General features: G+C 38.3%; 2 protein-coding genes across 3 annotated transcripts; one reads left to right on the top strand and one right to left on the bottom strand.

Moving 5' to 3' along the window:
• The first annotated feature begins 32000 nt into the window (after window positions 1-32000).
• LOC107830091 (uncharacterized) lies at window positions 32001-42957 on the top strand. 2 transcript variants are annotated; one of them, XM_075255356.1, is made up of 4 exons: window positions 32001-32401; window positions 32780-32858; window positions 34105-34661; window positions 42672-42957. In XM_075255356.1, exons 1-3 carry the CDS (start codon window positions 32396-32398, stop codon window positions 34620-34622), a joined length of 603 nt encoding a protein of 200 aa, XP_075111457.1. In that variant the 5' UTR covers window positions 32001-32395; the 3' UTR covers window positions 34623-34661; window positions 42672-42957. The 2 variants fall into 2 exon arrangements, with proteins under 2 accessions (XP_075111457.1, XP_016513061.1); XM_016657575.2 differs by lacking the exon at window positions 42672-42957 and having other exon boundaries at window positions 32003-32401; window positions 34105-34752.
• On the bottom strand, window positions 39056-39787 carry LOC142164559 (uncharacterized). Its single transcript, XM_075222383.1, has 2 exons — window positions 39601-39787; window positions 39056-39504 (listed from the first exon to the last, which is right to left on the bottom strand). The coding sequence occupies exons 1-2, from the start codon at window positions 39785-39787 to the stop codon at window positions 39056-39058; spliced, it is 636 nt and encodes a 211-aa protein (XP_075078484.1).
• Window positions 42958-72089: the final 29132 nt, after the last annotated feature.

Consider the following 72089-nt stretch of genomic DNA (forward strand, 5'->3'; position numbering starts at 1 on the left):
CTCCTGGAGGGGCCCCTTATGGCCCAAGCGCAATATCAAGCCATCTCGTTCCATCATAAATAGGCTCTCGGCCTCATATCAATATCAAGCCACCTTGTGGCGTACAATCTCAGGCCCTCGGCCTCATTATCATAATTAGTGTATCACTTCTCCGGTGTGCAGCCCGACCCAAAAGTATCCTCACAATACAGGCTATCGGCCTTACTCATTCAGAATCTCATAAGCCCTTCACGCAATAGTAAAAATATGCAGCTCAGCTTAAAATATCTTTAAAACATCATTTAAGGTTTCTAAAACAGATTAACATAGCTGAGTTTTGAAAACATTTAAAGATCTGGCATGACTAAGCGCAAGTATGAAATAAAATAGGGAGGAAAATATCATTAACGATCCCCTAAGGGTTCAAACAGTTGGCACGAAGCCCAAATATGGAATTTAGCCCAAAGTATAATAATATCAAACAATTAGCTACCAAATATACAGAAAAATAGTCACTCGGGATGGAGTAAGTCACAATCCCCAATGGTGCACAACCCCACGCTCGTCATCTAGCGTGTGCGTCACCTCAACACAGCCGAACGTTGCATAATCCGGGGTTTCATACCCTCAGAACAACATTTAAAATCATTACTCACCTCGAACTAGCCCGAAAAGCTACTCTGCAACACGCTTACCTCTCGTACCAACTTTCGAGTGCTCCAAATCTACCAAGTTCAGATTTTTATCATCAAATTATGCTAAACGAATGAATTCCAATTGAAAAATATCGATTTTAAGTACAAAACCCGAAATCCGTCAAAACCCGACCCCCAAGCCCGCATCACGGAACTGGACAAACTTTATACCAAAATATTCTTCATCATCTCACGAGTTCGTACATATAAAGAACTCGAAAATCGGAGTTCGTTTGACCCCTAAAATCATCCCTAGAAGGTCTCATAATTTCAAGCTCTAACTCCACCTTTTTCTACTAATTTTCATGAATTAAACACTAATATTTTGTTCCTTAATCACAAATAATCGAGTTTTATGGTCCAAAATCCTTACCTCAATGAAGAACAATGATTTCCTCTCTTCAAAATCGCCTCAAAACTCTTTTTCCGTTCAAAAATGGTGTAAAAGGGTTTAATGGTCGTGGAGGGTTTATTTAAATACTGCTCATGCGTTTTACTGTTCCTGCAGCTGTGAAAAATGCAACAGCTTTTCTTCTACTCTAAATTGATCCGTTAACCTTTCGAGATCCACCCGAGGCCCTCAGAAATCTCAACAAATATACCAACACATCCCATAACATCATTCGAACTTAGTCGAGCCTTCGAAACACCAAAAACAACATCAAAACACCAAAATGACATCAAATTCAAGCCTATGAACTTTGAAATTCCTAAATTTTACCAACGACGCCGAAATTATTTAAAACAACTCCGATTGACCTGAAATTTTGCAGACATATCCAAAATGACATTGCGAACCTGTTCCAACTGTCTGAATTCCATTCCGACCCCGATAGCTTATTTTTCACTGCCGACCGAAAATCGCCAAAAATTAACTTTCGCCAATTCAAGCCTAATTCTACACCTGACATCACAAAAATATTCCAGACATAATCCTAAGTCCCAAATCACCTAACGAAGCTTTCCGAGCCATAAAATCCGCATTTCGAGGTCGTTTACCAATAAGACAACTCTCAGTTGACTTTTCTAACTCTAAAGCTACTTTTAGAGACTAAGTGTCTCAAACCTTACCAAAACCATTCCGGATTCGATTCAACCAAACCATAACACGGATAAACAAAGCATAAAGAAGCAGAAATGGGGAAAAACAGAGCGGTAACTCATGAGACGACTGGCCGAGTCGTCACATCCTCCCCCACTTAAACATACGTTCGTCCTTGAATGTGCCCAGAGTTGTTCCAAAAGCCAACCAATCGCTGAATAACCTTACCATGAACATACCTGGGGTTGACCCCATGTCACCCTATCTCATATAGGTCCGATAACACAATATAACTGAAATTTCACCATCCAACCTAGCCCATAAACCTTAGAAGAACATTTCCACTTCTGAAATCATCCACAAGATCAAAATCTCGCATGTATACTCTGAATAGGCCCGAACAAGTTGTAATAACCCATACCTGCAACCATCAGGTGCAATTACATGACATACTGTATAACTCAAACACTTGTAGTGATAACTTCGAATCACAACAGCTGCACACAACAACCGAATATCTATAGAGAACCTCTTATCAACTAAGGTCTCATTCCAACACTTTCATATACTGTCAATGATAAATGAAACACGCAGTAAGCCATAACCATTTCCCATATCAACCATTCATGAAGCCACTTCTCGTTTGGCAAAGACCATAGCAAATTCCTAAGCTGAACCTCGATATTATTCTTCCAACATGCTGAAATCGAATTCGTTTGTATTCATTAAAGACCCCAATGATCTCATGTAATCCAACACAATTACTCTGGTGACATGACACATCAATACAGACTAAAGCCACAACTTGCGCAACCCGTGCACCAATAAGCAACAATCCGAACATACCCAAATCATGAAAATGATTCAAATGAAAGAGATGTACTGCAAGCTCACCAGTACCACCACAACACAAGGCTGAGAATCCGTCACACATTGTAGAAATAGAACATACGAATCTAACCCGCAGGATCATACCTCCATATAGCTTCGCTCTAATGCGAAACCTCATCCAAACACTGGTCCGCATGAAACACCTTAAGTCACTATGCTCAAAATCGACAACCGCACGCAATGTGATGTCTAAAGCCAAAGCGATCATCGTAACCACCGCGAAGCAATTACATAACACCACACCACTCGAAAGGACATAACCAATATGCCATCCATCGAGCAATACCCAGTACTCTTCCCGCTCGACTTCCATTGAGAGGCCCTAATAACACCGCACCATATGTCCTATAACCAACAAATCCTAACGGCTCGCAACACGGAAAGGTAACTCATAGATCACTCTGATTACTAATAGCTCAATAACAATCAAATCAACACATTCCTCACCAATAACAACTCGAAGTCAACAAAGTCGTCTCAATGCCGAACACATGTCCATATAGGTCTACCAATGAACCACACATCAACTATAGTTACCCACAACAGATAAATAATCCTCCGAAGGTTTACAATGATTGAATCATAGCACAAACTATCGTCTGACTAACTTACCCACATCTTTACCATCCACAACCACGAGCTAACTTGTATATGAGAACTTCCAGCCTCCAAGTCCATAAAGCACACGAATTACCATATCTGCTCCCAATTCCACTGCTCGCATATATAACACACCTCTAGCACTCAATCATCTCATGAGAGGTATACCTATAGTTCCTATAATCCACAAAGCAAACTCGAATATCATTCGTTGATTAGACAAGATTGTGCCGCAATACCAATAAAGCATCTGTAACTCAAACACATCACCCTTTCTGAAATGTTATACCCTCATCAAGCCACATCAATCAGTGATCTCATTTATCTAGTCACCTGAAGCTGCCCATGCTATCTAAGCATTTGTGACCTTCCTTTCAAATCTGAACTGTGTCCTTACACATGCAATTCTCAATCCTACACAACTTACCGCATAAACCGTCTCATCTTAAGATAACCACGAGAACTTCATATCCCTTCCGAGCCACAAGAAACTATGTACTCCACTAGCCAAGAACTTCCCATTGATCCTATCTAGAAGAAAATCACTATACATCCCATGCTCCACATGCCAATAGGAAAACTATACCTCTCTAACTGTGGTGGAAACCATCTAGAACTCTCTGAATTCCATTTGCACAAATCTAAATCGTCAGGACTGAATCCTTCTATCTCAACCGAGCTATGCAGGTTACTAAAACCCAAAAGAATTGCCGCAAAATACCTGTAGAAACTTATTACCTCGTAAGCATCCAAAGAACTAACCATATCCTTACCATACCAACTCGGCCTACTACCAAACTATCCCCTCTATCCGAGTTTCCTTCTGATTTGGCTTCAACTTGATACTCCTTCTTGCCATAACATTACAATTTCTCAAACCAGATTTACCACACGAGACCCCAGCATAAGGCCACACCGTCTAAGGCTCATAAGCCGCTGAATACTCTCTTAAATATTCCCAAAAGCATCACGTTCAAAATACCTACCCTGAAGAGACTTCTTGCGAATTCCAAGCCATTACCTTCACCTTCCTGATATTGATATATAGACTCCCATAATTGATATAGAAATGTCATAAGTCTTGACATCCTCCAATGAAAACTCGGTTTCTAGCCACATATATAACTTGAAAATATCCAATTATCAAATGTAAAATCTTCGACACATTTGAATCATTCTCGAGAGTCATTCACTCTACTCAAGCTACAATTAGCCTAATCAAATGAATTGAACAACCCGTGCCTCAATAGCACTCCGACACCATAGAGTGTAACCTCATCCTAAAACAACCAAGCAGTTTCCTGCTCTATGCACCGAGCATCATTTACCAACAACAACTCAAGACATTCCATGATTCTCACACACCTATGAAGCATATTATAACCTTTATCAAGAATTTTCCTTTACTCGAGCCATCTTCGGTCTCAAACTCCGTAGGCCATAACTAATTCTCTCGTACACCTCAACTGGTACCAACATAGCACACAACCGTACAATCAACTAATAAATAGCAGACTCCCCCACTTGGCTCGAAGCCATAGATCAAAACACACACAATAACTCATAACGCATATACTCTATTGCTGCCATAGTACCAAAGTGAGATTAAACTCCATACTTCATGGCTCGTGAAGCACATACCATCTAGTACTTTAAACCTTCTACAAATCTCGCGTTCACCCTCGTAACAGTCAAGCCCACTATCTTAAGCGACCAAAATATAAATTCCAACACATATAATTTACTTGTAAATGAGATCTTCTAATAAACAACATAAGGATCACCCAACTTCAGAATACTCCGCAGGAGATAACCCTACATGTTTTGCCTCAAACTAACATTTCTTTATACCTTCCACCGTCATAAATACGCAGTTACTTAATCTTCCTAAGTCTGAACTCATACCGTAACATGAAATTTACTTCACTCCCAACTAGAACACATGAAAAGTTTCTTCACACACCCATAACTCGGGGCTATACCTCAAATCGATATAAAAATCAAGTACCTAGTAGTTCTTTTATCCTCCAGCAGACCCTTCTCGTCGTTTCTAAATCATATGAAGACACCTCGCAGTCATAACATACTCATCACGTAGCTATCCAGTCATTACTCCCCTTAATAGGGACATAACAGAACATATAGATCCAGAAGCACGTGCGCACAAAATCAACAGCTCAGGGCTCGAGCTATAGGCGAAAATCCGACCTCAAGTCTTCCATACTGGCCCAGCATCAATACACAGAGATCACATCTCACCCCTTAATCGGAGAATCACAAGTCATCGATGCATATCTGATACTAAGAACTCATGTGCGCATACGAACGCGTGGAAGGAATTCAAAGAGTTACATTTCAAGCTGAATCAAGGACGCACGATAAGAATTTCAAGAATATGAAGCTTTTCCTAAAGGTTTTGTAGTCTCTCGAGGATAAATAGAGACGTCTCCGTACCGACCCGCGGGACTCTACTAAACTTGCTCATGACTTATGAGACCTATGTAACCTAGGCTCTGATACCAACTCGTCACGACCCTAAACCCAACCCGATCGTGATGGAGCCTCTCGTGAAGACAAGGCTAGCCAACTCACTTCCAATTCACTTTAAGCAATTAAAAATAATAACAACTAACTCTTTAATTAGAAATAAAATCCCAAAATAAACATTTAACAGTATAATTTGTGAAAATAAAAGTCAACACAGCCCGACATCGGGGTGTCACCAGTCATGAGCATCTAAAACAATACTACCAGTCTGAAAGTCTACTCCACTACTAAATAACTGAATCAGAAAAGAAATAATATAGAGAGAGGTTGCACTGGGTTGCGAATCGCCAAACAACTACCTAGTAAACCTCTGAAGATCTACGGGTACTGTCAACCCTCAGTAGCAGGACCTGTAGCGCCCCAATCTGTACACAGAGGTGCAGGAAGTAAAGTGAGTACTTCCAACTCAGTGAGTAATAAGAATAAATGAAGACTGAACGATATAAAATCACGTTAAACACAACATTTAGCTATCAGAGGCATAACAAAATCAGTAACACAATTTAACAATGAAATCTCGTAAAACACATTTTTAAGTAGTCAACAATAGATAGGAAAAATAAGTAGGAATGTTAAACACATAATAACTGCCCCTCGGGCACAATAACATCAAATCAGTTCCTCGGGCAATATCAAAGAACAATACCAGCCCCGCGGGCTATATCTCATGTCACAATGGGTACCCGCACTCACTGGGGGTGTGTAGACTCCTGGAGGGGCCCCTTACGGCTCAAGCGCAATATCAAGCCATCTTGTGGCATCATAAATAGGCTCTCGGCCTCATATCATTATCAAGCCACCCCGTGGCGTACAATCTCAGGCCCTCAACCTCATTATCATAACTATTGTATCACTGTTGCGGCATGCAGCCCGACCCAAAAATATCCTCACAATACAGGCCCTCGGCCTTACTTAGTCAGAATCTCACAAGCCCTTCGGGCAATAGTAAAAATATGCAGTTCAACTCAAAATATCTTTAAAACATCATTTAAGGTTTCTAAAACATATTATCATAGCTGAGTTTTGAAAACATTGAAAGATCTGGCATGACTGAGCACAAGTATGAAATTAAACAGTGAGGAAAATATCATTAACGATCCCCTAAGGGTTCAAACAGTTGGCACGAAGCCCAAATATGGCATTTAGCCCAAAGTATAATAATATCAAATAATTAGCTACCAAATATACAGAAAAATAGTCACTCCAGATGGATTAAGTCACAATCCCCAATGGTGCACGACTCTACGCTCTTCATCTAGCGTGTGCATCACCTCAACATAGCCGAACGTTGTATAATCCGGGGTTTTATACCCTCAGAACAGCATTTAAAATCATTACTCACCTTGAACTAGCCCGAAAAGCTACTCTGCAACACACTTGCCTCTTGTACCAACTTTTGAGTGCTCCAAATCTACCAAGTTCAGGTTTTTATAATCAAATTATGCTAAACGAATGAATTTCAATTGAAAAAATCGATTTTAAGCACAAAACCCAAAATCAGTCAAAATTCGACCCCTGGGCCCGCATCCCGGAACTAGACAAACTTTATACCAAAATGTTCTTCATCATCTCACGAGTCCGTACATATAAGGAACTCAAAAATCGAAGTTCGTTTGACCTCTCAAATCATCCCTATAAGGTATCATAATCTCAAGCCCTAACTCCGCCTTTTTCTACTGATTTTCATGAATTAAACACTGATATTTCATTCCTTAATCACAAATAATCGAGTTTTAGGGTCCACAATCCTTACCTCAATGAAGAACAATGATTTCCTCTCTTGAAAATCGCCTCAAAGCTCTTTTCCCGTTCAAAAATGGTGTAAAAGGGTTTAATGGTCGCGGAGGGTTTATTTAAATATTGCTCACCCGAGTACTGTTCACCCGAATTACTGTTCACCCGAGTACTGTTCATCCGAGTTATTGTTCACGCTGCTGTGAAAAATGTAGCAGCTTTTCTTCTAGTCTAAATTGATCCGTTAACCTTTCGAGATCCACCCGAGGCTCTCAAAAATCTCAACAAATATATCAACACGTCCCATAACATCATTTGAACTTAGTTGAGCCCTTGAAATACCAAAAACAATATCAAAACACCAAAATCACATCAAATTCAAGCCAATGAACATTGAAATTCCTAAATTCTACCAACGACGCCGAAACTATCCAAAACAACTCCGATTGACCTGAAATTTTGTAGACATATCCAAAATATTTTGGACATAGTCTTAAGTCCCAAATCACCTAACAAAGCTATCTGAGCCATACAAATCGCATTCCGAGGTCGTTTACCAATAAGCCAACTCTCAATTGATTTTTCTAACTCTAAAGCTACTTTTAGAGACTAAGTATCTCAAACCTTACCAAAACCATTCCGGATTCGATCCGACCAATCCGATACCACATAACACGGATAAACAAAGAATAAAGAAGTAGAAATTGGGAAAATGAAGTGGTAACTCATGAGACGACTGGATGGGTCGTCACAACAGTTGACTCATGTGGATTGGACCTATTGTTCGAGTTGCCTGACTCCGACCAAGTCCTTGGTTTCCAGTTGGTTCGATTATGGGTATATTTCTGAGTCTGTTCTTTTTATCTCCTTTTCCTTTATTCTTTTCTCCTGGCCATCTTCTTCTCTGTTCCTTTGATTGATTCTTCATGGTTTGGTCTAGCTGCAATTGCATGTTCTAGGTTTCTTGTTCTACTTTGTTGTCATTAGGAACTAATCATTCTAGTTTAGGTTTTATTTTAGTTTAGTTTGTTATTTAATCAATTTCCCACATGATTTCATTTTGCTCTTCTGATTTCTTTTCCCGTCCCTTAATTACATTTCTCATTAGTTGCACGTTTAGGTTTAATTTTAGATTTCATTCACATGTTTAGTTGTCTATTTATTTTTGATTGATTAAAAGTATTGCATGAGTTTGAATTAGCCACTACTGTTTTCCTTTGTTGTCTTCATGTTATCTCTTTTTCCTTTTCTTTTTTTTTAGATGCCATGATCCAGTCTTTAGTTTAGAGAACATCATCCTTTATGGAATAATTTAGATTTTAGTTCTAGGTGGCAGCCTCATGGTTCTTCTAGGCTTTTTGATTTGTATTTCTGATTTCCTTAGGTTTGTTTGTGTTGGTCCTAATCTAAAACCATTCGAAACTTTAGGGACCTATTTGAATTGAAAATGTTTAGGTTAAAGCTGAAATAATCAGTAACCTAAAGGGTAAAAAGGGGGTTTCTACTTAAGCTAAAATCAGAAGTTTCTAGAAAATGTACAGTTGTCCTAGTTGTTAGAAAAAGATGCTGAAAGATAGTACAATTGTACCAAAGGCTGTAAAAAAGGACAGTATTATTATTCCCTATGATGAGGAATATGCCAAAAGATACTCTCCCTAGGTAGCCTATATATGTAGGTTTCCCTCATACAAAAAGGGAATGAACAAGGAATAGTATTATTCTCTGCAAAAAAATTTCATCTTTTCTCTGAATTTCAGATTTAAGAAAAATCTCAGAAAAAACATCCAATAAAAAAGAAAAACTTCTCCTTTGTTAACAAGATAAAAATGAGTTGAAGTGAAGAGATTTTCTTAGGAGTGTTTACTTGGGATTTCTGTATATTTTCAAGTGTTGGTTTGGTTTTGAAATTCTGGGACTCTTTGGGTTTGTTGAAGCTGTGTTGTTCATTGTTGCTGTTTTCTGTTTTTCTGAAATTCCTCCAACAGTCATATCTTCACTATTAGATGTTACTTAACTGCTATTTCAAGGTACATATGACCCTTTTCCTTGTTTGATTGCTTTGTAATTGAAACTTCAAATGAATATGAGTTGTTTCCTTTCGTTTGACATTGTTTGTATATGCTTGTTAAGTTTTACATGCTGAAACTACAGTAGTGCTAAAGCTTTTCTTTCTCAGAATGCATAAGTTTTCTTTACTTCTAATGTATGTCATAATGTCTTGTTTTCTTTGTTAGACTTTAGTATTAATTTTCTCCTGCTAGTATGCATTTCTGTTTCTTCTTGCACTGATTAAACAATATGTCCAAACTCCCCTCCTTAAAACCAAGTTAGTCCATTGAGCCTGAACCTTACATGGTCAGGTTCATGGACTGAACTTCCCCTTTCCTTCCCTTTGAGTTTATTCTAGTACTTCACCAAAGCAGTATGCCATGATTTTGGGCTTGAAACCTACATTGGTTCATGAGTTTAACCTTTAACATGGTTAAACCCATGAATCATAATTGTTTCTTGCATTGTGTGTTTATGTTGAGTCTGATAAATATATTAAGTTGGTATAATTAAAGGCATTTCTGTGGATCTGACCTCTTCACATGATCAGATTCATGAAATCCTTAGTAGAATAGGGCTGATTTGGACAGTAAGAAGCTTCAGTTGTGGTGTTTAAACAACCAGCTTGTAAGAAGCAGCTCTGTAGCTTATCTTTTGCAAGCTGGTACCTTGGTTGTGAAGAGTCTGATGGCAAGAATTCAAGGCTAGAAGACATTCTCCTTTTATTTTTTTAGCTCTTCTTTCTTTCTCTTAGATGATAACTGTGAGGGACTTGTAGGATAATATTCATTAGTTTTGAAATCTTTGTATAAAGTCTTGGACTGACAATTCTGTAAATGGACTGTTAATTTTCAATTTAAGTTTAATTATTATTAAACTTTCACCAGTAGATTTCCCTTTTGTAATGAACATGTTTAGGATTGTATGTAAATGTAAACTGGGTTGCACTTGCAAACAAGCCCAAGTCTTGGGCTCACTGGAGCAAGTCTGACCTAGGCCATTGGGCCTGGACAGTTGGACTTAACAGCTAGACTCAACAGTAGATGCTTTTCTTTCACTAATTACAAATGCACATCTGATGCATCTTGCAAATTAATGTAGTAGAATTAATTTTCAAACTTGCCTTGTCCTTCGATTTTTCTTTCAAGAATGATTTCGTTTCAGCCTTTCTTCACTAATTCGCATACATTGTGTAAAAGGTAGATAGACCCAGATGTAGATAACCATAACTGGGCCCACCTGGTATGAACCCAATGTGGGTAAAGATTAATTGAAGTTATGACTTGGGCAGGGGAATTTGGAGTTCTATTCTCCTGGGCCAACTCGTGAGCCCAAATACAGCCTTAAAGCTGAATTGCCTAAATATGGAGAAACTGCTGGCCCATTCCCTTTGTCCGGAAAAAAACATTTAAAGCCTTCTTTGTAACCAATCGGCTTTTCTTGTTAAGTTTAAATTAGTTTAAGATAAGAATATTCTTAGATAACATTAATTACATAAATTTCTTTTATAATCTTTTTAAGGTGTGACATGCCAAATAAAACTCTTAAGCCCATGGCCCTCATATAATTAGTTAACACTTGTAAAAATTTGAGGTGTGTCATTTTCCCTTTAATAACCCATGGCCCTCATTAACTTAATTCAATCCTTGTAAAATTGAGGTGTGCCATCAATTGAACTCTCTATGGCCATCATAAATGTTGAACCTTCGTAGGTACTTTAGGCGCGTTATTTAAATAATTCATCATAGCTACGGGTACGGTTCCCGTGACGTAGTTGTGATTTTTCATTGCTAAATCCGGATGTGCATTTCATGTAGCGTGATTTTAGATTTGTTTTAAATAACGTTGAATCTTCCTAAAAACAGTTAAATTAATTAAAAGTGGTTCTAAAGCTAAAAATACACAATAGGTTAAAACATGTAGTTAATCAGATAATAGGCCAATTTTAACAGTTTAAGCGACCGTGCTAGAACCACGAAACTCGGGAATGCTAAACACCTTCTTCCGGATGAACAAAATTCCTTATCTAGAATTTCTGGTTTGCAAACTTTAAAAAATAAAAATTTCTTCGATTTGGGATTTAAAATAAACTGGTGACTTGGGACACCAAATATACTATCCCAAGTGGCGACTCTGAAGAAATTAAATAAAATAATCCCATTTCGAATAATGTCACTTTAATTGGAAAAACTCCCATATACCCCCTCGAGGTGTAAAAAGGAGGTGTGACACACAATATCCATCTCTAGCTCCCAGGCCATGCTAGTCCTGATGTTGGGAATGAGTCCCTCAATAAACCGGCGGACCTTCTCTCGAATTGTAGAAACCAAGGTCGGTGCATGTCTAGCCAAGTCGCTGAAATGGACTGCATACTCAGAAATAGTCATAGTATCCTGGGTGCAACTGCTCAAACTCCGCACTCCATGCATCCTTGAGGCTTTAAGGGACATACTCTCTCAAAAACATGTCTGAGAACTAAGTCCATGTAAGGGAAGCTGCCTCAGCCAGACTGTCCAACTCATAAGTACGCCACCACTGATAGGCTGTCCCTCGAAGCTGGAAGGTAGTGAAAGAAACCTCACTCAACTCTGCTATGCCCATTGTGCAGAAGATACGGTGACACTTCTCCCAAAATCCCCAATCATCCTATAATGCCAGACCACTGAATGTAGGAGGGTCGTACTTTTTGTACCTCTCAAGCCTCCGTTGCTCCTCCTCTGAAGCTGCTACCCTACCCTCGGGCTAGACTAGGGCTACAGGAGGTACTGGTATAACCTCTGGGATCTGATCAACCTGAACTCGCTACTCTGGAGTACAGACGGCGGGAGTCTGTGTTCCTCTCCCAGCCTGAGATGTGGCTGCAGCAAGGACAATCAACCCTGCCTGAGCTAGAGTGTTGTACATGCTCATGAACTATGCAAGGGTCTCCTGGAGAGCTGGAGTACTAGAAGTAGGCGTATCAGGTTCCTGTGCTCCGACTGGAGCTACTGGTGGCTCCTCTGTAGTAGCTCGCACGGGTGCTCTGGCTATACCACGTGCACGTCCTCGGCCTCTACCCCTGACTTGGCCTCGGGCGGCTCCAACAGGGGGTGCAGGTGCTGGATATCTCCGGTAGAACATGTCCTCACCATCTATGAGAGAATAGAAGACAAAAGTTTAAATTTTCGAAGTCAATAATCTCGCACGATAAGGAATCAAATGAAGTGGAATTTTCCTAACAGTTCCATAGCCTCCCGAAGATAAGTACAGACGTCTCCGCACTGATCCGCGAGACTCTAATAAACCAGCTTGTGACTCACGAATCTTATGAACCTAGAGCTCTGATACAAACTTGTCACGACCTAATTTTCCCCTCTGTGAACTGTCATAATGGCACCTAGTCTCTACGACTAGGTAAGCCTAATATTGCAAAAATAAAATGTAACACAAGGATAACAACTAACAAATATAATTAATAAGCAGAAACTATGCCACTCACCATATACAATAATCATCTTTCCTAAAACCCGGAATGTTGCAATGTCACAAACTTCTAAGAACTCATAATTGTTTTATACATCATTTCTATGGAAAAGGAGAAAGTGAACATAGGGGATAGAAGGGTACTCTGAGGTATGCAGACGAGTGAGGATGTACCTTGAAGTCTCCTGAAGCAGCAACCACACAGCTAGACTAGAGGCTGATAGCTAGTACCTAGATCTACACACGGAAAATATGTGCAGGAAAGGGCATGAATACACCACAACGGTACCCAGTAAGTACCAAGCCTAACCTCGATCGAGTAGTGACGAGATCAGGTCAATGCCCTACTAGTATAAATATAATGAAATAAAACATAAAGAATATTATAGTAAAAACTAAATATGGAGATCTAACAGGAATAGAATTCAATGAAAACCAATAGGTCAGAATGCAGTAATAGCAACAGGGGATCTCCCGGGATACCGTCCCGTAGTCCCAAACGTAAATGTGCTGGGGGATCTCCCGGAATACCGTTCCATAGTCCCAAAGTAAATATGTAATACTAGGGGATCTCCTGGAATACCGTTCCGTAGTCCCAAAGTAAATATGCAGTGTTGGGGGATCTCCCGGAAGACCGTTCCGTAGTCCCAATGTAAATATGCAGCTCAACCAATAGAGATAACAATTACAACAAGAAAACCACAATTTAGGCTAAGCTTAAGTCAAGGAAGAACAGGAAATTTCACTAAAATATGTTGCACAGAGTTCAGATAGGCAGTTAAGGCATGTAGGCATGCTTTCCTAAACTAAACAGGATAGTTACATATGCTAGTGTTGCCCAATTAAAGGAAAAATAGATATTTGCCTAATGAAAATGGGGTTTTTCAACAAGTAGACCATGTACGCATTCGTCACCTCACATGCACGGCACTCATATATCAAACAGTACCAAATCCTAAGGGGAGTTCCCTCACACAAGGTTAGGCAAGCCACTTACCTCGAACTCAAGGCCACTCAAAGCTCAGTCACAGCTTTGCCTTTCAATCACGCCTCTGAACCAACAATTCTACAATACCAACAAAATGTTTCAAAATAAGCCTTAGGAATCACCCACGATAACAAAGGACTCAATTTAGGCCATTATTGAAAAAGACAACAAAACTCAACACCCGGGCCCGCTTGGTCTAAACCCGAAATTCAAACCAAAATCTGATTACCCATTCACCCCGAGTTCGGATATACAATTGGTTTTGGAATCCAACCTCAATTTGAGGTTTAAATACCAAAATTTTGAAATCCCTAATTTCTACCCAAAAATCCCTAATTCCACTATGAATACCTTAGATTCTAGGTTGAAATCTTGTAAAATGAAGTGAAATATTGAAAGAAACTAGTGAAGAATCACTTACCTATGATTTAGGGAAGAAGAAGTCTTTGGAAAATCGCCTCTTATGTTTTAGGTTTTGAAAATTTGAAGAATGAATAAAAAATCTCGTCCAAAAGTAATTTTGATCAGTTGCAGGTGTCGCATTTACGACCTGGGGTTTGCAAATGCAAGCCCGCAAATGTGAAGAACCTATCGCAAATGTGAAGGTCTCCCCATTCCTTCTTTCATCGCAAATGCGAAGAAAGTCTCGCAAATGCGAGCATGACCTTCCGTAATTGTGACCAATTGATCGCAATTGCTATCCTGCCATTCCCAGACTTCTTTCGCAAATGCGAAGGGAAGTTCGCAATTGCGAACACTGCTGGCCCAGCTTCTCCTCACAAATGCGAGGATTAGCTAGAAAATGAGGAACCCTCAGAGGTTGCAATTGTGATTCCTGATCTCGCAAATGCGAGATCAGAGGCCTGCAACCTGTTCAGTTTCACCAGCAAATTTTTCCAAGTTCGATCACTCAGTAGTCTATCCGAAACTCACCCGAGCCCTCGGGGCTCCAAACCAAACATGCATACAAGTCTTAAAACATCATACGAACTTGCTCGCCCGATCAAATTGCCAAAATAACACGAACCACGAATTTAGCACCAAATGGAATGAAATTCTCAAGAACACTTTGAAATTTTTATTTTCTCAACCGGACGTCCGAATCACGTCAAACCAAATTCTATTTTTCATCAAATTTCACAGATAAGTCTTAAATATTATATTGAACCGATACTAAGCTCCAGAACCAAGATACGGACCTGATACCAATAAAATCAAACATTAAAAATTTCTTAAAACTATTAAATTTTCAGACTCTCAATTTTCAACAAAAATTCATAACTCGAGCTAGGGACCTCCGATTCCGATTTCGGGCGTACGTCGAGGTCCAATATTCTGATATGGACCCACCGGGACTTTCAAAATACAGATCCGGGTCTGTTTACCAAAAATGTTGATCGAAGTCAACTCAAATGAAGTTTTTAAGCAAAAATCCTTATTTTTTATCAACTTTCAACATAAAAGCTTTCTAGAAACACGCCCGGATTGCGCACACAAACCGAGAAAATGGGATTTTTAAGGCCTCAGAATACAGAATTTGGTTTTAATTCATAAGATGACCTATCGGGTCATCATAGAAATGTTATGTCATGTGATCTTCTAGATCATTTGTCTCCTTATTATGATCATTTGCTTATCTTCTTTATCAGGAATTTTATTTGAAATCGATTTGTCTATACGCTTTAAGCATACCATAGACTTTATAATTCTCGGACTTATTCTAATAGAAGAATTTGCAATGAGAATATAGTTACTTTCTTTGGGTCAACAAATGCATCTGACATATTTACAATATATTGCAGATGGATTATCTTATTATGAACTTCAAGTCCATATTATCTTATACGAGGATCTAGGTGTACAAACGATAATTCATTCCACATAACTTTTTATCAACTGTTTATTATCTCTCCCCCTCATGTTAGAAAAACTAACTTGCTTTCTCAACTTTGGGAACCCATCTTTATGCATTATGGTGTTAATCAAAATATACACTGCACATCAATAGTAATAAAATGGAATTATTTGGTTCCTGACCCTAAACCATTTGTAAGGGGAGAATATAATATACTTTCGTATATAACCTATATCAAACTGATATAGATAACTTTATTCTCATAGGCAATAGTTTAAATATTAAGTAGAGGCACTCAATAAATTATTTTGCTAAACCAACTGTGATATAAACTAACTTATCAAGATGAACTGTCTTGAATAGAAAATATGGAAATTATGCTCAAAATTTAATTATTGAACAAGTTACCTCGCAAATATCATGTTGCGGGTTAATAATAATTGCATATGTAACCATCTCATAAATGCATCTTATATGGTATACATGGCAGGTGAATGAGCATATATTCACCTTTGATACTTTCGAAGCATGAAATACTAGTACTATAAAGTAAACACCAATGACGCGTACAGCTCAACCGTGGCTCCCATGGAGCCCCCTCCCCGTGGTTCACCGGCGCATAAGGACCACCTTCAGAACCCCAATGAAGTGCCGACCACTATCCCTAAAGAAATCTCTCTGAATAATGCTATTACCACATCAAACCCAAAGTCGACAACCCTTTCTACTGTAGCTCCAACTAGTTCTGCCCCGACCCCAGCGAGTCCGGCAAGTTTGGAGCAACAGCAGCTGAATACATCTCCTTTAGACTCTACTCCACCTCAATATATCCAAAAATCAGACATCCAAGCTACCCTCATGAACATTGATACCTCAAACCTGCCCCAAAAGGGATCCTTCAGAACTGCTCCACCACAATCGAAAATATCCAGCAATTTCGACAAGCACATGAAGACCACAACCATCAATGAGACACCCCAGATGAAGCAGAACAAGAGCAATGCACCTCAAAGACATGGTCCCAACGCCAAAACTCCAATTATGGGTGGAAGACAGAGCACTATTAATATCTCGAAGCCCTCATCAAAGGACCTGTTAAGATTGTGTACAAAGACCATAAATGTATTTATATTGATTTCAATAACGAGGTCAATTATAATCATATTTATCTTAATCCTTACTTAGTTCTTGGAGGTCACCACATGAAAATACTCAAATGGACTACAGATTTTAAACCGGAAGTTGAAACTTCCATTGTACCTATTTGGATACTTATACAACAACTACCTTGGCATCTGTTTAGATGGGAGATTGTTTCAAGAATGATTTCAGCTGCTGGACATGCAATTGCACCTAACCAAGCCACATACTCCAAATCTAGGGGTAATGTGGCTAATGTTAAGGTTGAAATATATCTTCTCAAGCCTAAATTAAATGAACTTTGGCTAGGTTTTAAATGGCTCGATGGCAGTGAAGATGGGGAGAATGGCTTCAGATAAAGTATGAAGATGTCCCAAGTTATTGAAACTATTGCAAGCTTCAAGGGCATAATAAAATCCAATGTTGGACAAAAGCCAGGGATGAGAGAATTAAGAAGCAGAGGGAGGAAGTGTAGAGCAATCATGTATTCCCTATTCAGGAACCAATTGTTAATAGTGATGTCTTTTCAGAATGTGACCAAAAAGAAAGGAAAAAGTTCAGATAAAAGACTGTAGGCTTTGTTAATGAGAATAGTTAACATAAATAAAACTCAAAATCCAAAGACAAGTTCTATCCAAAATGTTAGGGAGGCTTCAAATCAGAACGACAGGAGAAGAATACTTCAGGAACACAAGAGAATACGAGTTTGAACCAAGAAACCAACAATGACATAATAGAGATCAGGGTTCCTTCTTCTGGAGGACAAGGGAACAAAACCATAGCAAGTACTGCAATAAATAAGGAGATTTAAGAAGAAATAGTGGAAATAACTTCTATAAAAGGAGGTTAGATTGGGAATGCAATAAATCAGTGTTTTACACAAAGGGAATTGGGTCCAGTTGAAGTATCCGTGAGGCAATAAGAGAAGAATGCTAAAAGTAGTAAATCCAAATCAGTTAGTAAAAAGAATCCAGAAGAACATGTAGCAGTTCAAAAGTCACATGATAGAATTGTCATACAAAAGGCATCTCAAACCACCAACCATACGAGCAAGACTGATTATCAATCTGTAGGAGATCAACAACTTACCATGTTACCAACTAGCCATGATTCCCTTACTATTGTACCAGACTCTCCTAGTGATGAAGGTAACACCACTAGGTTCATGATCCTGGTGAGAAGTTTTTGGATACATCAAATAAGGGTAAAGAACACTTGTCATCTAAGGATGAAGACGATGATGAATATGAGAGCATAGAGGGAGATACCTCTAGTGATGATCAAGGAAAGGAAACTACTAATAAATTGGTGGAACCTTTCTCATCTCAACAAAGCCACGAGGAACTTTATGATGTTAATGTGGATCAAGAATTTGGTGATATTACAGAACAACATCACCTATCTCCAAGGGGTGTTACTAATGTCAGAGGAAGAGGAGGGGAAAGACAAAGAGGTAGAGGTGGAGGTAGAAATAGCCAAAGTATTCATAATACCAGGGCTCAAGCCAAGTCAGCTAAGAATATTTCATCAACTTTCCATGATTAAGTTAATATTTTGGAACACTAGGTGTGTTAGGACACTTGGTGCTTTTGAAAGGTTAAAATCACTTAAGTTGTCCAACAAAATTTCTTTTATTGCCTTGTTGGAACCCTTTTCCAACAGAAGGAAAATCCAAAAATATAAGAGAATGCTTGGTTCTGAGTTTTGTTTTGCCAGTGAAAATAACAAAAATTGGATCTTCTCTGATGAGTTTGTAGAATGCGAAGTGGTGGATGAAGATGAAAAAGTCATCACTTGTGAGCTAGGAACGCCTGAGGGTATTCACTGCTTGGTGTCAATTGTTTATGCTAAATACCAACACCAATTGAGACTTCCACTATGGGATACTCTTAGGGGTATTGCAGCTTTTTATAACCTTCCATGGGTAGTAATTGGTGATTTTAATTGTATTACAGATGCAGTTGAGAAGAAAGGTGGTCTTGTCACGACCCAAAAATCTCTCCGAAAGAGTCGTGATGGCACCTAGTCTCTAAACTAGGTAAGCCTAACATTAACTGAGATAACAGTGATATTTGCTAATTTTAAATTAAATAACTCTTAACAAATTTTAATTCCTAAAACCGGTGGTACAAGTCATAAGCCTTTCTAAGAGTATTTATACAAAATAAATACATCACTATTCCGAAACAAAAGGAACAAATGGAAATAAGTACAAATGAAGGTGGCTTTGAGGCCTCCGAACGCTGCAGCAAGTTTACCTTGAGTCTCCACTGCAACGACCCGCACAGCTACTACCGATCAAATACCTGGATCTGTACACAAAAATATACAGAAGTGTAGTATGAGCATACCACAGCGGTGTCTTGTAAGTATCAAGACTAACCTCAGTGGGGTAGTGACGAGGGACAGTCCAAACACCTACTTGTCAAATAAATTGAACAGGATATGATAATAAAGTATCAACCTAAAGATGACAAAGTAATATCAACAGCAGGGAAAGAACAACTACAATCAGTATAAACAATAAGGGAAGCACAGATGGAAACAAAAGATAACCAAGTAAATTAATACCAACATAGTTGGAACACAGACAGTAAAAATGTACTCAAATAAGGAAGGCGATGTCAACTCAATAAATCATATTATTTCTGATGTACAATTACAGCCATCTCAAACTCGATGTCTCATATCATAACCTCAATTACCAAACCTTTAGCACACCCGGCACCTTGTGCCTACATATTTCTATCTCACTTTGCACAACAACGTTCTCATGTTACTCAGTTCATAGGGTCCATAACCAATGCAATTAAGATGTTCAAGGAGTCTCATTTACATAACATAAAGTATAGTACAACTTCAAACCAATTAGGAACTAATCAAGAAAAGATAAAGTTATTTTTAAAAATCATTTGAATAAAAAAAGTACCATTTTCAATTAAAGTACAACATCAAATAAATTATTACCTTTAACAAGGGATTTAATAAATTAACTTAGTAGAAATTTCATTTTAAGTAAAATACAACCTCAGAGAGTTTAAGAAAATTTAATTGAGTAACTAATTGAATTGAAGATAAAACAATTATTAAAATTTAAAGTATTGAAAAATATGTATATAAATACGGCGAAGTATTGAAAACACTATGGGGTTCCATCACAAAGGATCACAGAGTAAAGGAAGCTGAACAGTTAAAATACTTGAATTGGTAACAACAAATAAACATAGCAAACAGAAAGTGCACGGGATCACCTTTCGTGCTTTTACTATCAATCCTCACCATGCAATCAATAACAGAAATGTATACGGCATCACCCTTCGTGCTTTATCACTCTTCCTCACCATATGAATATTATAAATGTGCACGGCATCACCCTTCGTGCTTTATCTCTCTTCCTTATCATATGCATCAATATAAATGTAAATGTGCATGGCATCACCCTTCGTGCTTTATCACTCTTTCCTCACCATATGCATCAATATAACATCATGCGGCACGGCATCACCCTTCGTGCTTTATCACTCTTTACTCACCATATGAATAATATAAATGTGTACGACATCACCCTTCATGCTTTATCACTCTTTCCTCACCATATGAATAATATAAATGTGCACGATATCACCCTTCGTGCTTTATCTCTCTTTCCTCACCCAAATAGTAGAAACAATAACATCCCGGCAAGAGAATCAACAACAATCCAACAATCCAATCACAAGGAATTCCACCACCAAGAGTATGAATATATGGCAACAAGAGAATCACGGAAAACCAAGAAGCGCAATAACCTTAACAAAACAACAAGACATAATAGGCACGTGATAACTACACCGGAAATTACAACAATTTGGACACATAGCATATATACACTGGGTCATAGAGGAATTCACAATTAAGAGATAACAATACGGTAAGGAGGACAATCCCTTCAATTAAGGCAAATAAAGGCCAAGTAACAAGTAGGGATTTAAGGAAAGCTAACAACATTGTATGGAGCATATAGAGGTAAATTAAGCAATTAGGAAATCCAATCATGGCAAAATACTTCCCACATAATGAACATAAGGACCTAAGAAGCCTAAAGGCAAGTTTCCTACAAATAAGTTCGAGCACACACTCGTCACCTCGCATGCACGGACTACAATTAGCATAGAAGACCCAAATCCTAAGGGGAAGTCCCCCACACAAGGTTAGGCAAGATACTTACCTCAATTCGGCCAATTCAATACTCAATTTAGCTTTTCCTTTACCAATTCATCAACGCTCGGATCAATCTAACCAAAAACGACTTGAATACATCTAACAATGCAAGAGAAAATAATTTCACAAAACTATGATTCTTATACAATTTGTAAAAAGTCAACAAAAGTCAACTCCCTGGTCCCGTACCTCAGAACCCGATAAAATTTACAAAAATCGAATACCCATTTCGATACGTGTTCACCCATACAAAAATTATCTATTTCTGATACCATTTGGTTCTTCAAATCATCATTTTACATTTTTAAAAGACTTCACAATTTTTCCCAAATTCCATCCCAAATCACGAATCAAATGATAAATTCAATGATAGATTCATGTATTTTAGTCAAATCCGAGTTAAAATCACTTACCCCGATGAACTTCTTGAAAAACCTTCGAAAAATCGCCAAGATCCGAGCTCTCTAGGTAAAAATATGAAATAAAACTCTAAATCTCGTATTTATAGTGCACCTCCTAGATTTCTATCACCACTGACTGTGGAAAAACCACTGCTGACCGCGGTAAATCCACCGCTATAGATACGAAGGGATACAACTTTTGTTTTTGAATCATCTCAATATTCCTTGTAGATCAAAAGATATAGGCTTCCGAAATCAGACCAGTGAACCTGCAGATCCTTCCTCATCGTGGACCGCGGACCATTTTCAGCCTCAGCAGTAATCCCACCGCCTCAGCGGAAACATATCTGCCTCAGCGGTAAGATTTCTGCCCCAACAAAGATTTAAGCATCAGAACCATTTTCTAAGTTCCGGAATGTCCGGACTCGCTCAAAACTCATCCGAAACTCATCCGAGGCCCACGGAACCTCAACCAAATATACCAACACATCCCATAACATCATATGAACTTAGAACCACTCTCAAATCACGTCAAACAATGCTAAAACCACGAATCAGATGCCCAAACGCATGAAAATCGCTATGAACTTTAAGAACCTCTAGAATTGCAACCAAACGTCTGAACCACATCAAATCAACTTCGAACCACACCAAATTTGGCAGACAAGTCCCAAATGACATAACGGAGTTGTTCCAACTTTCGGAATCGTATTACAACCTTGATAACACAAAAGTCAACTATGGGTCAACCCTCTCCATTTTCCAAACTTCCACTTTTCCAACTTTCACCTAAATGTCTCAAATTACCCTACGGCCTCCAGATCCAAATCTGAACACACGCCCAAGTCCAAAATCACCATACGAAGCTACTGACATCATCCAAAACTCATTCCGGAGCCGTTTACTCAAAAGTCAAATTTCGGTCAAGTTCTTTCCGCTTAAGCTTCTAGAACTATATTCCTTCTTTCCAATTTGACTCGATTCATCCGGAAACTAAATCCAACCCTGCACACAAGTCAATATATATAATGTGAAGCTGCTCGTGATCTCAAACTGCCGAACTAGATGCAATTATTCAAAAAGACCAGTCAGGTCATTACATCCTCCTCCACTTAAACAAACGTTCATCCTCGAACGTGCCCGGAGTCATTCCAAGCCACCAAATCACTGCATGAGCTCCTCATACATACACCCGAGGGTGATTCCCCATCACCCAACCCTTGCAGAACTGACAATGCCACTTAACTGAAGGTCTCATCTCCTCCCCAGTCTGTAACCTTAGAATAGAACCCAAACCTCAACATCTGAAATTCATCATAGGACCGAATTTCACATCATCACACTGAATACACCCGAACAAGCTGAATCTAGCCAAAAATTCTAACGCAGAATAAAATCACATGCTGATCCACGCAGCTCAAATACTCGAAGCAATAACCTCTGACCACCATAGTTACTCAAATAACACTTTGGATGCTGGCAATACATTTCATATTGAATACAACCTTGTTCCGGACTTCCACAACACTGCCCATAGTAAGTAAACACGCAGAAACTCATAGCCGCCCATGAAGTCAACAAGTCAAGAAATTCTCTCGCCGGTCAAGGGCCATTACCCAAATCTTAGCAGAAATACCCTCTTACTTCCAAACACTCCTCATCCTCAATACCATAGTACCAATCTCAGGTTTCAGAACCTCATCTCAACCAATACAAGCAGCCCAAGTAACAATAAATCACGGAACCACACAGATTCTCACACTACACAGTTTGTACATCAAACCAGTAATGACTCAATTATGCAGCACAAATAAAGGAAAGCAAAGTATAAGAATTATCTAACAAGTACAACATGTGTAACAACAAAAGTAAAAAAAAATAAAAATTTCATCAAATCGCCCCACAGAGGGAAAACACAACACCAGATAAACACAAGGAAAGGGTATCCCATACAACATCCGCTGCGTCGTGCAGCCCTTCCCAAATACTCATCAAGCCAACATCCCACATAACATCTGCTGCAGCGTGCAACGCGCTCCCAAATACTCATCGAGCCAAAAATGCTTGGGCTCATTGATCATATGAATACTAATATCAAGTACAACAGAGTGCATAAATAAAATTGTGGGAAAAAGTGAATAGAAGTAATAAGACATAAAAGGAACAAGTACAACTGAGGTGCAATGAGCAAATTAACATCATGAGGGCTACCTCGCCCGCATCGCCATAAGGCCTGGATGGAATTACAACATGCATGGGGAATAATCATACAACCTCACAGCTCATCACAACATAAGAGAGCAGTACATAAACATGGGTTAGAGGCACAAATAATATCCATTTTGCCTGATAACATAACCAAAATTAGAATCTCACAGGAGCACACAAACTTAACCTGGTACAAGATATATATTCTCATTGAGCTTTCACATAGCCCCCAACCCAAATCCTAAGTATTTTCCAAATAGGTAAATATCCTTTCCAAAATTCCACAGCGACCTATCAATAATGCATGCTATTAATTATCCCATTCTCAACATTTCTTCAAAATCCGCAAATAAGAAATAAACCATATATAAGGGCATCTAGCCCCAAACCTTAGGAATACCAAAATTTACATACCCGACTCAACTACGCAAATCAAATGGTTGATATCTCACTCACATCCTATCATTCTGCTGAGGCACCTATATAGGATTTCTGGCCGTGTAATAAATCATGAACCTCGAAAGCCTCAAAACCCAGTAATCACCATCCTACTAGCCATGCACCCGCAAACCAAAACTCAAGGTCCTTTAAAAAAATGCACATTCTTCACATATGATAGCCAACAAGGTCAACTCTCTATTAATTTCTGATACCTATTCAGGGGAAAGCTACAATGTACCACATATTCCTTATGTCTATAGTAGACAGCCAACTCAAGCCATTTCCAAACCATCGAGAACCCTCCAAGATTTGCCCGCACGCACTAGGCCATCAGGACTGCACCTTCTTAACTCAACCGAGTCACACAAGTCGTCCGATCCAAGAGTGCTGGCACAAATGCCAATAGAGAATTCCCATTTCAAGGACCAATTACTTATCGCTATGTTAACCCAATACCACAGGGCTGACCCACTTTCTTTGGATAGTCGATATGTAATAATCCCAATCAAGTCCAAATATAGATGATCCTAACACGAGCCACGTAGCCAGAAGCTCATAAACCACCACATTTCCTCTAAAGCACCTCGTTTTGCTGCAACCACTATACCTATGCTGAATAGACCTTCTGTGAATCTGAAGTTGTTCATCCAACTCCCCTTGATGGCGAAATGTAGATCCATTAATGACGTAGAAATACTCAGGCCAAAACTGACGTAAATCTGACTCTACAATACTAATGCCGCTAATGGACTCCTCCACTTGGCGCGATGCCATAGTAAACACCATCTGATGATCCGTAAAATTAACATTCACAGCTCGTACAACACAAATCACAAGATACTCTAGTACCACAAACTATCCCCAATCAACACCACCTCGTGACCTTGCCACAATTGCGACGACTAGTCATCCAATTAAACCTTCCCAAGCCGCACTCATCAACCAGATGTCGGAAACCGCTGCGCCTTTATTTCAACAATTGAATAGTCTCTAAATAACTCTGTATCTCCAATCTGGATGACACGTTGAGACAATGCATGAGCATCTCTGACTCCTTCGTAGACCGTCTGTAGCATCACGGACCACTGGCGCATAGCGGACGCTGAGAGCGTAATATTATTCACGAGTGGATATAAAGAGGGATAAGTCATATACTTCAAGATGAATTAATATCGCACGATAAGGAATGAAAGAAACGGAATTTCCTAACAGTTTTGTAGCCTCTCGAAGATAAGCACAGACGTCTCCGTACCAATCCGCAAGACTCTACTAAACCAGCTTATGACTCGTAGCACCTATGAACCTAGAGCTCTGATACCAACTTGTCACGACCCAAAACTCTTTCCAAAAGATTCGTGATGGCACCTAGTCTCTAAACTAGGTAAGCCTAACATTAACTGAGATAACAGTGATACTTGCTAACTTTAAATTAAATAACTCTTAACAAATTCCAATTTCCAAAATCGGTAGTACAAGTCATAAGACTTTCTAAGAGTAGTTATACAAAATAAATACATCACTATTCCGAAACAAAAGGAATAAATGGAAATAAGTACAAATGAAGGTGATTCTAAGGCTTGTAAACGCTGCAGCAGGTTTACCTTGAGTCTCCACTGCAACGACCCGTACAGCTACTACCGATCAAATTCCTGGATCTGTACACAAAAATATACATAAGTGTAGTATGAACACACCATAGCGGAACCCAGTAAGTATCAAGACTAACCTCGGTGGGGTAGTGACGAGAGACAGTCCAGACACCTACTGGTCAAATAAATTGAACAGGATATGATAATAAACTATCAACCTAAAGATGACAAAGTAATATCAACAGCAGGGAAAGAACAACTACAATCATTAGAAACAATAAAGGGAAACACAGATGGAAACGAAAGATAACCAAATAAATTAACACCAACATAGCTGGAACATAGATAGTAAAAATGTACTCAAATAAGGAAGGCGATGTCAGCTCAATAAATCATATCATTTCTGATGCACAATTTCATCCATCTCAAACTCGATGTCTCATATCATAACCTCAATTACCAAACCTTTAGCACACCCGGTACCTTGTGCCCACATATTTCTATCTCACTTTGCACAACAGCGTTCTCATGTTACTCAGTTCATAGGGTCCATAACCAATGCAATTAAAATGTTCAAGGAGTCTTACTTATATAACATAAAGTGGAGTATAGCTTCTAAACCAATTAGGAACTCAGCAAGAAAAATGAAGTTATTTTTAGAAATCATTTGAATAAAGAAAGTACAATTTTCAATTAAAGTACAACATCGAACGAATTATTACCTTTAACAAGGGATTTAATAAATTAACTTAGTAGAAATTCCATTTTAAGCAAAATACAACCTCAGGCGGTTTAAGAAAATTTAATTGAGTAACTAATTGAATTGAAGATGAAATAATTATTGAAATTTAAAAGGGTGATGGATCTTGGGAAATTGGGGAGGAGGAAATTGCTACAGAAATTGAGGAGGCAAAAAACTAGTTTGAGATGGGCTGCTGAGGGTGATTTCAACACCAAGTTTTTCCATTCCTCTGTCAATAGTAAGAGTAGGAAACTTCTGCTACACATAATTCAAAAGGGTGATGGATCTTGGGAAATTTGGGAGGAGGAAATTGCTACAGAAGCCACATAATTCTATCAAAATCTTTTTAAGAAGGCCGATTAGAATATAAACCAAGCATTATTCAATACTATTCCTAAATTGATTGAAGAGTCAGATAATAAGGCCTTGATTGTTTTACCTACTTAGGAGGAAATTAAAGAAGTGGCTTTTTCTATGTATGCTGATTCATCTCGAGGACCTGATGGCTTCTCTGCTAAGTTCTACCAAATATGTTGGGGTATCATCAAAGGGGACCATGTTAGGATGATTAGTGCTTTTTTCTCTAGGGATTCCATTCCTAAATCTATCACCCGTACATGTCTTGTTCTCCTTCCTAAGATTGATAATCCCAAAACTATGTCTGATCTTAGGCCCATTAGTTTAGGAAATGTGTCTTGTAAGATTATTTCTAAGCTTCTAAATAGCATACTTTCTTCGCTACGGCCTAAGCTCATCTTTTCTAACTAGTTTGGTTTTATAAAGGGTAGGTCTATTAGTGAAAATATTATGTTAGCTCTGGAGCTTGTTCATACCATCTCCAAACCTAATCTGGGGGGAATGTGGTTTTTAAATTTGATATGTCGAAAGCTTATGATAGGGTGTCATGGGAATTTTAATGTCTTTCTTTTAGAGCTATGGGATGCGGGGATGGGTGGATAGATATGATATGGAGATTGGTATCAAATATATGGTACTCAATCAACATAAATGGAACTAGGTCGGGTTTTTTTAACTCATCCAGAGGGCTTAGACATGGTAACCCCCTATCTCCCTCTTTGTTTGTTATTTGTGCAGAGCTTTTGTCAACATTGATGAATAAGTTGCCTGAAAATGCTGATTTCAGGCTTTATACTGTTGACAAGCCTAGTCCAGTGATAACACACCTCTCATATGTTGATGATACCATTCTCTTCACATCTGGAGATTTGGAATCTATTAGATTGATGATGCTCAACTTGAAGATTTATGAAGAGACCTTTGGACAATTTATAAATAAGGAGAAATCTTCTTTTCTGGTTGCTCCAAAGGCATTACAAAATTTCATAGAGGAGATTAAGATGATGATGATAGGTTTTCAACATAAACATTTTCCTATGACATATTTAGGTGCAACAATTTATGTAGGAGGGAAGAAAGTGTGTTACTTCAATGATATGATTACCAAAGTAACTAATAGAGTGCAGGGATGGAACAATAAACTTGTATCTGCTGGAGGAAGAGCTATTTTGGTCAAATCAATATTGTATTCTCTCTCTATGCACATCATGGCTGCAGTAGACCCTCCTAAGTCCACACTCAATCACATTGAAAAGGTGATCAGTAACTTTTTTGGGGAGAGTTTGAAGGCAAACTAAAGAACCATTGGTTTTCATGGAAGTCATTATGCGACTCAAAAAAAGAAGGTGGTGCCGTCTTTAGATCTATACATGATATTTGTCTCACTTTTGCTACTAAAAATTGGTGGGGATTGAAAACACAACAATCTTTGTGGAGAGAGTGTATTGAGGTAAAGTACTGCAAAAGGATACATCATGTGGCTAAAAGGTGGAGGCACCTGCAGTCTCACATATGGAGATTAAACATGTGGTGGAACCCCTTATCCTTTGGAAGCCCAATGCAACAGAATGCTCTTTTTGGTCGGATGATTGGTCTGGACTGGGACCGCTAGCTAAATTTGTGGCTCAAGGACCCAAGCCAGGCAAAATATAGTTAAAACGGGTCTATGATGGTGAGACATGGAACTTTCAGAAGGTTCAACAAGTTCTACCAAATAACATTTTGGAGCAGATCAAGAAAGTCATAATTGGTGAAAATAACAAACTAGATAGGCTTATTTGGAAACCATCCAATGATGGTAAATTCTCTTGTAAAACTACTTTTCATACGTTGAGATAAACTAGAATCTCTTCCATGTCCTCATAAAGAATATGGCATAAAAACTTCCCCTTTAAGTTATCCATCTTCATGATGAGGCTTTTGAGAGGGAGATTACCAATTGATGAAGTGATAAGAATGTTCGGCATTCAAGGACCTTCTAAATGCTATTGTTGTAAAGATACACAAGAAGATTATATTGCTCACATCTTTTTCTCAATATGAAAAGCTCAATATGTATAGAAACATTTCAGTCAGAGCGTAGGTATTACAATCTAAAGCAACTTAAAACATACATGGATGAAATATTGGTTCATTAAGCCTTTGAATGAGGCGTACAGTTTTGTTCTTCAATGTGTTCTTTCAATTATCTATTGGGAGTTGTGGAAACAAAGGTGTGCAGCTAAATATGAAGGTTCATTTGCTTCTGTACAAAGCTTGTTATATCGAGTGCAATCACTGATAATCATGCTTCTTAAAGTTCACTACAAGAGAATCAAATGGCAAGATGACTGGGCTGGAATTTGCAGGTTCCTGGAAGGTTTTAAACCTCCAATGAAAGCTCTCAAGGTGATGTGGTCACTTCCTCCTTTAGGTAGACTGAAGCTTAACACGGATGGGAGTAGTAATGTTATGAAAAGAATGGTCTGTATTTGGGGTATTGTTAGGGATAACAGTGGAAAGCTTATCATGGCACATGTCAAGGCTCTTCACTTCTGCACTAACAATACGGCTGAAACACAAGCTGCACTTTTTGGAATTGAGTGGATTGCCTTCAATAGGATTCACAATGTAATTCTAGAAATGGACTCTTTATTGATTGTTAATATGCTTAATGGATCTTCTTCACCTTTTTGGGAGATTCATGATGATATTTTAAAGGTGAAAAAAATTATTCAGAGTCATCGAATTAAAGTCCAACATTATTATAGAGAAGAAAATTCAGTGGCAAACACACTATCAAAATATGGTGCTACATTGGATATTCTACCTATTGCTACCATCTTCCTCAATGTTCAAGATCTACCTAGGGATACTGTTGGGGTATATCAAATGGATAGGATGCAAATGCCTTCATTTATATTCAGGAGATCAAAAATGAAGAACCTGCGGCTAGATGGAGTAGAATGATAATTGTATATATATTGTGTTTTTATATTTTTGTCATAGCATCACGTGTACATGGAAAACTCACTTCCTACCATCATAGTAGTACTAACATAGCTGCCCATTTTTGGTGTTAACTTATATTGGATTGGGTATGTCCAGTCCTTTATAATTCACAGAGGAATATAGGCACTTGGTTCCTTTTGTTGTATGTTTTTCATTTTGGTTATTAATCTACAGGTAGAGGTCTGCCTAACCCCCACCAAAATGGTGGTTTTTAAAAAATATATATATTTCCGACATTCATGGGATTTAATTCCAATTTTAGTTGGTCAATTAATTAATGAGAACAAGCAACATAAGAGAATCCGTAAAGAACTTTCTAGTTCTTTAATATTTATCCATGTGAATTCTCTTTTATTTTTGCACATTATACTTGGCTAAACTCATTATGCCAACTGAATAAATTATCAATATTGATAAACTTCAGGTTTACACCATGATGTGTGCAATTATCAATAAACTCCAAGTTTATTATGATATGGATTTTTATATCAATAAACTTCTCCTTTATCGTAGCATTCTATTATTTGTATACTACAAATTGGAGAATAAAGCGAGTAGCTTTCACATATATATTACTCCACTACAAGTTGTAGTAATAGATTAAATCTTTCCTTTATGTATAGTCTCAATATAACCAACTACTTTCGCGAATACTTTAGAAACTAAATAAGTTTCTTTGAGACTTACTACAACATAATGTCTTATTGATAATCAATTTTGTTCCTCCAAAATAGTAATAATTGGCTCTTCCAGAGCTCTCAATTAATTTAGTACTACCACATATTCATCAACATCCATATGGTGAATATCTCTTTTAAAAATATTTATACCATTATGGTCATGTTCAAAATTATATGCAAGATCTGTTTCTTGCATTATTGTTGTCTTTTAATAATCACATTGCTAAAATATTTTGGCGTATAATAAGTACATGACCAATGACCATTTATGCCATAATAATAACATTATTTTCTTATTTTCTCTCTAACATCCTTCTAGAAGTGAGTGTGGTATATACTATTAGCACGCCCATACTCTTCCAAGAATGAATATATATTCATAAATCACATATTGCCACATTCACATCATAAATGGACCATAATTATCTATATGTACTTTACAAAATCTCATGTTAAATCGATGACAAATATTATTTTCACATAGTGAAAAATTAATTTGAGAATCCTTATTGTTCTCATTACCACAAAGATGACGATTATAATTTCGTCTATTGCCACATCCCCATCCATTAATACATTTATGGTAATAATTTTGTCTTCTTTCAGACGTATCACATACAGCTATCACATTCTCTTAAGGGAATGAGAATGAATCAAATTCAATTCCACTTCTTGTGCTCACAATCATACATGAATTTGATCATGGCAAGACATAGAAATTTTATCACTTCGAGTGATTCTAATTTCTTACAAACTCTATTAGAGTTATAATCAAATTTTATCTTTATTTGTATTTAAAATAAATTATAGAATGTCACGGATTTAAAAGAGAAAATAAGGTAAAATGCTTACTTTGAATCCAGAATTTATTCCCGAGGGAAGTTTATGGAATAATTTACCATCGCTATGCTCAATATTATGGATAAGTTGAGCATCATGCACATATCCCAAAGCATCTATTCAATTGGTTGGAGTCTCGTGCTGATAACGTATTATAAAACAATAAAAGAAGAAGAAGAGCATAGCAGAGAAAAGTAAAAAAGGAAAATTCTTATTGATTTTGTGATGAATTACAATATAAAAACCTCTATTTATAAGAAAAAAGTGACTTAGCCACAAGTAACAAACCCTAAAATCTCTCTAAAATATAGACATTCATATTAAATACAATTTTATTTATAACAAAAAATAATTTTATAACTATACTAATACAATGAATAAAATTGGGGAATAGACATATTGGCCTTAATCATCGCCCACGTCGAAAAGCAGAACTTCTTTTTGCCCTTTGCTACTGCTGGTTTTAAGATCTTCCTGCTGTCACCTTTCTTCAGTGTACTACGAATCCTATAACCTCATATCCTGCTATTAATTATCAGAAATTTTTTTATTCGCACAAAATATTTGTATTAATTCAATATGTATTTTTATATACATTGTTATTCTAATAATTAATTAATACAAACTATTGCGTTAATTATTTACTTAAATATAGTAAACTATATGATTTGGTATAAATACAACTTGCAGGGTGAGGTTTTACTTCTCTTATTTACCCAACACACAATCTTCCAAGTTGCAACCATTTTCTTTTTCTCTCTCTTATTCTGCACTTTTTGTTTTGATTCGGAAATTGTTGGTATTGTTCTGTTATAATTATCCCTTCAAAACCACTCGTAGTAACCATTTAGCGAAAAACTACAATCAGTGTCTCTTTCTCATTATTACTGACACCTCATTTCTTCTTCTTCTTCCTTTGATTTCTCTTTGTAGCTGTTTCTTCAGATTCCATTCTCTCTTTAAGATGAAGGTTTGATTCTTTATTCCTCTTTGATCATCATTTCTCTTTATACATATAATTTATGTTGCACGGATTCTCTATGTTATCGTACCTACCTGTGTTGGATCTTCCACAAATACACTCTTTTTGGAGGATCAGACTCGCACCCAGAAATATTTTTGAAGAGTCTGAACAATATAGCATATAGCACGGACGTAAATGAATTTTCCTTTCTTCCATTTTCGGAATACAACATCTCAGGGTGTCATCTTTTGCATTGAATACTATATGGATTTTTGGATATTCTTTTTCTTTTGTTTAATTAATATCTTTTATTCTGTAGACTTTTGGGTACTGATTTTCATCTTTACTTTCTAATTTTTTCTTTTTAATCTCTTATTTTTCCAGAAACGTATCCTGATAAAAGTGGATTTAGAAGATGCTAGAGAAAAGCGGAAGGCCTTGAAGACAGTCTCTGCTGTTTCAGGTTTTAAAAATTCTATTTTCTGAATTTTCATTTTTCACTAGTTAAGATTTTGGAATAAAAGATGATACTCCCTGTTTCGTTAATAGTTTGGGAGTTAAAGCAATTTTTTCCGAATATATCTTAAAATACTTTAACTATAAAAAATTGTGTTTTTTCATACTTCTTTAAATTTTAAAATCAAAATTTAAATTTGCATCGAAAATTGGAAGCGTTAAATCTTGTATCCCAAACCCCGCTTTTTCTTTTGACATAATCGAGTAGGTGAAAATTTATCCTCAATATTCCAATCAAATTATTAGATGCAAGGCATGTTTTTCTCATACAAATTTATCATTTAAATATGGTTAAATAATTTTTATTTTTATTTTAACCTTTAACAGCTAAGATTAAATTTTTTGATTTGGTGTAGACATTGATCGCCGGTAATTATTATCTAAAATAATAATAATAATTTTTTTTTGATTTAGAGTGCTTTAATTTAGCTATAAGTTGAAAAAAATTAGTTCACGTATTGGGTTGCTACTAAAAGGTTAGGTGAATGGTGAAGATCCTATTTCTAGTTTGGTAAGTAGATAATGCGCGATGTTTTTTTTACTGTTACTGGCAATTGATTTTTAGTTTGTACTGATTAGGAAGAAGAAAAAAGAGCAGTAAAATTGAATAAATTTAGTAGTTGATAATACTGTGTTAGGTGAATTGGAGTGGTAGTGACCATAATATGGCAATTAATTGATTTCTAGTTTGTACTGATTAGGAAAAGGAAAAAGAAACAGTAAACTTTTCTAAGTTGATTCCAGCATGACGCCACGTCAAATGGGTCCACTGTCCTTCTAAGTTGTTCCCCACTAAAACAGTTTAACGTAGTAGTGTCACTTTGCCTAGCTAAATACAGAGCGGTAATGAATTTTTTGAGCAAATAGAGAAATATTTTTGCTTTAATATAGTTTACTAATACTAGTACTTTTTGCTTGGAATGTCTTGGTGCATGAGTTGAGGCGAACTTCATTAATATGACCATGTGCTTTTGCATGGAGCTATAAAAGACGTGCAAAAGGTGTTATAACTATTGCCATCCTAGGTTGTGGTATAGTGTTAATATCCTTTATCATTAATAAAAAAATTTGAATTTGAGTTTTGAGAATAAAATCATCATTTATAGAGTTTTGTTCAAAACTATGAGTATCCTTAGTCTTCCTTCCTTCTTCCATGAGCTTAACCAAATGAATTTGATGTTGAGCTCTTGTAGGAATTGATGAGATTTCGATGGATATGAAAGGTAAGATATTAACCATCATTGGGACAGTTGATCCAGTAAGTGTAGTGAGCAAATTGCGCAAGTTTTGGTGGGCAGAGATACTTATAGTAGGACCAATCAAAGAACCAAAAAAGAAAGAAGAAACTAAAAAAGAAGAAACTAAAAAGGAAGAAATGAAGAAAGAGGATGAGCCACCTAAAGAGGAACCAAAGAAAGAAGAGCCACCCAAAGAAGAACCTAAGAAAGAGGAACCAGCTAAAGAGGAAGCAAAGAAAAAAGAACCACCCAAGGAGGAAGCAAAAAAAGAAGAGCCTAAAAAAGAAGGAGAAAAGAAAGAACCCAAAAAAGAAGAAGAGAAGAAACCACAGCCACATCCACAAAGGATATTTTTGCCACAACCACAACCTTATCTACAAGCTGCTTATAGGCCATATTATCCTCCCATGCACACATCTTACCAAGTTCACCATAGCATGGAAGAGAATCCTAATGCATGTAATATCTGTTAACCTTGTTGAAGAGAAAAAAGAAAGAAGTCATATGTATAGGTCAGTCTCCTTTATGTTGTTTTAGTTATCTTATTATCAAGAATGAACTCAAGACTAATATTTGAAGAATAGAGAAGCTAGCTTTTGTGAATATATAGACAATGAGGCCTTCCTCATCTATTCTAATATTAGATTGTGTAGAAAGCATTGCTACCACTATATATAGCGTCAGGGATAGCTCTTTTCCAAAGTGCGGAGGGTATTGAGAATGTAGAGAAGAAAGGAAAGATCCCTCGAAAAAGCCTCAAGCAAGCTGCATATTTTTCTTCTCCTCGAACCGCTCAAGTATGATGCATTAGTGGAGTAAGGGGAGGGGTGGAGGGGGGAGATCCGTTATAGAAAATGTGTGGAATTAGGATCAATTCATGAACCCTAATTTCTGGAAGAGAATTGATGAAGAACTTAGAGAGAGAAAATATCAGAAGAAGAAGAAGAAAAAGAAGAGAGAATACTTCATTTCTGTTAAATGTCGGTTTGTACAGTATATGCAAATATATAGAAAAATGCTAAATAGCTATTATCCACTAACTATTTAACTAACTCACTTAACTAACTTCAATAATCTAGAACCTTCTAAAATATTAGTACATCAATATACACTTGCTATGTTACTCCTTCTCAAGCTAGGTGGTGCAAAAATGTTTAGCACTCCTAGCTTGCCTACAAGATGCTCATGTTGTGGCTTTGCTAACCCTTTTGTTAAGATGTCTGCTTCTTGATCTCGAGTGCCCACATGCTTTGTCTTGATTAGTCCTTCCTGAATCTTCTGCATGATGAAATGGCAATCTATTTCTATATGCTTTGTCCTTTCGTGAAATACAGGGTTGGCTGCAATCTGCAATGCGGCCTTACTATCACTGTATATCTCAATTTGTAGTTCCACATTGGTCCCAAGTTCCTTCAAAAGTGTTGCCAACCAAACTACCTCTGAGATAGCAGTAGTCATGCTTCTGTATTCAGCTTCAGCAGAACTCTTAGAAACTGTATTGTGCTTCTTCGATTTCCAAGAGAGTAGTGATTCTCCATACTTCACTATAAAACCTGATATTGATTTCCTTGTGTTGGGACAAGATGCCCAATCTGCATCACAGTATACACTCAATGTGTTGCTGCTCAATAGAATACCCATGCCTGGTTCTCTTTTAATATACCTGACCACTCTCAAGGTTGCTTCCCAATGAGACTTCTTAGGACTCTGTAGAAATTGGCTAAGTATCTGCACTGAAAACGCTATATCAGGTCTGGTGAATGTCAAGTATAGCAGCTTGCCAATAAGCCTTTGGTATTGCCCTATGTCATTCATTAGTATATCATCTTCGACCCCTGTTAATTTGTCAAGTTCTGGTACTGCCAGCTTTATATTTGCCTCCAAAAGAGTCCATGCTAGTTTAGCACCTGTTAGCCCCAAGTCAGATATTATTTCCAAGGCATATTAACTCTGATTGATTAATATGCCTTTCTTTAACTTACTGAATTCTATTCCAAGAAAATATTTCAGCTCTCCTAAATCTTTGATTTTGAAGGGCTGATGCAATGAATTTTTAGTGGCTTCAATTAGCTGTAGATTACTTCCTGTCACTAGCATGTCATCCACATAGACTAGGATCACTACAATATCTGAGCCCTATCGACTAATGAATAATGAGTGATTCAAATTGCTTTGATGAAAACCAGAAGATAGAAGGGCTTCTGTCAGTTTCAAATTCCATTGCCTCCTAGCTTGTTTAAGTCCATAGAGGGATTTTACAAGTCTGCATACCATACCAGACTCCCTCTGACTTGTAAAACCTTGTGGCAACTCCATATAGAATTCATAATGAAGGTCCTCTTGCAAGAAAGCATTGTATACATCTAATTGGTGAATGAACCAATTATGCACAGCAATAAGTGAAAGAACAGTCCTGATAGTGGCTATTTTAACTACTGATGAGAAGGTCTCATTATAGTCCAAACCTTCTTTCTGATTATAGCCTTTAGCTACTAATCTAACTTTAAATCTCTCCACTTCTCCATTAGCCTTGAGTTTCACCTTGTAAACCCATTTGCACCCTATAGGTCTCTTTCCTGCTGGTAGCTTGACCAATTCCCAAGTATTATTCTCCTGTAATGCTTGAATTTATGCTTGCATTGCATCCACCTACCTTTGATCTTGAGAAGCATGCTGAAAGTTCTTAGGCTCTATGATGGCTGAAAAAGCTCCAAGATACAACTAATGAGATGAAGATAATCTGCCATATGTGACAGATTCTTCAATAGGATATAGTTTTGAGCTAGCTGAGGATCTAATTCTGTTGGTGACATAATCAATCAACCATACAAGTTCCTTGGATTCTCTTTGAGATCTTCTTAAAGGCGCATTGGTGTCAGCATAACTTGGAAGTGGAGGTGAAGCCACATTGGTGTCAGCCAAGCTTGGCAGTGGAGTCTCTTCTATGGGGGCTTCTAATCAGGTGGCTCAATCTCAGGTGCATCTTCAGGTATGGGAACATTCTAGAAGTCATGGACAGATGCAGTATCATCTGTGGTGTTATCAACTATGGTGTTGGTATCTGAGGTCAATGCTGGTGGACATATTGTAGCAGTGATTGTGGGCACATTGACATCATGGTCTGCTGTTGTTGTAGGCATTGGCATACTGTGATCACCCTTGATGAGAAAAGGGATCTACTGTCTGACTTGCCTCTGCTGACTACAATTGAAATAGGAATACATCATCCCTAAAAGTAACATCTCTGTTGGTAAAGAACACATTTTTTGATATATCATACAGAATGTATCCTTTAGTCACATTAGAATAACCCATAAACACTGACTGTATTGCCCGACTTGTAAATTTATCTCCTTTAGGTAAGGTAGCAGCATAAAATAGACATCTTATAGTTTTTAAGTACGTGATAGAAGGTTTCTTGTTAAAGAAGACCTCATAGGGTGATTTCCCTTGAAGGACTATAGATGGCAGTCTGTTTATCACATAAGCAGCAGCTAAAATGCAATGACCCCAACACTTGAGAGGAATGTATCCCTGAAACTTTATTGCTCTAGCAACCTCAAGCAAATGTCTGTGCTTTCTTTTTGCCATCCCATTCTGTTGGGGTGTGTATACACATGTTCTTTGGTGCACAATTCCCATTGTTTCACATAGTTCATGTATTCCTAAGTTCACAAACTCCCCTCCATTATCTGATCTAATCGTTTTAATCACAACATTAAATTGAGTATCAACCATTCTAACAAAATTTCTTAGAATTATGATGACATCTAACTTTAGTTTTAACAAAAAAATCCATGTCACACGAGAATAGTCATCTACAATAGTGAGGAAATACCTATTTCCATCAAAAGTTGGTGTAGTATAAGGTCCTCATACATCCAAGTGTAACAGTTCAAACACTTTATTTGATCTACTAGTACTCAAAGAAAAAGATGGTCTGTGATGCTTAGCTAGTAGACACACTTCACCTTTATCTACTACATGTCGACAAGTATCTAAATTTTATCCTAGAAGTTGCTTCATAGGTCCTTCTGAAGCATGTCCCAGTCTGTTGTAGTAGATAGCTGCCTCTACTTTATTCTCCTGTGTTGTTAATCCCCTTGCATTCTCCCTTCCTTTAGTTCTGCTGCATTATTTGCCTGTGAGACCAGCAAATAAAGTCCATTCCTTTCTTTACCAATACCCTTCACTTTCCCAATGAAGGAGGTCCTGGAACCAACAAAAATCAGGGTAGAATGCAACTAAGCATCTAAGGTCCCTTGTAACTTTGGAAACAGACATGAGATTGTATTGAAAATCTGGTATAAACAGAACATTTTTTACTTCCCATGTGCCTGTTATTCTGCAGTTACCAATATGTGTAACATGTGCTATTTCTCCATTTGGCAAACTGACCTTCTTAGTGTCTCTAACATCAACTGCTTCAATATCTCTTAATATCCTTTAAATCGCGTACAAATTTAATTAATAATCTCAAATCTTCAACCATATGATTGGTTGCACTTGTATCTATTATCCAATGAGTCTTTGCTACATCAACAAGAAATGAGTAAACAGTATTACCTGTTATGTTAGCCATATTCTCCTTTGCTTGTTCATGATTGATATTGAGGTTCAGCATCTTCATTATTTGTTCATATTGCTCTGCAGTCAGTTGTGGTGCTCTAGCCATTTCTCTTTTGTTACATCCATCAAATTGCCTAATGTTTCCTGCATTCCCAGCACCTGTGTTTGGATTAGTATTTTCAGCACACACATTGTATGCAGTGTTCATGTTCATCTTCCTTTGTCCTTTGAAACCTGCCGGATACCCAATCAGCTTGTAGCACCCTTCCTTTGTGTGTCTCTTCATCTTGCAATAATCACATTGAACATTCCAATTCCTCCATGGCTTTTGATAGTTCTAATATGTATCGTTTTTACTAGCTAGAAGGGCTGCAGGTTCATTTCCATCCCCTGTTATTGTAGTGTTAGCTATTGTCCTCTGGTTCACTCTTTCAACTAGCATTGAGTATGCTTTGGTAATGCTTGGAGTTGGACTAGTCATCAAAATCTGGCTCCTAGCTTGCTCGTATGTTTCATTTAATCTCATTAGGAATTGTAAAACTTTCTGTTGTTGCATGAACTCAATAAAAATTTTAGATCTTGGACAATCACATGGAGGTGGTATCATATTATCAAATTCATCCCATAGATTGCACAATTTAGAGAAATACACTGATACATTGTCAATACCTTGCATAATTGTTGCTATTCCTTTGTGCAGTTCATAGACTCGTGAAGTATTTACTTTGTCAAATCGCTCCCTCAGATCTTCCCAAATAGCCGTAGCATTTTTGGCATAGACTATTCCTGTTATCAATTCATTCGACACTGAACTCATTATCCATAGTAGGACTATTGCGTTACAACGATCCTATTGATGACGTAGTTCATCTTCAAAATCACCCTTTCTCAGAGTCATATCGACCAGTCCTAGCTTGTTCTTTCCAAGCAATTGGATCTCCATCGCTCTACTCCAAGTAGTGTAATTATCTGAACCAGTCAGCTGGATCGATATAATCGGTGCACCTGTCGTATCAGAAGGATAGAGGAAAAGTGGATGATTATGATCCAATTCTGTTCTTGCCGCCATTGTTGAGCTCTCAATTTCTGTGATTTGCTTGTATATAGAGCAGGATCTTCCAAAACCAGTAATTCACACTCGCAATTGCGATGAGTGCTCTGTTACCATGTGGAATTAGGATCAATTCATTAACCCTAATTTCTGGACGAGAATTGATGAAGAACTTAGAGATAAAAAAATTAGAAGAAGAAGAAGAGAGAATACTTCATTTTTGTTAAATGTCAGTTTGTACAGTATATGCAAATATATAGAAAAATGCTAAATGAGTAGCTATGTGACGACCCGAAGGGTCATCACCGTAGTTCTTCCTTGTTCCGCACTTTTGAGGCCTTGAAAACCTCGCTTTTAGTTGCCTCGATTGGCGTGCATAGTTCGGGCGCGTATCCGGAAAGTTTTTATGTTAGAATATGTGAATTATGTGAAACATTTGATGAATTTTGGTATTAATATGCATAATGTTGACTTCGGTCAACATTTTGGGTAAACGGACCCGGACCTGTGATTCGACGGTCCCGAAGAGTCCGTAGAAAAATATGGGACTTGGGCGTGTGCCCGGAATCAAATTCTGAGGTCCCAAGCCCGAGAAATGAATTTTTGAAAGAAATTGTTTTTCTGAAATTTGATATGAAAATTTGGAAATGAAAAAGGGGTTAGAAAATATAGGTATCGGGCTCGTATTTTAGTTCCGACGCCCGATACAAGTCTTACATATGTGTTAAGCACTATCTGTAAAGTTTGGCTAAAAACGGACGTCATATGACGTGTTTCGGACTAAAAATGGAGAATTTGAGTTATGAAAGTTGAAGAAAGAAAATCATGTGTTTGAGGCTTGATCCTATGTATATGATGTTATTTTGGCGATTTGATCGCACGAGTAAGTCCGTAAGATGTCTTTAAGGTTGTGTGCATGTTTGGTTTGGAGTCCCCAGGGCTCGAGTGAGTTTTGAATGGGGCCCAGGAGGTCTTGGACTTAAGAAATGCAGGTTCAGGTGTTGCAGACACCAGCGCGGCCGCGGTCATTTCCTCGCGGTCCGCGCTGGAGCCGCACGGCCGCGATGCCTTTCTGTGCGGTCCGCGTGGCTGAGTCTGAGGGCTAGGGTTTCAGGTCAACCAGCGCGGCCGCGCACCAAAACAGTGCGGTCCGCGCTGGAAGGGTTCAGAGAAGCCCCAATTTTTTCTCCCACTCGGCGCGGCCGCAACACATTTTTGTGCGGTCCGCACCAGGTCCTCAGAAAGGTATACAAGTTCGGAAAATCTCAGTCATTTTTTCACTTTTCAAAATCCCAAAACCTAAGAGGCGATTTTCCAAACAACCTTTTTTCTTCAAAACGATTGGTAAGTGATTTCTAACTTAATTTCTTTATTCCTTAACATCTTTTAACATAATTTCAACTTCAAATCAAAGATTTTCATGGGAAAAATTGGGTGTTTTGGGTAGAACCTAGGTTTTCTACAAATTGAGAAGTTGGACCTCAATTTGGGGTCCGATTTAAAAACAAATCATATATTGGGATTCATGGGGGAATGGGTAACCGGGTTTTGGTCTGAACCTCGAGTTTCGACCACGTGGGTCCGGGGGTATTTTTGACCTTTTTGGAAAAAACCTTGAAAAAATCTATTTTCATGCATTGGGGATGATTCATTTAGTAATTATTAATGTGATTAAGTAACTTATGACTAGATTCGAGCGGATTGGTGGTGGAATCAAGAGGTAAAGCTATACTAGAAGCGTGAGTTGAGTTTGGAGCATTCGAGGTAAGTGTTTGTTCTAACTTTGGCTTGAGGGAATAGGATTAGGATGTTATTTGCTACTTGCTTAAAGTGGAGTACGGTGTATAGGCATGGTGACGGTTATCTATGCACCGGAGTCTAGCATGACCGTGAGTCTTGATTGCTTTTAATTCGAATTATGTGACACAAGCTCCTTGTTTATTTGATAAGTTTCATATAATGTGAACGGTTGAGGAAGAATGATTTAAAAGGAGAATGTGTTGTGAATACTCCCTTGCCGGGATGTGTAGACTGATATATATATTCTCCCTTGTCGGGATATTTTGGGTTGTTAGCTCTACCCTTGCCGGGTTAAAGGTATTGAGTTGTTATTTTCCCCTGAAGGGGTCTACTATATGAAGTCAGATATTATGAACTATGTTATGGGATCGTGTGGCACGCCGTCCACTTATATATGATATTATGGGATCGTGTGGCACGCCGTCCACTTATATATGATATTATGGGATCGTGTGGCACGCCGTCCACTTATATATGATATTATGGGATCGTGTGGCACGCCGTCTACTTATATATGATATTATGGGATCGTGTGGCACGCCGTCCACTTATATATGATATTATGGGATCGTGTGGCACGCCGTCTACTTATATATGATATTATGGGATCGTGTGGCACGCCGTCCACTTATATATGATATTATGGGATCGTGTGGCACGCCGTCCACTTATATATAATATTATGGGATCGTGTGGCACGCCGTCCACTTATATACTATACTATGGGATCGTGTGGCACGCCGTCCACTTATGTATGATATTATGGGATCGTGTGGCACGCCGTCCACTATGTATATATGTATATATATATATATATATATATATATATATATATATATATCATGGAAACCGGAGTTTCTTCTGTTTATTTCCGATATTTCATTTTTATCTGTTACTCCCCGTTAGCATGTCCCCTCCCAGTTTTACTTTGTATTGTCTTGTTATTTTTGTTTTCTTGCACTTGTTGTATATATATCTGTACAGGTTAATTGTGGTAGGTACTGTCTAGCCTCGTCACTACTTCGCCGGGGTTAGGCCAGGCACTTACCAGCACATGGGGTCGGTTGTGCTGATGCTACACTCTGTGCATTTTTGTGCACAGATCAGGGAGCAGCTTACGGACCGCAGCAGTAGGACTTCTGGGAGCTATCTTCAGTCCAGGGACTCTCGAGGTAGCCTAGCTGGCGTTCGCAGGCCGAAGTCCCTTTTCCATGTTTTTTGTTTGTTTATCTTGTATCAGACAAACATGATATATTTTCCCTTCAGACATTGATTGTAGTATTCTGTAGTAGTCTGTGAGCTAGTGACACCAGACTCTGGGTAGCATTTTGGTTCAAACTTCCGCACTTTTGGTTTTCAGTTGCTTTAAATTTAAAGTCTTCCGCTTAGATTTTGTCTCGTTTATTATATTGTTTGGAAGAAAGCAGGAAAAATATTTTATATATTTGGCTTGCTTAGTTCCGATAGTAGGCGTCATCACGACACCCGATGGTGGGAAATCCGGGTCGTGACAAGCTATTATCCACTAACTATCTAACTAACTCACTTAACTAACTTCAATAATCAAGAACCTTCTAGAATATTCCTACATCTCTATACATTTGCTATGTTACTCCATTCTCATTAAAATGCAGCACGATAAAAGGGTTCGCTTCACTGTGTACATAAGATCCTCGAATCAATCACGCGTCTACCATTTGTGGTCCATTATCATTCTCTTCCTTGTCCGAGAAGGGAGATCAAAGAAAGGTAGTGATACACTAGTCATGTAAAAACACTTATATTATCAAGACATAAAATACCTCTCCATAGAATGAGTGACTGTTAAAGTAAGAGAACTTATATGCTACAATACATTAAAACATACTAATAGTAAAACAATTCTTTATAGTATTAATGTGTATTAAGTTAATTTTTTTTTCTTTTTCATACAAGAATTCAGCAAGATCATATGCTAGCACTCTAATTTCAAAGTAATGCGCAAACTGATATTATTATGAAGGACTAAGTAGTTGCTTATTGGTTATGAAGGATATACACAGGTGACAAAGCTAGAATTTAGATAATGGATTCGGTCGAATTCAATAGTTTCGAACCAAATTTTATATATTTATTTTAAGAAATTCATTGAATATGTAGAAATTATTAATTCAAAATTCAATAACTTAAAAAACTAGAATCGTACACCCCTAAGCTTTAAATAGTAGTTCGCTTTGAATAAACACAGCCATAAAAAATATGCAAGAGTTGCTTTGTTCCTGTATGTTTCCCATTTCTATTCACATCAATATCCTGCTTAAACTTATTTGGTGAAAAGTACAAAATAATTAATAAGACAACTTTTGCAGGAGCATTTAGGGTATAACTAATTATATTTACAGCAAGTACAAGGAAAAAAATTATGTTGGTAATGGCGTAATGGCCGATGATGGCCTTGGTTGCACAAAAACAAAAATGTACCGTCACAGAGATGTGGAAATATTAAGTATTTTAATAGAATATTATTATATTTAATATATTTCAAAATTAGTTAACTATAATTAAATACTAATAATTCTAGCTAAACAAAGTGATATGTATTGTCTGTTTAATGTCCGGGTGTATACATTTGGTGCAGAGTAAGTTTTTCCCTTCTATTCATTGTTGATTGACCGGACAAAAGTTGTGCTAGCCATGTTTTTTTTTTTTTTTTTCCACGTGAAACGCCAGCCATTTGAGTTGTTTTATTGGACTTTAATCGTTTGACATGTAACCGATGATAAACGTGTCTCATTATGGTGTTACTTTGTTCCAATTTGGCTATGTTAGCACACTACTAGGCCCACTTTTTATTGTTGGCAGTTTAAGTTAAAATAAAATATATAAATATATACTTGCCATCGCATACAGTAATGCAGCGGTCAGAGTGGGAACTTAATATTCCATTCGTTCCAATTTATGTGAACTTGTTTGATTGGGTACGAAATTTAAGAAAAAATAAAGACTTTTGGAATTTGTGGTCCTAAACAAGTCAAAATGAGGTCCAGAGTATTTGTGTGGTTATAAAAGCTTCTCGTTAAGGGTAGAATTAAAAGTTTAAGCTAAATTGTTTCCAAATTTAGAAAGGAGTCATTCTTTTTCGAACGAACCAAAAAGTAAATAGGTTCACATAAACTGAAACGGAGGGAGTAATACTATTTCTGAGAATATCTGAAAGCTCATGATATATTTTGGTAATGTAAATATCATATATATATTCTTAGAACTGAAGTTGTCAAAAGGGCGGATACCATCAAAACTTGATTGGATTAACATGAGCTGAATTAACATAAACGAGCAAATTATTAACCCGTTCAAAGGTTACTTGAATTGAGATGTGCATATTAAGATGAACTAGGCAATATGTAACGACCCGACCAGTCGTTTTGAACACTAGCGCATCGTTCGACGGTTTGGGGCCATGAGTTGCTTCATTTAAGGTATTATGACTTGTACGTGTGGTCGGAATTGAATTTCGGGAAGTTCAGAGTTAATTTGGAAAGAAAATTCTCATTTCGGGAGCTTTAAGTTGAAAAATTGACTAAGGTGTGATTTTTGAGTAAATGACCTTGCGTGATTTGAAAGTTCCAACAGGTTCATATGATAATTTTGGACTTAGGCGTATGTTTGGATCGGGTTTTGGATGACCCGAGAGCGTTTCGATGCCTATTGTGAAAAGTTGATACTTTGGAAGAATTTTATGAATTTGGGTTGAAGTGTATTTCAATGTTATCGATGTTTGTTTGGAATGCCGAGCATGTAATAGCTCTGTATGGTGATTCTAGTGTTAGGAGCGCGTCCGGATGTGGATTTGGAGGCCCGTAGGTCATTTTGGGGTTATTTGGCGAAATTTAGAAATTTGAAGGTTTTTGGGAAGTTTGACCGGGAGTGGACTTTTTGATATCCGATTCGAATTCCGATTCCGAAAGTTATAGTAGGTTCGAAATGTCAAATGTGACTTGCGTGAAAAATTTGAGGTCAATCGGACTTGATTTGATAGGTTTCGAGATCGAATGTAGAAGTTGAAATTTTTTAGTTTCATTAGGCTTGATTGGGGTGTAAATCGTGTTTTTAGCGAAGTTTGATGTGATTTGAGGCCTCGACTAAGTTTGTATGTTGTTTTAGGAATTGTTGGTATATTTGGTTGGGCTCCTGGGGGTCTCGGGTGTGTTTTGGATCATTTTGGGCTACTTTGGATACTGATTTTCTAATGTCTGGTGTTGTTCTTCGCGTTCGCGAAGAAGGATTTGACTTCTGGAATTTTGTTCTTCGCGTTCGCAACGAGACTCTCGCGTTCGCGAAGAAGAAAATTTCTGTTGCACAGGTCTGACTTCGGAGGCTCATATCTCACAATCTATAAGGAATTTGGAGATGATTCAAACAAAAGTTGTAGCCCTTTGTGTTAAATATTCAGAAATGTAAACCATTTAGCATTTGGATTTCTGTACGAAAAGTTATAGCTGGTACACTATAGGCTGTCCAGAAAGATGAAGAAGAAATTTGTATTGCATAGGGCTGACTTTCGCAGCATATATCTCGAAATATACAAGAAATTGGGAGATGACCAAAACATGAAAGTTGTAGATCTTGGTATCTAGTTTTCAGAAAGTTAAACCATTTGTCATTTGACGTTTTGTACAAAAAGTTATGACTATTATACTAGAGGCTATCTGAGAAGAGTTTGGAAATGGCTTTTGAGAATTTTGTTCATCACGAACGCGATGGGAGGCCCGTGGATGCGAAGAAGGGTTGCCTGGGCGGTGTATAAGTTTGCAAAAATGGGTTTGGCTCATTTCATCTCATTTTTTCGATGGGAGCCGATCTAGAAGCGATTTTGGACCTCCATCTTCATCATCTATGTCAAGGTAAGTGATTCCCACATATCACAAGTTAAATACTTGGATTATATATAAATTTTAACATGGAAATTCATGAAAAATAAGTGAAAATTTGGAGTTTTGGTAGGAAACCTAGAATTTGGTATTTTTGAATTTTGACCACGAATTTGGGCATGGAATTATGAATAAATTATATATTTGAGTTCGTGATGTTATGGGTAATGTTTATCTTCAAAAAAATTTAAAATCCGGGCACGTGTGCCCGAGAATTGATTTTATCGACTTTTTCGATCAGAGTTGGAAATTATTGTAAATTGGATTATAATAAGTGCTGGAGTATATATTTATGGATTTGTACATTTATTGACTAGTTTTGGAGCGTTGGACATCGGTTTGAGTTGTTGGAAAGGCTTGGAACTTCGAAGCGAGGTAAGTCTCTTTTCTAACCTTGTAAGAGGGAATTAACCCCATAGGTGAATTTAGTTAATATGTGTTTCTATTCGTGGGGGCTACGTATGCACTAGGTAACGAGAGTCCGCACGTAGCTACTAATTATGCCTATGTACGGGTAGTTTTAGATTTACACCATGCCTTGTTGATACCATTATTTGATTATATTTGTTATTTACCTTGAAAAGAATTAAGATCGAGTATGCTTATTAAATACCTTGAAAAGAGTTGAAATTGAGGATTTCGAGACTTGAAAGTTTTCATTTGAATTTTGTATTTTTGAAAACAAATTGAATAATATTATAATAGCTTAAGAAATCTATGCGCAACCGTGTAACAAATATATTCCGCGAGTGGGGTAAGTTTCCACTACTGTCATGGGAGCGGGTCGTTCGTTTCGATAGGTTAATAGATGCATCTATGGTTCATGTTGTTCGACCCTCGGTAGTGCATAATTTATATTTATATGTTGGTTTGTGTCGTTCGATCCTCGGTTGTGCACAGTTTATATTTATATGTTGGATCAGGTCGTACGACCTCGGCATGACTTGCGCATGATAACTCTTTGGAACTAATAATAATTAACATTGCTTTATTGGCTTGGGATATAAATTGTTAAATGATAAAAAAATGAATTTGGGAATTTCTATTAGTAAAGAGAATTATTGATTATTTCTGATTATTGGATTTTTAGCTATGTTATGTATTCCATGCTTAAACATAATATCAACACTTTATTGTCAACCCATAGTAAGTGTCAGAGTCGACCTTTCGCCAGTACTTCTTAAAGGTTAGACAGAATTACGTACTCATACTACTCTTGCTGCACATTTTTGTACAACTACATATATGTCTAGTGGCCTTGTGGGCGCAAAGGCGTGGTTTATGCGGGGACTTAGGTGAGCTGCATCCTATGTTACGATCCGCAGCCAGCAGAGTCTCCTTCAGAGTCATGTATACATTTTTCCATCTAATTTGTATTCCGGACAGATACTGTATTTTATCTCACTCCCTAGTTGATGCTAATGCACTGGTGCCACCGAGTTTTGGGGACATTTATGGGTTGTTCAGTATTGTAATTGTAAAAATATTATCATTTACTCTGTGAATTATATCACTTATCTTTTAATTGAGGAAATTATGATTTCAAAAATACTAAAATGAGAACCAAGTTAATTATTTATTTTTGGCTTGCCTGATAGCGGTGCTAGGTGCCATCACGACCTTTAATGGATTTTGGGTCATGACAACATGGTATCAGAGCACTAGGTTCACTTAGGTCTCACGAGTCATGAGTGAGTCTAGTAGAGTCTTTCGGATCGATACAGAGACGTCTGTAATTATCTTCGAGAGGCTACAGGGCTGTTAGGAGCACTTCCCTTCTTGATTTCTCATCATGCGGTTTGATTCCTTTAAGGCTTATGCCTTAATTTTCTTCCTATTCAATCTTATACGACGTGAACTGCTTGTTATAAATTGGGAATCGAAGAATTGTAATGGTACTATAGATGTGGTGCAGGATGTTTCTCCTCGCGTACTTGATTGGGCTATTGTCGTCGCCTTGCGGAAGGTCGTTCTGCCGTTTCAACTTAGTATCAGTATTACCTAAGGTTTTGAGATTTGCCATTGATTGTTATGACAATTCGTGTGTTGCTATCACACAGTGTTGTGTAATGGTAGGATGTTTGTCTATGTGTCGAGGCAGTGAATTACCTGAAAGGAGGTTTTACTCAGTGCATGATTCAGAGATTCAGTATTTTTATTTCCGGCTAAGGAAATGCAATCGGACTATGAATGCTTAGGTTTGGGTCGATGGGGTAACGAGACTTGGTATTTTTGAGCATGGTGGAATTTTCATTTGTGATGTGGTGTCGTCGTCCTTGTTGAACGCATTATGTTTGCCGGTGTTATGGTCTTCCTTAATTCGCCTTTGGGGCAGAGTATTGTGAAATGGTGATAGGGAACCGCTTGTCAAAGATCGCAGTGTGCAGTGGTTCAGGATCGAATCGGCATTCCTAGTGTTGATGGCTCGAGAAAGATGATATTTGGAAAGGTTTAAAGTTGGTATCGATCAATTGGTTCAAGTTCTACAGAGATGGATTTTGATTTAAGGCAACAATTGGGGCAGCAAAGGATGAGGAAGGATAGGTGGGAGGTGCCTTGCGTTGGTTAAATTTCTAGAAGGCTAGGTGTAAGAAGCAGAAGTCGAGTAGCTGCTTAAAGGAGAGGGTTTGACCAAAGTGGGAGAGTGGCAGAGTAACATATGGATTCTGTGGTAGTATAGATGCAGGCCTTGAGGAAAGTTTAGAGTGATTTGTGATTCATGGTGGACAATGACTAGGTCTACGGGCTTAAAATGGAATATTGGCTACTATAGGGAGGAAGGTTGGATATGACGGAAAAGAGTTGCTTGATATGAAGAAGGATACAACCTGACTTTGGATTGGAATGTATTGTTGCACCTTTAGTTGATGCCAATGGGGAGAGAACAGACTTGTACAACTGGTGAATGAGCACAGGCTCAGGATGGTTTATGGATTTCATAGTAATTGTACTCAGTGCAGCATCGTCGGAAGGTGTGGATTTGGAATTTCCACAGGTGAATTATCTCATGTGAGCAAGTTAGTGTTTGCACGGTGTTGACGAAGCTTCTATGAAGAATTCTACTGGCTATCCAGTAAGAGGTCGGATATGTAAATGTAGCTAGTAATTCAGAGTGTTCAAAAAATTTTAATAAAAGATTTCGAGAAATTCGACGGGTTAAAGGTTCAAGATCATGGTAATTGGGAAGGAGAAATTTTGGTGGGTTTCAGGGTTATGTAATTGTAACTTCAAGCTAAGTGGTGGAGCCCGACTGTCTATGATTAGATCATGTGGTTGTCTGCTTATGTGATTCTAGTTATCGGTGTATCGACAGGTTAATATGACTAAGTAAAGAAAGCATTAGTGGTAATTTGAGCAAAGGACTTGAGGAATGTATGCTATATTTGGGCCTTATCGATTCAAGTTCAGTTTTGGGAAGACTCAGAGTTTCTGCTTCTGGTAGGAGTAATGTACAAGGGAAAAGAATTCAGTCGAGTGCTTCTCGGATAGGGTGTTCACGTACTAGTGGAATAATAGAGTTTGGAATATATTCGGGGCCAAGTTAGAGTGGGTGACTCTCAACAATGGTCCTAGTGGTTCAAGAATTTGAGTACAGTGCCTAAAGACTTGGAATGTTCTATGTTATCATTGGTTATGCGGTGTAGTATTGGAGGAAAGGAAGAAATAGCTTCGGATTTGCGAAAGGTCTTGCAAAACGGGTGTACTAGTTGGAGATGCTATTGTGCACTCAAGCAGAATATGAGATGGTTCATGGGTATTGAGACGATGTGGTCTCATGGATTGGGTCACTCAGGATGAGTGTTGTTGGGTTTCATTACGTTTATGAATGGAGCTATTATTATTTCCAAGGTAAGTTAAGAATAAATTAGGAGAAGACGGGTCGTCTAGTAATGGTTGAATCGACATGATATTGGTCTTGATCAGTTCCTTCAGCGTGTTTAGTTATATATGTGATTTGTGGCAGAATGTGCGAGGCTTGACAACCACCATAATTCGATTGATTTGGGAGTTATCTGGTTCTATGGACTAGGTTGAGTAAATGGATTTCGGAAGAGTCATGTTAGTTTAGATCGCGACAAGAGGTTGTAATTTCCGCGGTTTGAGAATTCAGTTGCGTGTTGCAATGGTTCTTCTAAGATGACCTAAGTAAAAGGTTTCTATATGATGAAGTGTTTATTCTATTTAGTGGTTCAGGAGTTATGGTGAAATTCTTGTATTGTCGCGTATTGACATGTTAGGTGTAGTGAGCGACATGGGAATTGGAAGTTGGGGAGCAAGGTTGCCGTTTGGTGTTGGCAAGAATATCACGAGCTTGGGTGAGCAAGAAAGGATTCAGATGGTTAGAGTAAATTGGTATTCTCTTTAGCGTCACCTGAGATCAGTGTCCTGTGTAAGAGGCTTTGCGTACTGATTACGGATTCTTGATTTGCTTTACGGCATTAGTGTGGCTGGTGGTATGGATTTGCAAACTTGTTACCTAGTGCGGAAGGTCGTGAGAGCGTATCCCATGGGAAGATTATATAAGTATGATATGTAGGAACTTGATTGATTGAAGATTGAAACCAAGTGTGGAGGTTTTTGGCACTATCGCTAATGTGAGAGTTTAGGCCTGAAGGGCATTCTATTCAGTTTGTTGTGAATTGTGAAAGTTTGGTCCGGATTCGGCAACTGTTCTTATGTGTCATGAATAGGTCATTGTGGGTCCTTGAGAGGTTACTTGCTCAAGCATGGTATGATCAGAATCGGATGAGGTCCGTTGATGGGTCCAAATGTGGATGCGTACTCTACACCAGTCTGGGTGTGTTCATTCAGCATAACACACTTTATGGAGGAGTATTCGGACGTTGAATGTTATTTCGTCGTCGGCTATTTTGTGTAATACTCTATTGTGTCGTGTGGGTTGTGAGATGGCTTGATTAATTGCACATGTTTGAGGTTTTGCATAGCGATGGTGTTATACGAGCAGGATGGCTCTCGAGATGTAGATTATATATCGCACCTTAGTCGTGTTTGAGTTTCGTGGCGTACATCGCTATTTATCTCCCCACGGATGGTATTACACAATTGGCGTGCTTGTGGTCGATATTAGGACATTTCGTAGTTATGAGCATTTTATCTCGGTAAGTATTTCCTTATAGATTATTATATGTGGATCGGGTGGCACGCCGCCACGGGTATGTTGTTGGGATTGGGTGGCACGCTGCTACGGGTAACATGGTTGGATCAGGTTGCACGCTGCAACGGTATCGTGTGTGGATCCGGTTGCATGCGGCAACAGTGTGATGTTGAGTACAACTCCACATATCTATCCTTGTGACATCTTTTAACTTATTAAATTAGTTACGTGGGTTGAGAAGTTCTTTCCAGAGCTCATTTCTCCTTATGTATCGCATTCAAGGTTGTGGCCTGTTAACACTCTGTGGCATCATATGAGACTTTTTTGCAGTGTCTGAGGTGGCTTATTGCCTAAGAAGTTTGTACTGGGTGAGATGAGATTATTGGACCTAGTATCAGTGCAATCAGATTTATGTGAGGCACATTAAAGAGTAAATATCGATATTCAGTCTAGAATGAGGTAGTGGTTCTTGTCGGGAGGAGAGACTCCATGAATTGTGATTCGGCGGGTGGTTATGAGTTTCTACACATCTCTGCTATCGTGGCAGTATTGTGAAAGTTGAAATGAGACCTATATGCTTCATGAGGTGTGTTGAAGGCATCAGATTTGTGGGATTTTGGCTGTTGTTATCAGAGGATGTTAGTATGGTCATGTGAATAATATGGTGCATGGTGTGAATTCAGTAAGTGTATACAATCATGTATTGGTATGTCGTGTAGTGATGGATACTGTGTTTGTATGTTGGAAGCAGACCTGGTAGAGGATTTCAGATGTTGGAATTGGGTTCTAAGGCTAATTTGACTAAATAAAAGGGAGAATCTTTAGAATTGCTCGAGCTAATGTGCTCAACTGAGTTGTGGTAGCACAGGTAGGTGCATGATATATTAAACAGTGATTTCAGGTAACTCCAGAATAGTTCTTAGCACGTTCGAGGACAAACGTATGCTTAAGTGGGAGAGAATATAACGACCCGACCGGTCGATTTGAACACTAGCGTGTCGTTCACCGATTTGAGGCCATGAGTAGCTTCACTTCAGGTATTATAACTTGTACGTGTGGTCGGAATTGAATTTCGGAAAGTTTGAAGTTAATTTGGAAAAAGAATTCTCATTTCGGAAGCTTCAAGTTGGAAAATTGACAAAGATGTGATTTTTAAGTAAACGACCTCGGAATTGGGATTTGAAGATCTAAGGTTCGTATGATGATTTTGGATTTGGGTGTATGTTTGGATCGAGTTTTGGATGACCTGGGAGCGTTTCGGCACCTGTTGTGGAAAGTTGATACATTGGAAGAATTTCATGAATTTGGGTTGAAGTGTATTTCAATGTTATCGATGTTCATGTGGGATTTCGAGCCTAAGAATAGCTCAGTATGATGATTCTGGTATTAAGAGCGCGTCCGGATGTGGATTTGGAGGTCCATAGGTCATTTTGGGGTCATTTGGCGAAAGTTGGAAACTTGAAGGTTTTTGGGAAGTTTGACCAGGAGTGTACTTTTTGATATCCGGTTCGGATTCCGATTCCGAAAGTTAGAGTAGGTCCGTAATGTCGAATGTGACTTGCGTGCAAAATTTGAGGTCAATCAAACTTGATTTGATAGGTTTCGGGATCGAATGTAGAAGTTGGAATTTCTTAGTTTCATTAGGCTTGAATTGGGGTGTGAATCGTGTTTTTAGCGAAGTTTGATATGATTTGAGGCCTTAACTAAGTTCCTATGATGTTTTAGGACTCGGTGGTATATTTGATTGGGGTCCCGGTGGGCCTCGGGTGTTTCAGATCATGGATGCTGATTTTATGATATTTGGTGTTATTCTTCGCATTCGCAAAGAGACTCTCGTGTTCGCGAAGAAGAAAATCTCTGTTGCACAGGTCTAACTTCGTAGGCTCATATCTCGCAATCTATAAGGAATTCGGAGATGATCGAAAAAAAAATTGCAGCTATTTGTGTCTAGTTTTCAAAAAGGTAAACCATTTAGTATTTGGATTTGTGTACAAAAAGTTATGGCTCGTACACTACAGGCTGTACGGGAAGATGAAGAAGAAATTTGTGTTGCACAAGTCTGAGTTTAGCAGCATATATCTCGAAATTTATAAGGAATTGAGAGATGACCAAAACGTAAAAGTTATATATCTTGGTGTCTCGTTTTAAGAAAGTTAAACCATTTATTATTTGGAGTTTTGTACAAAAAGTTATGACCATTTGACTAGAGGCTGTCTGAGAAGAGTTTGGAAATGACTTTTGATATTTTTTTTCATTGCCAACACGATGGGAGGCCCGAGAATGCAAAGAAGGGTCGCATGGGTAGTGTATAAGTTTGCGAAAATGGGTTTGACTCATTTCATCTCATTTCCTCCCTGGTAGCCGACCTAGGAGCAATTTTTGAGCTCCATCTTCATCATCTATGTCAAGGTAAGTGATTCCCACATATTGCAAGTTAAATACTTGGATTATATACATATTTTAACATGAAAATTGATGATAAATTAGTGAAAATTTGGGATTTTAGTAGAAAGCCTAAAAATTAGTATTTTTAGATTTTGACCACGAATTTCGGCATGGAATTGAGAATAAATTATATATTTGAGTTCGTGATATTATGGGTAATGTTTATCTTCGAAAATATTCGAAATTCGGGCACATGAGCCCGATGGTTGATTTTATTGACTTTTTAGGCGGAGTTAAAAATTATTGTAAATTGGATTATAATAAGTATTGGAGTATATATTTAAGGATTTGCACATTTATTGATGACTAGTTTTGGAGCGTTGGGCATCGGTTTGAGTTGTTGGTAAGGCTAGGGAGCTAGCTATGGAACTTCAGAGCGAGTTAAGTCTCTTGTCTAACCTTGTAAGTGGGAATTAACCCCATAGGTGAATTGAGTTAATATGTGCTTCTATTCGTGGGGGCTACGTACGCACAAGGTGACGAGAGGCCATACGTAGCTACTAATTATGCTTATGTCCAGGTAGTTTTAGGTTTGCACCATGCCTTGTTGATACCGTTATTTGATTATATTTATTATTTGCCTTGAAAAGAATTGAAATCGAGTATGCTTATTAAGTGCCTTGAAAAGAGTTGAAATTGAGGATTTCGAGACATTGAGGGTTTTCATTTGAATTTTGTATTTTTGAAAAAGAATTGAAGAATATTATAATAACTTAAGAAATCTATATGCAACCGTGTCGCAAATATATTTCGCGAGCGGGGTAAATTTTCACTACTCTCATGGGAGTTGGTCGTTCGCCTTGGCAGGTTAATAGATGCATCTAGGGTTCGTGTCGTTCGACCCTCGGCAATGCACAATTTATATTTATATGTTAGTTCGTGCCATTCGACCCTCAACATATCACATTTTATATTTATATGGTGGATCGGGCTGTACGACCTCGGCATGACTTGCGCATGATAACTCTTTGGAACTAATAATAATTGACATTGCTTTATTGGCTTGTGATATAAATTGTTAAATGATAAAAAAATGAATTTGGGAATTTCTATTAGTAAAGAGAATTGTTGATTATTTTCGATTATTGGATTTTCGGCTATGTTATGTATTCCATGCTTAAACATAATATCAGCATTTTATTGTTAGCCCATAGTAAGTATCGGAGTCGACCCCTCATTACTACTTCTTCGAGGTTAGACTGGATATTTACTGGGTACGCGTTGATTTACGTACTCATACTACACTTGCTGCACATTTTTGTGCGGGCGCATATATATCTAGTGGCCTTGTGAGTGCAGAGGCGTGATTGATACGTGGACTTAGGTGAGCTACATCCTATGTTACGATCCGCAGCCAGCAGAGTCTCTTTCAGAGTCATGTATATATTTCCTGTCTAATTTGTATTCCAGACAGATACTGTATTTTATCTCACTCCTTAGTTGATACTCATGCACTTGTGACACTGGGTTTTAGGGGCATTTTTGGGTTGTTCAGTATTGTAGTTGTAAAAATATTATCATTTGCTCTGTGAATTTTATCACTTATCATTTAATTGAGGGAAATTATTATTTCAAAAATACTAAAATGAGAACCAAGTTAATTATTATTTTTTGGCTTTCCTGACAGCGATGTTAGGCGCCATCACGATCTTTAATAGATTTTGGGTCGTGATACAATAGGTCAAAATCTAATTTACTCAATTCTAACCAAGTTTTACTATATTTTATTTTGTTTCCCTATAATTTATTTAATTACCAAACAAAACTCATTGATTTTTTCCCTAGTTATAAGTATACACAACATATCAAACAAGAAATGTTTTTCCAATTATTTAAGAAAATTTTACTTCCTATAACAAATTATTACATCCTATTTAATATAAACCAAAATAATTTTAAAATATTATTATTTATAAATACCTTTTCTATTTTATAGTATTTATTTTATACTTTATTACTAAGGCATAAAATACTCAATTATGCTCTTTCTCTCTCCTCCTTTTCTCTATCAGCAAGATTCCCAATCCTTTCTCTCCTCCCTCAAACATAGCACGACCGTTTTGACATCTTGAATTTGGTTTGTTGTTAAACTTACCGTTGGCGGCGATGGCGGTGGCACGAATAGCCAGCACAACATAGAGCGTTGTGGCTATGGTTTTCATATGCCATTGCATTGCCCAAGATACACACGAGAGGAATATGAGGGCATGCCAGAATGGAAGCTAGACTGTTTGCTTACTCAGTATGAATTGCGCATCACCGAAAATGTTAACCAAAAAAGAAAGTTTGCCATGGAGCTTTTCTTTGGACCCATTAAGAGCCTGCAGATCCCCTTCTTCTCTCTATGTATTCTGTAACACATTGTATTCTATACAAATACACTCAAATACGTTGTATTTTTATATAAATACATTATTTTTTTGCATGTATTTATGTATTCCAAAAGTCTGTATTTTTTTAATACAACCGAATATTATTATGTTTTGTGATTTTTTGTTGTTTGGATACAGTCGAATTGAATAGAATATATAATAGTGAATAATGATATTTGTGAATTGAATATAATGTATACAGTCTAATTGAATAAAACAGTATACACCCCATTTCTTGATTACCTCACTGTATTTATAAATATAGTCGCGCTAATACATGGAATACATCACAGTAGCATCGAAATTTATGTAGAATCAATTTTGTTGAGTTAAATTAGGAGTGATACACGCTAATTGATCCTTTTTTCCATTATTAAATAGTTGGACTTCTCCATTTTAGGCAAATTCCGCTACTATATTCATGAATACAGTAGCGTTATAGGAAGTTAATAGCCACTAACAATAGTGGGTTTTGAAAATTCCTCTAAAATGAATTTAATAGTCACGTCGAAGTAATGAGCATTGGTCACTAGGCTATTTTCTTTAGACCCACGTAATTCCAAGCAAATCAAAGTTCGCCAAAAAAATTCAACAAATTTTGCATGTACTAATATACACAAAAATATGAATATAATAATAAATTCGTGTTGTATGGGCTGACTTAGGTTATGCTCAAATTTGTCCTTCATAAAAATGGATTTTTTTTTCCACTTTTAGCTCGGGCCAGAAACTATTTATATTTGGTAGCCGAAAAAGTATATAAAATTTATATAATTTTTGTATATAACATACAATATACACAAAAACTATATAAATTTTATATATTTTTGACTATTATTTTTACAACGGCTATACGGTGCTATATTTCCTCATAAAAATACATCTAACCCAACCTATTTTCATGGGCTATGTGAAGACCCGATAGGTCATCTCATGTTTTAAAATCTAATTCTGTGTTTCGAAGCCTTAAATATCTTATTTTAGCCTTCCTCGACTTGTGTGTGTGGTCCGGTGTTTTTCCGGAAGGCTTATATGTTAAAAACTGATAAAAATAAGAATTTTTGCCTGAAAAATTAATTTGAATTAACTTCGGTCAACGTTTTGAGTAAATAGACCCGGATCCATATTTTGACGATTTCACTGGGTCCGTATCTAAATGTGGGACTAGGGAGTATGCCCGGAATCGAATTCCAAGGTCCCTAGCTCGAGATATGGAATTTTGATGAAAAATAAAAAGTTTGAAAGTTTAATGATTTTAAGAATTGATTGATGATTGGTTTTGTTGATACCGAATCCGTATTTTAGTTTTGGAGTCCGGTACAGGTCCATTATTATATTTATGACTTGTTTGTGAAATTTGGTAAGAAACGGAATTAGTTTGACGTGATTTGGACGTTCAGTTGCGAAAATAGAAGTTTTAAAGTTTTCTTGAAAATTTCATTTGATTTGGTGTTTAATTTGTAGTTCTAGGTGTTATTTTGGCGATTTGATCGCGCGAGCAAGTTCTTATGATGTTTTAGGACTTGTGTGCATGTTTGGTTTGGAGCCGCGAGGGCTCGGGTGAGTTTCGGATAGGCTACGGAGTGTTTTAAACTTAGAAAACACACCAGTTGCTGCAACTGATCTGCAGACTTCACATTTACGAGGTCTGGCTCGCAAATGCGAGCCTTGCATTTGCAAAGAGCCATCGCATTTGCGAGCAGTGGGCTGGGTGGGAGATCTTCGCATTTGCGATCCTAGCAGTTTGCATTTGGCAATACTGGTTCGCATCTGCGAGGTCAGCAGGCTCCGTCATTTTTCGCATTTGCGAAGACTTTTTCGTATGTGCGATACCTGCAACTGATCAAATAGTTAGAAAAAAGGGATTTTTACTCATTCTTCAAATTCAAAACAAGAAAACCCTAGGGGCGATTATTCCAAGACTTTTTCTTCCCCAAATCATTGGTAAGTAATTCTAACCCATTTTCTTTCAATCCTTCATTATATTTCACAAATTTTTAACATAAAATCTAGTGTTTCATGGTGGAAATTTGAGGGTTTAGGTAGAATTAGGGATTTTTGAGTAATCGGGATTTAGACCTCAAATTGGGGTCGAATTCCAAAGGAAATTACATAATCAGGCTCAGGGGTGAATAGGTAATCGGATTTTGGTCTGAATTTCGAATTTGGACCAAGCAAGCCTGGGAGTTGACTTTTGTTGACTGTTTCAATAATAACTTAAATTGAATCTTTTGCAATCGTGGGTAATTCCTAAGGCTTATTTTGAATTATTTGGTTGGTAATTTGCTAGATATTATTGGTTCGGAGGCTAGTTTGAAAGGCAAAGTCGTGGTTGAGCTTTGAGTGGTCCTTGGAGCGAGGTAAGTGTTGTGTCTAACCTTGGCTTGAGGGAATTAGGAACCCTCAGACTATGTGCTATGTGAATTTCATGTGAGGGGCGTATATGTGAGGTGACGAGTGCTTATATGCCGCCGAATTATCTGTTTTCCCTGATTTTTCGCTTTTTCTTAATTATTTTCTTCCATGTCCTAACTATTATATGCTCTAAATGCTTTCCATGCTTAACCGCTACTTGTTATTCAATATCTTCTCCTGTTAACGATGTTAGTTCTTCCATAGTTTCATGATTCCCTGCTATTTATTTAAATTGACTTACTTGCACCTTCTAAGTGTCAATTGCTGGATTGGTCTCGATGTGTAGTATTACTCACATAGATTTCTTTATTGTACAAGTTTCCTTTTAGTTCAGTTTGGTATTTATTTATCGTAAAGGCTTTGTGGTTGAACTATTGATTTGATTGTGCTTTGAGTACTTGGTACTGATATGGTGGATCGGACTGCATGCCGCATCAGGTGTAATAAGGGTGGATCGGGTTGCACGCCATAACAGATGGAATAAGGGTGAATTGATACGGCAAAATAATGGTGAACTATGATACTGATATTGACATATGGTGGGATCAGGTTGCGTGCCGTAACATATTTATATATTATCTTTATTGTTTATGCTATTACGGTGAAATAAGGAAGGATTCTATGTTGTCTAGTGGGATCGGGTTGCGCGCCACAAAAACTTATATGTTTCCATTTCTTGAGCTGCGTTGGGTTCCGGTATTTTTATTTGAATTGTTAAAGATTGGTAATTTTGGACGACATTGGTTTATTCTTGAGGCTGTGGTTATTATTCTCAGTTGACTGTTTAATTCTGTTCAGTATTTCTATTTTTCTGTCATTATTATATATATTATGTACAGGGTGTAGTATAAGTGACCCGCCTTAGCCTCGTCACTACTTCGTCGAGGTTAGACTTGACACTTACCAGTACATGGGGTCAGTTGTAATGATACTGCACTCTGCACTTTCTGTGCAGATTTTGAAGTCGGTCCCAGCAGCGGCTACCAGAGAGTTCAGATCGGACAATTGAGGAGACTTGAGGTATGGCTGCTCAGTGCCCGCAACCCTTGGAGTCCCCTTCCCCTTTCTATTTAGATGTGCATTTTCATTCAGACAACTTGTTATTTGTTTCAGACCCTTGTATGTACTATTCTAGTAGCTGTGCACTTGTGACACCAGAATCAGGGATTTTGTAGTAGGTGTTTGACAATTTTAGCTTCCGCATCCAGATTTCAATTATTTCAGTATTTCTCGTTATTCAATTCAACTGTTAAAAATGGTTAGTATATTGTAACGTTAGATTGCCTAGCAAGTGAAATGTCAGGTGTCATCACGGCCCCGACGGTAGGAATTCGGGGTCATGACATGCTAACTTTTCCAACCTCTAGACGTATGTCCTGTGAACTTTAAATTTTACCTATATATACTCCATCTGTTTCATTTTATATGATTTAGTTTGACTTGACATAAAATTTAAACAAAAAAAAGACTTTTGAAATATGTGATCCTAAAAGCTTAAGGGACAAAAGCTTTGTGAGATCATAATATCCGTGTGGCTGTAAAAACTTCTCATTAAGGGTAAAGTGAGTAATATGAAATGTTTAAAGTTAGGCTGTATTTTAATATTGAAATGTGTATTTTTTTAACAGACTAATAAGAAAAATATGTCATGTAAATTCAAACAGATGGAGTAGTGATTGTGCAATTAATTTTTTTATTAAGACTTTTGATATATTTCAACCTGCTATAGTAGGTACTTGTCCTCTTTTACAAGTTGCTATTACCACTATTTATGAATAGTTATGTGTAACTACACATAATTTTTAGATGTCTTGATAGTGTAACTGATATGTATTACCGTAATCTTTTGGCGATACATAATCTTATCATAATTTATTATTACTATAATTAAATTATTTAATTTGATATAAACTATTAATACGAGTAATCATTTTTTCTGGTTCATGAGGTAAAGCCTCTTTGATTTCATTACGAGAAAGCAGTCCTTCCATTTGAAGTATGAAAATAGCCAAATTGGTAAGTTCACAAATACCTATCCAACACAAACAATTTATCGGCTTCTATCCAAATTTATGTAGGGATTTTTACATTCCTATGGCATATAGTAAACTATATTATCCTAAATATTCATGTTTAGTAAATTATCCTACCTATACAAGTTTTGTTTACAAAATATATATATTCCACCTTAAAAGACTTTCAATCCATTATTAGTGCCTTCAATTAAGGGATTTAGTTACACCCTTTTCCTTTTTTTTTTTCCTCCTCTTCTCTTTCCTTATGTTTTCACTCATATGTCACAATTCGGTGGATCTTTAAAATACCTATGAATTTTTCTGGGTCAACTGATTTGGTCTATGTGTTCTTGTTTGACTTTATCTCAGCAGAGACTGTTCAATTGTGCATGTGCTATTGACTTATTAATGAAAGTCTCAATTGTCTATTGTCTACATGCTGACACATATCTTTATGGTGCTCCCAACTTTCTTTTGCAAAGATTTGAAATTATTCCTAATCATCTTTATTGTCTTAATCTTTTTATTGGAATAGTCGAAAACATTAGAAAGTTTCTGTGACGACCCAAAGGGTCATTACCTATTTTCTTACCTATTATGTGCTTTCGAGGCCTTGAAAACCTCATTTAGAGTCGGTTCGATTTGCATGCGCAGTCCGGGCGCGTAGCCGGACAGCTTAAACATGAAATTTTGTAAAAATGCTAAGTTTTGATGTTAAAATAAATAAATTTGACTTCGGTCAACATTTTGGGTAAACGGACCCGGACTTATGATTTGACGGTCCCCGAGGGTCCGTAGGAAAATATGAGACTTGAGCGTATGCCCGGAATCAAATTCCGATGTCCCAAGCCTAAGAAATGAATTTTCGAGTAAAATTGTTTTTCTGAAATTGTCAAGGAAAAATTGAAATGAAAATTGATTAGAACGTGTTGGTATCGATCCCGTATTTTAGTTCCGGCGCCCAGTACAGGTCTTATATGTGATTTAAGAGGTTTCTGTAAAGTTTGGTTAAAATCGGACGTCGTTTGATGTGTTTCGGACTTGAAATCTTAAATTTGAACTTGATGAAGTTTTTGGAAAAACTCTCGATTTTGAGGTTTGATTTATTGTTTTTGAGGTTAGTTTGGCGATTTGATCGCACAGAGAAGTTTGTATGATGTTGTTGAGTTAGTGCATGTGCTTGGTTAAGAGCCCCGAGGGCTCGGGAGTGTCTCAGAGGTGTTTCGAAATGGTTTTGGCCTTGTAAAAGTTGCAGGTTCAGGAAGTTGCAGGTCTCTGAACCCTTTAGTTCGGTCCGCGAGAAATCGCGTGCGACCGCGGAGGGGCCAGCGCGACCGCGGTCGCCTTTGTGCGGGGCGCGGTGGAGGCTGTGCGGCCGCAGTCGCCTTTGTGCGATCCGCACATGGTGCTGAACTGCAGGTCTTCAGAGAGGCCTGTGGGGCTGCAGTCCGTTTAATGCGGTCCGTGGTAGAGCTCCGCGGCCGCGGTCCTTTTTATGCGGTCCGCGGTGAGGGTCTGAGAGGGGTATAAATAGACGGAATTTTCAGTTATTTTTCACTTTTCAAAACCCCAAAAACATAAGAGGCGATTTTTCAAACAACTTTTCTTCTCCAAATCAATTGTAAGTCATTTTTAACTAGTTTTCTTCAATCATTAACATCTTTTAACATGGTTTCAACTTAAAATCAAAGATTTTCATGGGGGAACTTGGGTATTTTGGGTAGAACCTAGGTTGTCCAAAATTGGGGATTTGGACCTTAATTTGAGGCCCGATTTCAAAATAAATTATACATTTGGATTTGTGGGGGAAATGGGTAATCGGGTTTTGGTCCGAACCTAGGGTTTCGACCATGTGGACCCGGGGGTGATTTTTGACTTTTTGGGTAAAACTTTGGGAAAACTCATTTGCATGCATTGAGGTTGATTCATTTAGCACTTATTGATATAATTAAGTAACTTGTGACTAGATTTGAGCGGATTGGTGGTGGAATCAAGGGGGTAAAGCTATAATTGAGGCTTGAGTAGTGTTCAAAGCTTCGAGGTAAGTGTTTGGTCTAACCTTAGCTTGAGGGATTAGGAGTTGAGTCTTATTTGCTACATGCTAATTGTCGAGTACGACGTATAGGCATGGTGACGAGTATCTATACGTTGGTGTCTAGCATGACCGTGAGTCTTTATATTGCGGATACCCTGATCTTGTTGTATCTTTCATGCCTAAATGATGATTTCTATATGTTGTAAAAAGCATGTGAAAGAAATTGTGATCTTTGAACTTCGAGAAGCATTGACTCGTGGGGTAATACGAATTGTGAAAGCATATGAGATAAATGAAACCCTTTGGAGCATTGACTCAAGTGGTAAAGTGAGTTATAAAGTAAGAAGTGAAAGAAAGAGAAAGAGTTATCGAATTGTTCCCTTGCCGAGATGCTTGTTGCTTTGTTGAATATCTCCCTTGCCGGGATGTTGAGATTTATTGATATTGTTCCCTTGCCAGGACTTAGTTGTTTAATTGTATTCCCTTGCCGGGATTTCTATTATTATTATTTGTTTAATCCCTTGTCCCTTATTTGTGGTTGTTGTTTGGGTGAGGAAGAGCGATAAAGCACGAAGGGTGATGCCGTAAATTGTTTGCTATTGTGAGGAAAGAGTGTAAAGCACGAAGGGTGATGTCGTGCCGTACGATGTACCATTCCGTACCAATATTTATCGAGTATATGGTGAGAAAAGAGTGTAAAGCACAAAGGGTGATGCCGTGCCGCACGATGTACCATTCTGTGCCGATTTTATTGACTATATGGTGAGGAAAGAGAGTAAAAGCATGAAGGATGATGTCGTGCATTTGTTGATTCTGATTCCCTTGTTGATATCCGAGTTATGTTGTTTCTTTCATTACTTGCTGTTATTTGATTATTTCGAGGTATTAGATTTCCTTATCCTATTTGCCTTGTGATTGTTGTTTGGGTTAGGAAGAGCGTAAAGCACGAAGGGTGATGTCGTGTATTGTTTTGGTGAGAACTAGAGTAAAAGCACAAAGGGTGATGCCGTGCAAATTGTTGATTTCTGCTTCCTTGTTGATATTCTAGTTATGTTGTTTCCTTCCTTACTTGATGCCTTTCTATTCGGAACTATATTCACCCCCACAACATGTTTCCCCTACCCGCATTGACTGGTTATTCCTGTGTGTGTGTGTGTGTATATATATATATATATATATATATATATATATATATATATATATATATATATATATATATATATATATATATATATATATATATATATATATATATGAACTGCACAGGTTTATTTGGAGTCTGGTCCTAGCCTCATCACTACTTCGCCGAGGTTAGGCTGGACACTTACCAGCACATGGGGTCGGTTGTGCTGATTCTACACTCTGTGCTCTTTTGTACAGAACCAGGTCTTGGACAGCAGTAGTAGCGCGGGAGCCAGCCTTCAGTCCAGTGAGACACCGAGGTAGACTTGCAGGTGTCTGTAGGCCCGACATCTCCTCTATCTTTTATTTCAGTCTGTTATCTCATGTTTCTGAGACAAACAGTTTATATTTTTCTTTCAAAAGGTTGTATTTAGTACTCTTAGAAGTTTGTGAGTAATGTGACACCAGTTCTTGGGTAGAGGCATATGTTGATTTCCGCATTATTGTTCAGTTTCTTTAATTTACGTCTTTCACATATTTATTTAATTCTGTTATTTTCATGATATTACTGATAATTGTCAAAAGAAGTAATTTGTTAATGAAGTAGCAGTTAAGAATTGGCTTGCCTAGCTCACATTAGTAGGCGCCATCATGACTCCCGAGGGTGGGAAATCCGGGTCGTGACAAGTTGGTATCAGAGCTCTAGGTTACATAGGTCTCACAACTCACGGACAAGCTCAGTAGAGTCTGAGGGATCAGTACGGAGACGTTTGTACTTATCCCCCAGAGGCTATAGAGTTAGGAAAATTTCACACTTGTTCTTTCTTGTCGTGTGGATTTGTTCCTCAAATGCTAATTGGATTTCTACTCTGTTCTATCGCAGATGGCGAGAACACACGCTTACTCATCTACCGCTCAGTAGCCCGAGCCCCCAGCAGCAGCTTCCACTAGGGGCTGAGGGCGAGGCTGAGGCCGTGCTAGAGGCCGAGGTAGGGGCAGAGCTCATCCCCGAGCAGCAGCACCAATGGCAGAGCCTCAGGTTGATTTTGAGGAGGAGGTTCTGGCCCCAGCAATTCCGGTGGGCCTAGCTCAGGTCCCAGAGGGGTTCATTGCCACCCCAGTTCTTCAGGACGCTCTGGTCAGATTGGTGGGCCTCATGGAGAGTGTTACCCGAGCGGGTTCTCTTCCCATAGCACCAGCCACTTCATAGGCTGGAGGGGGACTCAGACTCCTACTACACGCACTCCAGAGTAGGTAGCTCCCCAGGTTCAGGTTCCAGTGGTTCAACCAACTGTGGCAGTTTAGCCGGGTGTAGTAGCTCAGACCGACGATGGAGCAGCTATGTCCGCCGATGCTTTGTAGAGGCTGGATAGGTTCACCAAGCTCTTCACTTCTACATTCAGCAGTGCATCTACTGAGGATCCCCAGGATTATCTGGATAGTTGTCACGAGGTTCTTCGGAACATGGGGAATGTTGAGACCAATGGAGTTGATTTTGCTACCTTTCGTCTGTCTGGATCTGCCAAGACTTGGTGGAGGGATTATTGCTTAGCTAGACCAGCCGGTTCACCATCTTTGACTTGGGAACAATTCACAGAGTTGTTTTTGGAGAAGTTTCTCCCCATGACTCAGAGAGAGGCCTTTTGGAGGCAGTTTGAGCACCTCCAGCAGGGTTTCATGACAGTCACCCAGTATGAGACTAGGTTCATCGATCTAGCTCGCCATGCTCTCGTCATACTTCCCACTAAGACAGAGAGGGTGAGGAGGTTTATTGATGGTCTTATTCAGCCGATTCGTCTTAAGATGGTTAAGGAAGCCGAGAGTGAGATCACTTTCCAGGAAGCGGCCAATGTGGCCCGTAGAGTTGAGATGGTTCTGTCACAGGGAGGTGGTCATGGGTCGGATAAGAGGCCCCGTCATTCAGGGAGATTCAGTGGTACCTCGTCTGGAGGTAGAGATTCATATGGTAGAGGCCATCCTCCTAGGCCCTTTCAGTCAGCTCTCCAGGTCTCTCATGGTACTTCAGGTGGCCGTGGTTCTTAGATGCACTATTCTAATTAGCAGCCTTACAGTGCACTACCAGCTCCCATTAGTGCACCACTGCTTCAGAGTTTCCAAGGTGGTCATTCAGGTCGACAAGGCCAGCAGTTTCAGCAGCCGAGGGTTTGTTACACTTGTGGTGATCCCGATCACATTGCCAGGTTTTGCCCTCGAGCAACAGGTAGCTCTCAGCATCAGGGTTCTCGTGCTATGGTACAGGCACCAGGCGTTCCACAGCCCGCCCAGCCAGTTAGAGGTGGGGGTAGAGGTGCTAGAGGTAGAGGAAGAGGTCCTAGAGGTGGAGCTCAGACCGCCAAAGGTGGAGGCCAGCCAGCAGCAGGCCATCCCAGAGAGGTAGTTTAGGGTGGTGGGGCACAACCCCGATGTTACACCCTTCCATCCAGGCCCGAGGCTGAGGCTTCAGATGCAGTCATTATAGGTACCATTCTGGTTTGTGATAGAGATGATTCAGTGCTATTTGATCCAGAGTCTACGTATTCATATATGTCATCTTATTTTGCACCGTACCTGATCATGCCTAGTGATTCATTAAGTATTCCTGTTTATGTGTCTACACCGGTGGGTGATTCTATTGTGGTCGATCGAGTCCATTATTCTTGTATTGTGGTGATTTGGGGTCTTGAGACCCGTGTTGATTTATTGCTGTTAGACATGGTCGACTTCGATGTTATATTGGAGATGGACTGGTTATCCCTGTACCACGCCATCTTGGACTGTCACTCCAAGACTGTGACCTTAGCCTTACCGAATTTGCCCCGTTTAGAGTGGAGAGGGACTCCTGGTCATTCTACCCATAGTGTTATCTCGTACGTGAAGGCTTAACGTATGGTCGAGAAGGGGTGTTTGGCCTATTTGGCCTATTTGGCTTATGTTCGCGATTCTAGTGTTGAGGTTCCCTCTATTGATTCGGTGCTCGTGGTTCGTGAGTTTCTTGATGTTTTCCCTTCGGACCTGCCGGGTATGCCACCCGACAGGGATATTGACTTCTGCATCGATTTAGTTCCGAGCACTCAGCCCATTTCTATTCTGCCATATCGCATGGCCCCGCCAGAGTTGAAAGAGTTGAAGGAGCGGTTGCAAGACTTGCTTGAGAAGGGTTTCATTAGACCCAGCGTTTTGCCTTGGAGTGCGCCGGTGTTGTTTGTCAAGAAAAAGGATGGTTCGATGAGAATGTGCTTTGATTACCGGTAGTTGAACAAGGTCACCATCAAGAATAAGTATCCACTGCCGAGGATTGATGATTTGTTCGATCAGCTTCAGGGTGCCAAGGTATTTTAAAAGATTGACTTGAGATCTGGCTACCATGAGTTGGGGATTAGGGCATCCGATGTCCCTAAGACAGCTTTCCGCACTCGGTACGGGCATTATGAGTTATTGGTTATGTCATTCGGGTTGACAAATGCCCCAACAACTTTTATAGATTTTATGAACCAAGTGTTCAGGCCTTATTTGGACTCATTCGTGATAGTCTTCATTGATGATATTCTGATATATTCCCGCAACCGGGAGTTGCACGAGCAGCATCTTAGAGTGGTTCTTCAGACCTTGAGGGATAGTCAGTTATATACTAAATTCTCGAAGTGTGAGTTCTGGTTGAGTTCAGTTGCATTCCTGGGTCATATTATGTCAGCAGAGGGTATTCAGCTTGACCCAAAGAAGATTGAAGCAGTCAAGAACTGGCCTAGACCAACATCAGCTACAAAGATTCGGAGTTTCTTGGGATTGGTAGGCTACTATCATCGGTTCGTGGAGGGGTTCTCATCTATCGCAACCCCGATGGCTAGGTTGACCTAGAAGGGTGCCTAGTTTAGATAGTCAGACGAGTGTGAGGTGAGCTTTCAGAGGCTCAAGACAGCTCTAACTACAGCACCAGTATTAGTATTGCCCACAGGTTCAGGGCCTTACACAGTCTATTGTGATGCTTCCCGTATTGGGCTTGGTGGAGTGTTGATGCAGGATGGAAAGGTCATTGCCTATGCTTCGAGGCAGTTGAAGATTCATGAGAAGAACTATCCGGTTCATGATTTGGAGTTGGCAGCCATTGTTCACGCATTGAAGATCTGGAGGCATTATCTGTATGGCGTGGCATATGAGGTGTTCACTGATCACAAGAGTCTTCAGTATTTGTTCAAGCAAAAGGAGTTGAATTTGAGGCAGAGGAGGTGGTTGGAGTTTTTGAAGGATTATGACATCACTATCTTATATCACCCGGGAAAGGCCAATGTGGTGGCCGATGCTTTGAGTAGAAAGTCAGCCAGTATGGGCAGTCTTGCTTATATCCCAGTCGGTTAGAGGCCGCTTGCTTTGGATGTTCAGGCCTTAGCTAATCGATTCGTGAGGTTGGATATTTCTGAGCCTAGTCGGGTATTAGCTTGCACGGTCGCTCGTTCTTCGTTATTGGAGCGTATCCATGATCGACAGTTTGATGATCCCTATTTGTGTGTCCTTAGAGACGCGGTGCAGCGTGGAGGTGCCAAGTAGGTTACCTTAGATGCTGATAGAGTTTTGAGATTGCAGGGTCGAGTTTGTGTACCTAATGTGGATGGGCTTCAAGAGTTGATTTTAGAGGAGGCCCATAGTTCTCGGTACTCTATTCATCCGGGCGCCGCGAAGATGTATCAGGATTTGCGGCAGCATTATTGGTGGCGTAGAATGAAGAAGGATATTGTTGCATATGTGGCCCGGTGTTTGAATTGTCAGCAAGTTAAGTATGAGCATCAGAGGCCTGGTGGTTTATTTCAGATGATTGAGCTTCTTGAGTGGAAGTGGGAGCGGATCAGTATGGACTTCGTTACTGGACTTCCGCTGACTCAGAAGAAGTTCGACGCAATTTGGGTCATTGTTGATAGGCTGACCAAATCAGCGCATTTTGTTCCTATGGCAGTCTCCTATTCATCCGAGAGGTTAGCTGAGATTTATATCCGGGAGATTGTTCGCCTTCATGGTGTGCCGGTATCTATCATTTCGGACCGAGGTACGCAGTTTACCTCGCGTTTTTGGAGAGCAGTTCAGCAAGAATTAGGCACCCAGGCTGAGTTGAGTACAACATTTCATCCTCAGACGGACAGCAGTCCGAGCGGATTATTCAAATATTAGAGGATATGCTCCGAGCTTGTGTCATTGACTTTGGAGGTTCGTGGGATTAGTTTTTGCCTTTAGCGGAGTTTGCCTAAAACAACAGTTACCAGTCGAGTATCCAGATGGCTCCTTATGAGGCTTTATATGGTAGGTGGTGTCGATCTCCGGTTGGATGGTTTGAACCGGGAGAGGCTCGGTTGTTGGGTATGGATCTAGTTCAGGAGGCCTTGGACAAGGTCAGGATCATTCAGGATAGACTGCGTACAGCATAGTCCAGGCAAAAGAGCTATGCAGATCGCAATGTTCGAGATTTGACTTTTATGGTTGGTGAGCGGGTATTGCTCCGAGTGTCGCCTATGAAGGGCGTGATGAGATTTGGGAAGAAGGGAAAGCTTAGCCCTAGGTTCATTGGTCCATTTAAGATTCTTGATCGAGTGGGAGCGGTGGCTTATAGACTTGCATTGCCGCCGAGCTTATCAGCCGTGCATCCAGTTTTTCATGTGTCCATGCTTCGGAGGTATCACAGCAATCCATCCCACATGTTAGATTTCAGCACTGTCCAGTTGGACAAGGACTTGTCCTATGAGGAGGAGCCGGTAGCTATTCTAGACCGATAAGTTCGTCAATTGAGATCCAAGAGTTTTCCTTCTGTTCATGTTTGTAAGCACGTGATTTTTGCCCTATATGAGAATTACTCCCAAAAAATTCAAAAATAAAATAATTTTCCTTGGTGTGCAATTTTTGTGATATTTTGTGATATTTTGTGTAACTATTTGTATGTTTGTACGTGCATGCTTATTTGTTAAATTATTAAAAATACAAAAATATGTCTTTCGCATGTAGGATTAGTTATACAATTATTAGTAACTAAGTTTGTTTTACAAAAAATAAAAATTACAAAAATAGGCATCGTTTGCATTTTTAGCATTTAATGTCCAAATATACAATTTTATGCTTAATTATTACTTAATTGTGCGTTAATTGTTATTGGGAGTTAATTTGCGCTTTTATAACTTAATTTAGTTCTTAAATAATAGTTTAAGTATTTTTATAATTTAGTTTTAAAAAATAAAAGAAGAAAAGAGAGCAGAAATACAAAAAATCGGAATTGAGCCTTTTCTTCAAATTCAAGCTACAAGCCCAATAAATGGCCCAACCTTCCCTATGACCCAGTCCATTTCGAACTGGGTCGACCCAGTCCATAACCCAACACCATTATTATCTTGCATTTCAAAAATAAAATAAAAACAAAAAGAAAAACAAAATCAAAAAACCCTAACCTAAACACTAAACTACCCGCCCCCTATCTTTCTTCTTCTTCTTTTCTTCATCTTCCCAAAAGCTCCAAGCTTCATCAATGGCTTCCTTACTTCCCCTCACGCCACACACACTCACTCACGACACACACGCACACACGTCACCCTCACGACCCCGGCTCGACTAAACGACCCCAGCCCTATCCGCTATTGATGAAGCTCGTCGAGCTCAAACTTGAGCTCGACGTCCATGTCGCTGCTGCTTCCGGCTCAACCAAACGACCTGCTACTCCTGCCTTCTACTTCATCGACCAAACAACAAAACGACCACAGCCTCGATGAGTCAGCTGTTGTTCGAAGCCCCCATCGCCGCTGCTTCGTCACGGCCAAGCTCACGCAACTACTACTGCTGTCACTGCCCTCGACGGGCTGCTGCTGCGTCCATTTCTCACCATGGCCAGTTGTTTCTGCTCGCAAGTTTCTTTGCGCAAACTAACCAAACGCACCCCCCAGCTGCTTCATCACTACTGCTTCGGCCTCAGTTTGCTTCGTAGGTTCGTGTTCGTCGTCGGTTGGTCGTTGTTCTTCGTTTCAATCCGGTTGGTAGATTTTGAGTTTTATTTTGTCCATATTTTGTTTTGATATTTCTCGAATCTAAAATCGGCAAATGTTTGTTTTGTTCATCGTTTGAATTAATTTTTTAGTTTGTTCATGTGCTTTGTTAAATTAATTTTCAGATTTCAAATGGAAGTTTAATTAGTTGTTGTTCATGTTTATTTCATGTTTGTATTATTGTTTAGGTAAATATTTGTTAGTTTAATGTTTGGTAGATTCAAATTGAAATTTAATTAATTATTTCTTCAATTTGTTTCATGTGTTCTATGTATTTTTTCCAGAAATTGTTAATATTGTTAAGTTCAAGTTTAAATTCATAATTGTTTCTTCTTAAGTTTTGTTTTGTTATTTGCCTAAAATAATTTATTTGTAATAGGGAAATATGTTGGTTTAATCATGTGAATCCGTCATGTTTTGTTGTTTAAAAATAGATTTAATTCATGTTCATATTATGTTTGGTTGATCTTGAATCCGAAATTTGTATAGTTTGATTTCTTGTTTACCATTTATGATTATTTCTTGAATTGGTCTCATAATCTTGTTTAAAGTTTAATATAGGAATTGTTTGTTGTAATGTTGTTAGAGTTGATTTTAAGTTCAAAATTATTGAATTTAGAAATCTAAATATACTTGTTTGATTGTTGTTGTTGAATCTGAAAATAGGTTTGTTTGTTGCTAAAAATATTGTTCAATCAAATTTTAGTTGTTCCTTGTTGTTCAATCATGTTCATGTGATTTGTTGTTAAAATGTTGAAGAAATCATGTTCATGAGATTTGTCGTTTGAACATTGTTAGAAATTGATCATATTGTCTATATTTTGGTTAAGTTTGATTAATTGATTGTTATAGCTGATGGGGTAGTTTGGTAATTTGTAGTACGTTCAGGGGTAAAATGATAATTGCAATAAGGTCGGAGGGTTAGTTTAGGAATTGTACATTTTGTAATTTTTTATGTGAAGCATGGGGGACAAAATGAATGGGGTGGGTTGTGATATAGTTGTTTAATATAAAGGGGGGACAAGACAAAATTTAGTGGGGAGGAATCTTGTATTTGTTTAGTGAAGCATGTGGGACAAAATA

This window comes from Nicotiana tabacum, chromosome 1 (genome assembly GCF_000715075.1).
Source record: "Nicotiana tabacum cultivar K326 chromosome 1, ASM71507v2, whole genome shotgun sequence".
Lineage (NCBI taxonomy): Eukaryota > Viridiplantae > Streptophyta > Magnoliopsida > Solanales > Solanaceae > Nicotiana > Nicotiana tabacum.

Excerpts from the sequence above, each read along its gene's own strand:
- LOC107830091 (XM_075255356.1), top strand. Across the intron at positions 32,859-34,104 it reads GACAGTCTCTGCTGTTTCAG|GAATTGATGAGATTTCGATG; the intron begins GTTTTAAAAATT and ends GAGCTCTTGTAG.
- LOC142164559 (XM_075222383.1), bottom strand. The coding sequence starts at position 39,787 with ATGGCGGCAAGAACAGAATTGGATCATAATCATCCACTTTTCCTCTAT. Across the intron at positions 39,505-39,600 it reads CGATATGACTCTGAGAAAGG|GAATAGTCTATGCCAAAAAT; the intron begins GTGATTTTGAAG and ends AATTGATAACAG.